Below are 72,089 nucleotides of genomic sequence, written 5' to 3'. Positions count from 1 at the left end.
AGTCTAGGCCATGATCTTGCCATTCCAGAATTTGAGTACCACATCAGGCTCTGTGCTGATAGCTCAGAGCCTGGAGCTTCAGATTCTGTGTCTCCCTCTGTCTCTCCCCTTCCCCAACTCACACTCTGTCTCTGTCTCTCAAAAAATATATAAATAAACATTTTTTTTTACATCAGTGAAGGAATTCACAAAATAAAAGGATGTAAAGTATGATGCCATACACCTAATATGTGAGAGAAAAAGAAGTGAAAATTTAATGCTTTTAAAATGAATTCAATGTTAAGTAACTAACAATTTAATATAGACTATGATATGCACCCAATGTTATATAAAAACCTAATGGTAAGTACAAATCAAAAAACTGGTAATAGATATGCAAAAAAAAATAAAGAAAATAAATCCAAGTATATCACTAAAGAAAGCCAGCAAACTGTGAGAGTAGAGAGAAAAGAAAGGAACAAAGAACTATAAAAACAACCATAAAACAAGTAACAAAATGGCAATATGAACATACTCATCAATAATCACTTTGAATGTAAATGAACTAAATGTTCCAATCAAAAGAAATAGGGTGACAGAATGGATAAAAAAGCAATGCCCTTCTATATGCTGTCTACAGGGGACTTATATCAGACCTAAAGACACACGCATATTGAAAGTGAAGGGATGGAAAAGAATTTATCTTGCGAATGGAAGTGAAGAGAAAGCTGGCGGTAGCAATACTTACCTTGGACAAAATGAACTTTAAAACAAAGACTAATAAGAAACAAAGAAGGACATTATACAATCATAAAAAAAAAATCAGCAAGATGATATAACAATTGTACATATTTAGGCACTCAACATGAGAGCACCCAAAACAGAAAGCACATATTAAAAACAAAAAGGTGAAATTAATAGTAATACAATGAGTATAAGGAATTTTAACATTCCACTTACATCAATGCATAGATCATCCAAATAGAAAGTCAACAAGGAAACAGTGGCTTTGAATGACTCATTGGACCAGATGGATCTAGCAGATATATACAGAACATTCTATCCTAAAACAGCAGAATACACATTCTTTTCAAGTGTACATGAAACATTATCCAGAGTAGATCACATGATAGACTACAAAACATATCTCAACAAATTCAAAAAGATTCAAGCTATAACATGCATCTTTCCTCACCTCAATATTATGAAACTAGAAATCAACCACAAGAAAAAATCTGGAACCAACACAAGTACTGGAGGTTAAATAGCTTGCTACTAACGTCAACCAAGACATCAAAGAAGAAATAAAAAAAATACATGGAGAGAAAAATGAAAACACAATGGTCTAATATCTTTGGGATGCAGCAAGAGCTGTGCTAAGACAGAAGTTTAAAGCAATAAAGGACTACCTCAAGAAGCAAGAAAGATAACATATAAACAACCTACACTTACACTTAAAGGAACTTAAAAAAAAAAGAAAAAGAAGCAAAACCCAACAACAGTAGAAGTAAGGAAATAATGAAGCTTAGAGCAGAAATACATGAAACACAAATTAAAAAAGAAAAAGAATAAAACAAATTAATGAAACTAGGAGCTGGTTCTTTGAAAAGATCAAAATAATTGATAAACCTTTAGCCAGACTCAACAAAAAAAAAGTGGGGAAAATGGACTCAAATAAACAAAATCAGAAATGAAGGAGAAAACACAACAAACACCACAGAGATACAAAGCATTACAAAAGAATATTATGCAAAATTATGTCAATAAATTGAACAACTTAGAAGAAATAGAAAATTCCTACAAATATATAACCTCCAACATTCAACCAGAAAGAAATAAAAAAAAATTGAACATGCTGATTACCAGCAATGAAATTGACTCAGTAAACAATTCCCAACAAACATAAGTCCAGGACCAGATGGCTTTACTGGTGAATTCTATGAAACATTTGAAGAGTTAATGCCCCTTCTTTTCAAGCAATTGCAAAGAATGGAAGAAGAATTGCTTCCAAATTTGCTCTAGGGGGCCAGAATTACTCTGATACCAAAACCAGATAAAGATACTACTAAAAAGCAAACTACTACAGACCAATGTCTCCAATGAACATAGATACAAAAAATCTCAACAAAATTTTACAGGAAACATACTTCAACATAATAAGGCTTTATATGAAAAAATCCACAACTAACATAATACTTAATGGTGAAAAACGAAGAGCTTTTCTGAGAAGGTCAGCAACAAGACAAGGATGTCCACTTTCACCACTTTTATTCAAGATAGTGTTAGGAGTTCTAGCCACAGCCATCAGACATGCATGCATGCATACATACATACATACATACATACATACATACATACATACATAAATGACATCCAAATCAGTAAAGAAGTAAAACTTTCACTATTTGCAGATGACATACTACACATAGACTACTCTAAAGACAAATCAAAAAGCTACTAGAACTAATAATGAATTAAGTAAAGTTGCAAGATACAAGATTAAGATACAGAAATCCATCGCATTTCTATATACTAGTAATGAGTAGCAGAAAGAAATTAAGAAAATCCCATTTACGATCGCGACAAAAAGAATAGTATACCTAGGAAGAAACTTAACTAAAAAGTGAAAGACTTGTACTCTGAAATCTATAAAACACTGACAAAAGAAATTGAAGATGGCACGAAATGGAAAGCTACTCCATGTTCATGGGTTGGAAGAACAAATATTGTTAAAATGTCCATGCTATCCAAAGCAATCTACAGATTTAATACAATCCTTATCAATATACCAATAAGCATTTGTGACAGAACTTGAAAAAAATCTTAAATTTTGTATGGAACTACAAGAGACCCTGAATAGCCAAAGCAATCTTTAAAAAGAAGATCAAAACTGGAGGTATCACAACCTCAGACTTCAAGATTTATTACAAAGCTGTAGCAATCAAAGCAGTATGGTATTGGCACAAAGATAGACACATACATCAATAGAACAGAATAGAAAGCTCAGAAATAAACCAATAATTACATAGTCAATTAATCTTCAACAAAGCAGGCAAGAACATGCAATAAGAAAAAGTCTCTTGAACAAATCGTGTTGGGAAAACTGGACAACTACATATAAAGCATGAAACTGGACCTTTATTACACCATACACAGAAATAAACTCAAAGTGGGTTAAAAACCTAAATGTAAGTCCTGAAACCATAAAAATCCTAGAAGGGAACACAGGCAATAATTTCTCTAATATTGGCCATAACAATTTTTTTCTAGATATTTCTCATGAAGGGAAAAAAAGCAAAAATAAAAAAAATTATCAGGACTATATCAAAATAAAAGGCTTTTGTCCAGTTAAGGAAACAATCAAACAATCAACAAAACTAAAATACACCCTAATGAATGGGAGAATATATTATGATGATATATATGATAAAGGATTAGTATCCAAAACTTATAAAGAACTTACACAACTCAATACTCCAAACAACAAAGAATCCAATTAAAAAATAGAAGACATGAACAGACATTTCTCCAAGGGAGACATACACATGGCCAACAGACACACGAAAAAATGTTCAATATCACTCATCATCATGGAAATGCAAATAAAAACCATAATGAATTGTCACCTCACAGTTGTCAAAATGGCTAAAATCAAAAACACAAGAAAAATGGGGCATGTGGGTGGCTCAGTTGAACATCTGACCCTTGATTTCAGCTCAGGTCATGATCCTGGGGTCATGGGATCACGCCCCATGTCAGGCTTGGTGCTGAGAATTTAAGATTCCCTTTCTCTCCCTCTGCCCCTCTCCTCTGCTTGTGTGCTCTCTCTCTCTCTAAAATAAAACAAATAGGGAATAGAGGCAGAGAAAGATGAAATATACAGATAGATGGTAACAGCTATAGATATATGCAGATGTAGATACATAGATATATACCAGACACATGTTAGATCCCTTAATATCTACATATCCAAAGAGAAACACATATGTTTTAAACAGACTCTGCAGAAGAAATATTGATGCCCAAAAACATTTTTAAAAGAAGAATCAAAATCGCTCTTAATCAGCATCACTCAAATAAAAATAATTATATCTATTTAGTAATGACTAAATTAATCTTAGTAACTACAATTTTGACAAGTGCTTGGGGAGATGAGCATTTTCATATCCTGTTGGTGAGAATGTGTCAATTGGTAAAATATACCTAGATAATAGTTTCTTAATATGAATCAAAATTTAGATCCAGAATTTTTTACTTCTAAAGAATTATCCCTATAAGATCACTGATATATCATATAAAATTGTATCACAAGTATGTTTAGTATTTATCAAACAAAACTTGGACACAAGCTAAATGTTCATCCACAAAAGAAGAGTCTAATACAACACATGTTATCATAAACATCCTATGAAGACATAAAAAAAAAATGAATGACACATATGTATGTTCATTTACAGAGAAAAAAGTCAAAATGTGAATGAATAAAATATTTCATGACAATAGTTATAATGATGTTTTTGTAGATAGATACCTAGGAAAATCTCTAAAATATGTTTTCATTTTACACTGAGTGCTACAGTTTAAGAAACTTTGAAACTTCTTATACTTTGAATTTTCCACATGAATGAACAAAAAAAATCTGTTTTTTTTTATTTTGGAAAATAATAAAAATAAAACACAATAATAGCATCCATACTCTGCATGGTAGTCAAGGAGGTAGAGATTGGAAGAGCAGGTTTTAGGAGACTGAGAAGAGAATTTACATTTAAAATTTTAAGATGTGTACTTATCAGAGATTAATTTAACTTAAAGAGAATAGTAAAGGTACTTCCAAGGAGGAAGAAACGGACACATTTAATCAATAAGGAAAAGACTGCTGAGATAAGATTGTTCAGTTAAACACAAAACTTGTTAATCGTCTACAGTCCAATCAAACCATAATCTTTGGGATTATCTTTTCTGCTGGACAGAATTTACCTGCTTTTCTGTCACACAAAAGTAATTTGAATCTATTACTTTTCTATAAGTGTGACATATAAAGCTTGGGCCCTGGCCATTAGAATATGGTATGTTACATACAGAGAAAGACAGATACCATATGGTTTCACTCTTATGTGGACCCTGAGAAATTAACAGGAACCCATGGGGGAGGGGAAGGAAAAAAAAAAAACAGGTTAGAGTGGGAGAGAGCCAAAGCATAAGAGACTGTTAAAAACTGAGAACAAACTGAGGGTTGATGGGGGGTGGGAGGGAGGAGAGGGTGGGTGATGGGTATTGAGGAGGGCACCTTTTGGGATGAGCACTGGGTGTTGTATGGAAACTAATTTGTCAATAAATTTCATATAAAAAAAAAAAAGAATATGGTATGTTAAAGCTCCCTCTCCCTGGAGCATCAAATGTTTCTAAGGCAGGTTTGTTAGGCAATGGTATCATAGGGAATAGCCTTTCTAGATAATTTTACTCAATGGTATAGCAGAAATGATGAAACAATCTTGAGCTGAAGAGAGTCCCTTTTTTTCTATCTTTTTTCCCTATTTTTTTAATAACCTCCCTTTATTCCTTTTTGTTTTTCAAATTTTGCCTTAAAATAGCAAACATTTTATTAAATGTTTTATTAAATATTTATTAAATTAGCTCAATTTTGTATGTCAGAAATCCAGGAAGTTTAGCTAGGTAATTTTTTTCTGTTTCATGTGCCATCAACTGAGGTTACTTGATGGTACTCAGCTAGTAGTTATGCTACTCTGGAGGGTCCAAGATGACTTTATTCAAAATTTTGCTTGCCCAGATTGGCTGGATCTTCCTTGCTCTCCCCATGTGTCCTTTTAATGTGCTCTCTTTAGCAGGAGGTGTGAGGGTCAAATTAGTTATATGGCAGCTCAGGTCTTCCAGACACCAAGATGGAAGTTGACTGTCCTGTAAGGTTGGCAATGGCATAGCATCACATATGCCATACTCTACTGGTCAAAGCAGTTATAGGCCGGTATAGTTCAAAGGGAGAAAAATAGGGGCACTTGGGTGGTTCAGTTGGTTGATCGTCTGACTTAAGCTCAGGTCATGATCTCTCAGTTTGAGAGTTTGAGCCCCTCATCAGCCTTGCTGCTGTCAGTGCAGATCCCACATTGGATCCTTTGTCCCCCTCTCTCTGCCCCTGCCCTGCTTGCACTCTCTCTCTCTCTCTCTCAAATATAAATAAACATTTAAGAAAATTCAAAGGGAGAAAAATAGACCCTATCTCTCCATGGAAGGAATGTTAAAAAATTTATGTCCATCTTTTAGTTACCACGATATGTTAAATTTTAATCATTATATTAACAAGATAAGCTATAGCTTATAGATTCAATATAAATTGTTTCTATACCTGTGAGACAATTCAGTCCCTGAGTATTAGACATTGTTCTCTTGTTTCAAAGTAAACCTTGTGACTCAAAAGTTTTGAAGTGTTGCTACTATTTCTCAAATACCATCTTTCATAGAATATTTTAGAAATTATATTTTTAAATTTCCGTGTAACATTTAAAATGTGTTTGGTAACTTTTTTATCATAGAAAGAGAGGGAATTTTTCAGACCATATATTTATAATTAAGCATTATAATATGTACAAATATCTAATTATTTTCCCCAATTCTCAGTTTGCCAGTACTGTGTGAATATTAGGGCATTGCAATGCTTGGAAAAGCACTCTGTTCTGGGGCACATTTATTTTCAAAGTTACAGCAATCTGGTATTTAACTTTCAGAGTTTACTTACATAAAATCTTGCTCAGAACCCCCACTACTGCATTCTTCAGAATGTTTACAAGGAGCCTCAGCATGGGTATAAAATATGCTATCAAACACAGAGATGGCCTTGCCTTGTTCTGAGTTTCAGAAGAAGCTGGGAGTCACATAGATAAAATGTTCTGGTCACACTGGAATACCATCACACTCAGGTAGGAGAAGTATGTGGCCAAGGTCTTGCCTCTCTCTTTCTGAGACTTCATGTGTTTGTAGGACAGTAAGAAAGATAAGAACATAGGTAGAAGTCAGAATGATAATAGGCAATAATAATATCTGGGACCAACAAAACCACATCATATATATAGGCTTCTCATGGGAGAACTTTAGAAGAGCTTGTACTTCACAGAATAAGTGGTTAATTTCCTCAGCTTTACAGATGAGGAAATGCAAAATTTGGTGGTATGGGACACAGAAGACAGTTATCCTCTAGTCCAAGACCCTACTGCAAGCTGTTGGAAGACCTGATGACTCACTCATGAAGGGTGGGTCCCCTAAAGCAGTTTGCCACATCATGTCATGAAAAGCCATTTGAGTGATAAGGACACACTTGAACATCCCAAGAGCCATAAAAGAAAATATGTGAGCTTTGAACCCAGTATGTGATAGGTTTCTTCTTCTAAAGAAAAAGTCAATAATATCCATTTTAGAAACAGAAGTGGCTATCAGAGCTAAATCAATTTGAGCTAAACAAGAAGTATATAGATTTATGAAGTCAGGAATCTTTCCAAATTAAGAAAATTAGGATAAATGTCCCTGAGAGGACCATACTGTATACGTAAGGAGAATTATAAAGATGGAAAAGACATTTCCCATTCTGGGTAAGACTCCTAGGAGAATATAATCAGAAATCAAAGTTTAATTTTCATTTTTTATGATTCTAGTTGTTCTTCCAATCCATGCAGCTACCATTTCTGGTGCTTTTAATTGCTTTGTGCTGGTCCCTATTTCCATATGGCATCATTTTCCTTCTGCCTGAATTACCTCCTTTAGTATCTCTTGTAATATGTATCTTGTGGAAATTAATTATTTCAACTTTTGTGTGGTTTAAAGAGTTTTTATTTTGGCCTTATTTTGAAATACATTTTCAAGAGGTATAGAAATCTAGGCTTAAATATTGAAAGATGTTGCTCTACTGTCTTCTTGTTTGGATATTCTGCCAAAAATATTCTGTCTTCTTTTTGCTTCTCTCTCTGTAACATGTCCTTTATCTCTGGCTGTTTTTACAATTTTCTTTTTATTATTGGTTTTAGACAACTTGATCATAGTCTATTAATGAGGGTTCTCCAGAGAAACAGAAAAAGATAATTATGAGAAACTGGCTCACATGATTGTAGAGGGTGACAAGTCCCAATATCTGCAGGGTGATTGAGCAAGCTAGAGACCCAGGAGAGCCAATGGTTCTTGTCCAAAGGCCAGTGGAGACCCAGGAAGAGCCAATGTATCAGTTTGAGTTCAAAGACATGAAAAAGCCAATGTTCTAGTTAGAAGGCAGTCAGGAAGGAAGAATTCTCTTTTATTTGAGAGTAGAATCAGCCTTTTTTTATTCCATTAAGGACTTCAACTGATTAAGAAGACCCACATACATTAGGGAAGACAATCTGCTTTGCTTAGACTACAATTTAAATGTTAATCTTACCCAAAAATACCCTTCTAAAAACACCCAGAATAATGTATGACCAAATATCTGGATACTCCATGGTCTAATCTAGTTGGCAGATAAAAATTAAACATCACAATGTGTATTGGTGTAGTTTTCTTCATGTTTCTTGTGCTTGAGGTTCATTAAACATCTTGCATCTCTGGGTTTATAGCTTTCATACCATTTAAAATATTTTTGGCCATTTGTCCTCAAATGTTTTTGTGCCCACTCTTTCAGAGACTCCAATTAAATGTATAATAGACTAATTAAAGTTGGCACATAGTTTACTGATGTTCTTTTCATTTAAATTTTTTTTCTCCATGCGTTACATTTTGGATAATTTCTATTGTCATATCTCCAAATTTACTAATCTTTTATTCTGCAATGTGTAATATATCATTAATCCCACTTAGCACATTGTTTATCTCACACTGGCTTTTCATTTCTAAAAGTTTGACTGGGCCTTTTTTTATATTTTCCATATGTCTGCTTAATTTTTTTAATCAGTTTATTTATTTTCAGAGAGAAAGGGAGAGAGTGTAGAGAGGGGCAGAGAGAAAGAGAGGGGAGGGAGGGAGGGAGAGAGGGAGGGGAGAGAGAGAGAGAGAGAGAGAGAGAGAGAGAGAGAGAGAGAGAGAGAGAGAGAGAGAATCCTAAGCCGGCTCCACAGTCAGCTCAGAGCCCAATGTGGGGCTCAAACTCATGAACTGTGAGACCATGAACTGAGCTGAAATTAAGAGTCAGACACTCAACCAACTGAGCCACCCAGGCGCCGCTCCTATTAATTTTTTTTTAAGTTATGGAATATATAGCTAATAACTATTTCATATATTTCTGCTAATTCTAATTAACACAGATTTGAAATAGTTTTGGTATTTTTTCCATCATGATTCATATTTACTTGCATACCTGGGAATCTTTGAGTGGATGCTAGACATTGTGAGTTTCACTTTGTTCAATACTAGATATTATATTTTTAAAAGCAATGTTAATCTTTGTTCTGGGATGCTTGATCTCTTTGGAGTTTTCTTTTTAAGATTAGGCAGGATCTGAGCAGCATTTAGTCTAGAATGAAATATTCTCCACTACTAAGGCAAGATCCCTCTGGGAATTTCTCCAGTAGTCTATCAATCATGAGGTTTTGTAATCTGGCTGGATGTAACAGACACTACTCCCAGCCTTGTGTGAGTGCTGAAAACTCTTTAATATGTTCAACTGGTTCTTTCCCTGGACTTGGGTAGTTTCCTCACAAGTATGTACTGATAAATATGCTCAAGTAGTCTGCGTTTCTGGGATTTTCTCTCTCCACTTCTCTCCGTAGTACTTTGTCCTCAGAATTTTAACTTTACCTCTACAGATACTCAAATCAATTCCCTCAGCTCTAGAATAACAAATATTCTCCTAAATTATTCCTCATTGTGCTTTGGCCTAGAAACAATTTCTGGACACTAACCTGGGACAATCATGTATCTTCTTTATCACATCTGGAGGGGGTGTCATTCTCTTTTGTTGACTGACCTCCAGTGTTTATAAATCAGTTTTATCTTCTCTCTCTTCCTCTTCCTCTTTCTCTCTCTTTGTCTTTCTCTCTCTCTCTCTCTGTCTCTCTTTCTCTCTCAGTGGGAGAGGGAAATGGAAGATTGGTAAATTCAGCTCTATTATTCTATTTTGCCTGGGAGCAGACCTAAGTTATAAAAAGAAATTAAAATAAATAAAAATAAATGGGTGATCTTATAAAGTAAATGATCATCAGGATTTTTGCACGTGTTCTTTTGTTTTTTAATAAAATAGAGCATCAGATGCTGGAAGTTTCCCAAAAGGGCATTATGGTTATTTTGCTATGATAATGTGATTAAAAATGGGAAGATATTGTAGAAAATAATATAATACATATAAAGGGGCCTATCTTAGGTTGTTTCAGGAAAATTTTCCACTTTTTGAGTCAGCCTTAAAACACAGAACAATAATTTTTTATCCATTTTGGTGACACATGCCACTGAATCAATAGAATATCTTAAAATTCTGTGAGCCAGACTAGCCTTACCTTTCTTTCTATCATATTCCAACTCTATAAGGTATTAGAGGTACACAAAGGAAAGGTACTGATCTTCCTCACAAGTATAGAAGGCAAGATTATGGTCAGTTACTATTTTACAAGTATAGACTCTTTCTGTAAGTTATTTACATCACACAAGATAAAGCAGGGTTATGCAGAGGTTACGAAGTTTAATCCTAAAAGTTTGGACATGCATCCTCTCTTCTACTCACCACAACTTTTGCAGGAACCTGTAAAGAGGGAAACTTGGGTCATGTATTTCGGATGTAGAATAAGTGTCAAGATAGTAGTAGACACAAAGAAAGGCAAAAAAATATAGAAACTTGCCTGTGCAACATCTCAGTCTTGGCACTTATGCAATGATATCAGTATAATTGAATATAATATAGAAATACAAAGTAAACAATTTTTGTTTGTACTTCTCTGTAAAAACATAAGGATCTCTCATAAAAAATACAGGAAGCTTTTGAATTCACTGAATTATCATGTGAACACAGAATAAAGGAGAAGGTTTCTTATCAGGTGACTTAGAGTAAAAATCAAAGATATTTTAGGCCTTGATATGAACACTAAAACCATATGTAAAAACCCAGTGGGCTCACTTACACTGTTGACTGAGTTTGGGCTCAGTTCACTTATCTATATGAGTAAGTTGTACCAAATTAAATCAACCAGTTAGCTTTCTTGCTTTTCTTTAGTTCTTTCCTTCTTTCCTTTTAGTTTCCTTCCTTCTCAGAGCAGCATGAAGAGCGTGGGCTAGCAAGTCATTTATTTGTCTGAAATTTTCATTTGTTATTCCACAATAGAGCTTTTAGAGCAACACAAATTAGCTTAATTTAATTTAATCAATGCTAAGATTCATGCCTTAAACACCATAGCATAGCATATACCATTTTGTGGATGTGCTATGGAATGAATATTTGTGTTCTCCAAAAATTCATATGTTGAAGCCCTAACCCCCAACTATAATGATAATTTGAGGCACTTGGAAAGTAATTAGGTCATGAGGACCCCACCTTCATGAATGAGATTAGTGACCTTATAAAAAGAGACCTAAAGACATGAGCAATCTCTCTACTATGGGAGGATATAGCAAGAAGGTGGCCATATACAAACCAAGGAGGGCTTCACCAGACACCAAATCTTCTGACACTATTATTCTGAACTTTCCCATCTCCAGAACTGTGAGAAACAAGTGTTTGTTGTTTAAGCCACCCAATCTCCAGTAATTCGTTATAGCAAAGTTAAGATAATTAAGATGATGTATGTGTAAATGTGTGTGTGTGTGTGTGTGTGTGTGTGTGTGTGTTGTGTGTGTGACAAAGCTGGCCACATAATTTTTGAGGTCCAGTGAAAAATGGAAGTGCAGACTCCCTGTCTAAAAAGTATTAAGAATTTTAAGACAACAACAGCAGAGCAGTAACCCAAGCATGGGCCCTGTGAGACTACATAGACTGCATGCCCAGGAATCTGGCCCTGGTGGGAAACCCAGATGACCATGACCAATGCAACAAAAATAAACTAAACAAGAACACCTCTACTAAAATAAATATATGCTAGAATAAATCTATCTGAACGATACAGTAATGATTCAAACCCCCCCCAAATCCAGAAAGATAGTATTCTCCTAATCTTGTCGTTACTAACCTCATTAACAAATTGATGTGAAAAAAAATTCAAAAATTAATACCAAGAAAATGATTAAAAAAACGTAATTCAGAAAGTGGGGAAAAATGGTATTGGGCCATCTTTTTTTCTTTTTTATCCTTTTTGAGCAATGGCTTTGAGATTAAATTGTAACAAAAGAAGAAGCAAAACAGGTGGAATTTAAGGGACATTCAGGATTATGTAATTACCTCTGTAGCTGATGAAATGTAAATGCTTAAAGTTTGCAATGTAATTACAAGGCAATTATGGAGAGAAGGGCTGTTTTGTTCACTCTTATTTCAGGTACTATGGAAAAAAGTTCGTGTGTCAAAATGTTAACTTTGAGTAAGTTAATTGCCACTCTGAAAGCTAAAATAAGATATTTCAGTGTCTTGCTGAAAAGAAAAGAAAAGAAAAGAAAAGAAAAGAAAAGAAAAGAAAAGAAAAGAAAAGAAAAGAAAAAGAAAGGAAACTACAATTCTTTTTGATTTCTTAGTTGAGAACTAAACCATTTCCATGATGTAATAGGACTGATAAATGTAATATTGGCAATGCAAATAAAGTAGGTAAATCTTTTTTTCATGAGGCTAATTCTTTGGTAAATGCCTGCTTCATCACCTAGAGAAGTGTAGTATAGAATAATACCTGGCTCTGTTGAGGATGACAGTAGAAATTAAACAACTAATAAATTTCATATATAAAAAAATAAAAGAAAAGAAAAGGAAAGAAAAGAAAAAAATTAAACAACTAACCACTTCAACCTGTTTGTGATCGAATTATTATAAAATAATCCTAATCTTTGAAATTACTTTATGATGCTTATTTATCATTTTCATTCCAAATATTATTAGAATTAATGTGGCTTGGGAATCAGTACTAAGCCAAAATGACTTAGTGCTATGAAGCCACCCAGTATGTTCTTGTTTTATGATAACAGCAGGTAATTGAGAAGGATTTTGTTTTTTTTCATGACCATGCAATCTTTTATGGTTTCTAATTGGCTTTAACCCATAAAACATAGAGCTTTGGGGATTTAATAGACTTAAATTCATTATTGACTACTTAGGAGATGTATAACCTTATAGAAGACACAGTCTCTGCATCCATTTTAATATCTACCACATATGGTCCAAGTTTTATAAATGTTATTGCTATTTCTATTTTTTGGAGTGGAATAAATTGACTTTATTTCTTAATATATAATTTATTAGTCATCTGTATACAATATTGGCTTCAATATGTAGCATGTGTGTATATTATATATTTATATATGATATATAAAAATATTATATATATATTTATAATATATATATATACATTACATTTTATATATATATATGCAGATCCCATAATGATGGCAAAACATAGGGGAAAATATTTATTACATCTTTGAGAGGAAGTACAGGCCTTCTGTAAGGATAAAACTCTGAGTATCTTTGCCAGAAAATGTTAGTATACCCTTTCAGGTATATTACATAAATGGGTTAATAGTGGGAAAATCAATATTCTTTAAATTAATCCACATTTATCTTAATTTCAGTTCTTGTCATGAAACCACCAGAGAAAACACGAAAGGGAAAAAAATGTAGTAAATCCCATTTTAAGAAAACAATATTTTAATTACGATTATGGTATATGCTATCTCTGTACTAAAATAGCCAAAGCATTTTATCTAACAGAACTGAACAATTATAATTTTTTGAATGTAGTTTTTGAGCAAGTTGACACTCTGAATGAAGCATTCTACATTTTCATTGGGACAGAACAAAAATTCACAGGCAGAAACCTCTGCAGGAACCAGTACTAGAGTAAGAAAACACTGAATAATTGACAAACTGCTAGAGATTCAACAAAAACAAATTTGAATGATTAAATATCTAGGGAAACTCAGTCATAGGGGAGCCTCCATACTCTTATGAGTTTGGAGAATTGGTCACATATTCTCACAGTGAATATCAGAAAAATCTCCTGCGTCTGGTAGGGAAAGGGGAAATGAAATCATTTTGAAATATACCAGAGCACTCTACTCTTAACAACCCGGGCCCTACAGGCAAACTAGTTAACTAGAGCCTAACCTGCTGGGATATTATCAGAGCCTAATTGACGTGGGGAAAGGGACATAATTAACTCCATTTGGCTCTAGTATTTCACATGGGAGAAGGAAAGTATCCAAATACAGCCCACTCTACTGATCCAATCCCACCTAAGGGGGGTGAAAAACAAATGAGGAGCACTTATGAAGTCCACAGTCCAGAGGCAAAAGCTCACTGAAATACTGAGACCTAATCATAGAACTAGGGAATGCTCTCACTCCTCCCACACCTCACAACCATATTCCTAAAGGTTTATTTATAGTAGTTCCTTTTACCCAGTACATCATGTCCAGCTATCAAGAAAATAAATTACAAGGTACACTAAAAGGCAAAAAACAAAACAAACAAACAAAAAAACATAATCTAAAGAGATAGAGCAAGTGTCAGAGCAGATTTAGATATAGCAGGGATGTTAAAATTATTAGACCAGAAATTTAAAACAACTATAAATAATATGCTAATGGCTCTAATGGATTAAGTAGACAGTATGCTATAACTGATGAACAATGTAAAAAGAGTGATGGAAACTATAAGAAAAAACCAAAAAGAAATGCTAGAGATAAAAAAAAAACACTAACAGGAAGAATGCCTTTGATAGGCTTATTAGTAGATTGGACAGAGCTGAAGAAAGAATCTATGATCTTGAGGATATATCAATAGGAACTGCCAAAACTGAAAAGCAAAGAGAAAAAAAAAAAAAAAAAACAATTATGAAAAGGACCAAAGCCACAATTGACTACTGAAGAGCTCTGGGACAACTACAAAAAGTGCACCATACACATCAAGAGAATGCTCTAAGGAGAGGAAATAGAGAAACAGAAGAAAAGTTTAAAACAATAATGACCAAAAATTCCCCCTAAATTAATATCAGATATTAAACTATAGGTTTATAAACTATATATATATAGTTTATAAACTATATATAGGTTTATAAACTATAGGTTTAAAACAAAAAAGAATCAATCCTGGAAGAAGACAGGTAAGATATACACCTTACGTATACATGAGCAAAGATAGAATTAAATCAAACTTCTCCTGAAAACCCATGCAAGCAAGAAGAAAGTGAGGTGAAATACTTTAATGCTGACAGAGAAAAACAAAACAAAACAAAACAAAACAAAACAACACCAAGCAAGAACTCTATACCCTGTAAAATTATCCTTCAAAATAAAAAAAAAAACAAAGATTTTCTCAAACAAAAATTTAAAAAATTTGCTCCCAAGAATGCCTTTCAAGAAATGTTAGAAGTTCTTTAGAGAGAAATAAAATGATATAGATAAGAAACTCAGATCTACATAAAGAGAATTAAAGAAGGAATAAATGAAAAAAAAAAGGAAACTTATTGTTTTCTTATTCTTAAAAAACAGAAAACAGTTTGTTCAAAAACTATATATATAATACTTGAATATAAGAGTGTGTGTATACATACACACTTATACATAAGTGAAATTAATGACATTAATAAAACAAGGGATAAAAGGGAGGAATTTGGATTATTTGGTTATTATACAATACTCACATGACCCATGAAGGGATATAGTGTTATTTGAAAGGGGACTTAGATTAGTTGTAGGTATACATTGCAAACTCTATGGCAGCCACTAAAAGTAAAAAAGGTAAAAAGAAATGCAACTGATATGCTAACAAGGAAAAGACAATTGAATTATATAAAATGCTCAATTAAAACCAAAGAAGGCAGAGAAAGAATAAAAGACAAAAATAGAAACTAAATAACAAAAGCAACTAATGTAAAAGTAAAAAAATACGGTGGATATTAATCCAGCTATACCAATGATCACCTGAATGTCAGTGGTCTAAATGTACCAATTAAAAGACAAAGATCTTCAGAGTGTACCAGAAAGTAAGACCTAATAACATGTTGCATACAAGAAACCTACTTTATTTTATTTTTACTTTTTAAAGTTTATTTTATTTATTTTGAGAGACTGTGAGTGGGGGAAGGGCAGAGAGGGGAGAAGAAAGAAAGAAAGAAAGAAAGAAAGAAAGAAAGAGAGAGAGAGAGAGAGAGAGAGAGAGAGAGAGAGAAAGAAAGAAAGAAAGAAAGAAAGAAAGAAAGAAAGAAAGAAAGAAAGAAAGAAAGAAAGAAAAGAAAGAAAAGAAAGAAAAAGAACATCTCAAGCAGTCTCTCTTCCATGAACCATAAGATCATGACCTGAGCTGAAATCAGCAGTTGGATGCTTAACTGACTGAGCTACTCAGGCACCCCACAAAAAAACATACTTTAAACATAAAGACACTTATAGGTTAAAAAAATAAACGAACTGAGAAAAATATATTATGTTAACAACTAATCAAAGAAATCAAGAGTAGCTGTATTAAACTCAGATACAGCAGAGTTCAGACATGAAAAGCTATCAAGGATAATGAGAGGTATTACCTAATGAGTAAGAGGTCAGTTATCCAAAAAGACATAACAACTTTTAATTTATATGTACCTAAAAGTGTCAAAATACATGAAGTAAAAATTAATGAAACTACATGGACAAATAGATAAATCCATTATTATAGCTTGGAATTTCAACAATCTTCTATCAGAAATTGGTAGATCGAACAGGAAGAAAATCAGTAAGAATATAGTTGACAGAACAGTACCATCAATCAGTGAGATATAACTGACATGTACAGATTACATCATCCAACAGTAGAGTACACATTATTCTCAAATTCACATGGCACATTCACCAAAACAAAACATACTTTTATAAATGTATACATAATAACAAATTTAAAATATCAGAAATCATACAATGTCTGCTGTAAGGACACAATGTATTTAAACTTGAAATCAGTAATAGAAAGATAGCTGGAAGATTCCAAAATCCTTGAGAGAATAAACAACATACTTCTAAGTAACACATAGATCAAAGAAGAAATCTCAAGAGAAATTTAAAAACACTTTGAGTTAAATGAAATGGAAAACACAACTTATCAGAATTTATGGAATGCAGCAAATGTAGTGTTTTGATGGATATTTGTAGCATTAAATGTATATATTATAAAAGAAAAAAAAGATGTAAAATCAATAAGTTTACATCTTAGGAAACTAGAAAAAGAAGAGTAAATAAGACCCAAAGTAAGCAGAATAAATAACACAAATTACAACGTAAGACAATGAAATTAAAAACAGAAAGTCAATAGAAAATGCACAAACAACCAAAAGTTGTTTTTTGAAAGTTTAATAAAATCAACAAGACACTAGACAGACCACCTAAGAAAAAAATGAGGGAGGCCACAAATTATTAATATCAAAAATGAAAGAGGGGACATTATGACAGATCACATGGACATTAAAAGTATAGTAAAGGAATACCATGAACAACTCCATGTCCACAAATTTGTTAACTTAGATGAAATGGACCTATTCCTTGAAAGACACAATCTTTGAAGCTGATAAAAGAAAAAAACAGACAATTTAAATAGGCCTATATCAATTAAGAAAATGAATCAATAATTAATAACCTTCCAAAATAGAAAGCATTAGGCCAAAAGGAGTTCATTGGTAAATTCTACCATCAGAAAAGTTGTACCAATTCTCCACAACATCACTGAGAAGAAAAATCAGAAAGAATACTTTCTAATTTATCCTATGAGGCAAGCATTGCCCTAATACCACAACCAGACAAAGATAAGAAAACTACAGGCCAAGTTATTATTGACTTCTCATAAATAACCATAAAAAATTATGAGAGAAAGGAAATCGGTTCTAAGGAAGGAATGAAGAACATAGGACATTACAAACAGATAAATATAAAATCCTTTTTGTTCTTGTAATTTCTTTTAAAGATGATTGTTTAAAGATATAAGAAAGGGGTGCATGGATGGCTCAGTTGGTTAAGCATTAGACTCTTGGTTTTGGCTCAGGTCATGACCTCATGGCTTCTTCATGGGTTCAAGTCCTGCACCCGACTCTTTGCTGGCAGTGTGGAGCCTGCTTGGGATTCGCTCTCTGACCCTTGCCTACTCACACTGTATTTCTCTCAAAATAATAAATAAATAAATAAATAAATAAATAAATACATACATACATACATACATACATAAATAAATAAATAAAGTAAAAAAAAGATATAAGAATAACATTGGTGAGAGAGGCTTTGTAATAGATGTACAAGGAAAAGATAACAATGATAGCAAAAATAAAGAGTGGTGAATAAATGGAAATATACTGTTTAAAGTGGACAATATTTAGTAGGAAATGTGCAGTGTCAGGTATGAAGAAAGAAGTATGAGGTGGTAAATAATATGGACTCTGAATGGCCTTTGATAAGAATGAAAATTTTGAGACCTACAGCAAATAATAAAATAAGGAAAAGACAAGAAACGGACAAAATAAAATGAAGTAAAATAACTTTTTGCTTTTATTTGATTTTGATTTGATAACTAAAAGAAGTCAAGAAGGGAGAAAGAGAGGAATAAAAAAATGGAAAAGTGGAAAACAAATAACAATGAGTCACACTCAAACCCAATCACATAGATAATGACATTATATGTAAACAGACTGGGGCGCCTGGGTGGCGCAGTCGGTTAAGCGTCCAACTTCAGCCAGGTCACGATCTCGCGGTCCGGGAGTTCGAGCCCCGCGTCAGGATCTGGGCTGATGGCTCAGAGCCTGGAGCCTGTTTCCGATTCTGTGTCTCCCTCTCTCTCTGCCCCTCCCCCGTTCATGCTCTGTATCTCTCTGTCCCAAAAAAATAAATAAATAAATAAACGAAAAAAAATTAAAATAAATAAATAAAAAATAAATGTAAACAGACTAAAGAATGATTAAAATGAAGAAAATGTCAAGAGTGAAATAGCAAGAGTAAACTATATGTTATTTATGAGTGATGCACTTGATATCTAAAGATATAAATATATTGAAATAAAAAGCTGTTATGGGAGCTTTTTCAATACCAGAAGTATACTATGAAGTAAAGATTTAATGTAATCCCTGTCAAAATACCTATAGCGTTTTTCACAGAACTATATTAATTCTAAAATTTCTATGGAACCACAAAAGACCCTGAATATCCAAAGCAATCTTGAGGAAGAACAAAACTGGAAATACCACAGTCATACATTTCAAGATATATTACCATGTTGTAGTAATCAAAACAATATGGTACTGGCACAAAAACAAACACATAAGGCAATAGAATAGAATAGAGATCCTCCAAAACAAACCCATGCTTAAATGGTCAATCTATAATAAAGAAGGCAAAAATATACAATGGGGAAAAGATAGTCTTTTCAATAAATAATGCTGGAAAACCGGACAGCTAAGTGAAAAAAGAATAAAACTGGACAATTTTCTTATATCAGACACAAAAATAAGTTCAAAATGGATTAAAGACTTAAATGTGAGACCTAAAACCATAAGACTCCTAGAAGAAAACATAGGCAGTAATTTCTTTGCCATAAAAACATTTTTCTAGATAGGTTTTTTAGTCAATAGAAACAAAAGCGAAATTAAACTATTGGAATTACACCAAAGTAAAGAGTGTTTGCACCATGAAGGAATCAATAAAGCAAAAAGGCAATTTACTGAATGGAAGAAGATATTTGCAAATGATATATCTGATATTGGGTTAATATCCAAAAATATATAAATAACTTCCAACGCTTAACACCAAAACAATAAATAAATAAATAATCCAATTAAAAAATGGTCAGTGAAACTGAATAGGCATTTTTCCAAAGAAGACAATACAGGTGGCCAACAGACACATGAAAAGATACTCAACATCACTTATCATCAGGGAAATGCAAATATAGCTCCTTATAAACCAGAGGCAGAAGAAACATTCTCAACTCATCTTATAAAGCCAACATAACTTAAATATAAAACCTGACAAAGATATTACATTAGGAGAAAATCATCAGACTAAAACTAAAAAGTCTCCAAATAATATTGCAAACTGTTTTCTCAACAAAATGTTAGCAAATTAAATCCAGAATATTATAATATTGAATCCAGCAATATATGTAAAAGGATTACACATCATTTCCTAATGCAATTGATGGCACTAATGCAAGGATGGTTCAACATTTAAAACTCAATCCATGTAACTCACTACCATAACAGAACTAAAGAGAATAGTCAAATAGTCATCTCAAACTCAACACCAATTCATGAGAACATTTTTAAGAAAACTAGCAAAAGAAAGAAGCCTCTTCAACTAGTTAAACAGCATTTAAAGAAAAAAAAACGATAGCTAATATCATCCTTAATGGTTGAAGACAATGTTTCCCCCCTTAGAAATAGGAACAAGGCAAAGATACTGCTCATTCTCACCACTTTTATTAACTACGGTACTGGAAATGTAAGAAAGAAAGAAAAAGTAATAAAGAAACATGAAGTTAGGACAGGAAGACATATGTTAATGTACTTACAGATGACATGATTGACTCTGTAGAATATTCTGAGGAACATAAAAAAACAAACTTCTTGATTGCATAAGCAAATTTAGCAAGGTATCTCACGGACTGCACAATAGCCAACACAATTATGAAAAAGAAGGAAAAAATGGAAGCTTTTAAGCTGATTTCAAGTCTGTAATTATCCAAACGTGTCAGCTGTTGAAGCCAGAACAGGTATGAAGCTAGAGCGGTGGAAGAAAATAGAGACTTGAGGAAACAATCAGCACATATATGGCCAATTGATTTTTGGCAAAGGTGCTGATAAATTTCAATGGTGAAAATACAGTCTTTTCAATAAAGCGTTCTTCCAAGACTGGATATTTGTTTAAAGACAGAACTTTGACTCTATCCTCACACTCTCCATAAAAAGTAACCTGAAATGCAATATAGAATTAAACACAAAAGCTAAAATTGCAAACCTTGTAGAAGAGAGCACAGGAAAAAATTTTTCAGCCTTGTATTATGCAAAGGTTTCTTGAGAGACAAAAAGCAATAAGTATTAAAAAAGTAACATGATGAATTCCATTGAAGTTTAAAATTTCTACACTGCCAATGACATCATTGAGGAAAGAAGAAAAGGCAAGTCAAGATCATTAGAAAAGGTTTGTCACATATATGGATGTGTGTGTGTGTGTGTGTGTGTGTGTGTGTGTGTGTGTGTGTATGGCAAAAATGAGTAAAGGAAAACTTCATTCAAAATGGATTCAGAAAGTCCTGAAGGGGGATCTCTCACTCATATACCACTTGTCAAGCTTACTTTATTACCCCAGCAAAAGGAAGATTTTCTCGTTGCTCAGAAACAACCCAATCAATAAGAATGCTGCAACTCAGCCAATGAGAAACTACCACAACACCGAATTCTCCTAACTTCTTCCTTTCCTCTAAGAACACTCCTTTGTTCTCCAGACTTGCTTATAGTTTGCCATAGTTTGCATGTTTTAAATGGCAATTCCTCTGCTATTGCCAACAAACTTATTTTGTTAGTAAACTAAATGGCTATTTTATTTTAAGGTTGACTGTATACATACACACACACACACACACACACACACACACACATATATATATATATATACACACACATACATACACACACACACACTCTTACAAGTGGTAAAGCAATTTATGCAAATCTATAACCTTACGACTTAATAAAATGAAGACAGACAACTCAATAAAAAAAATGACCATTAATTACATGAAAATAAGCTCAAAATAGTTAATGATCATTAAAATGCATATTAAAACTACTATGAGAGATCATAAATGGATGCTGCACTTTGTCAAATGCTTTTTCTACATCTATGGAAATGATATGGTTTTTATCCTTTCTTTTATTGATATGATCTATCACATTGATTGAATTACAAATATTGAACTACTCTTATTTCCCCGGAATAAATCCCACTTGATCATGGTGAATGATTTTTTTGATGTATTGTTGGATTCAGGTTGCTAATATTTTATTGAAGATTTTTACACCTATGTTCATTAGAGATACTGGCCTGGAGTTCTCTTTTTTTAGGATAGTCTTTACCTGGTTTTGGTATCAGGGTAATTCTGGCCTCATAGAATGAATTTGGAAGCTTTCCTTCCTATTCTATTTTTTAGACTAGTTTGAGAGAATAGGTACTAACTTTTCTTCAAATGTTGGGTGGAATATTGTTTGAGTCTTATCTCTCATTACTTTTTTTCTTTTGATGAGTTGGGCTAAAGGTTATCAATTTTGTTATCTTTTCAAAGAACTAGCTCCTAATTTTATTGATTTTTTTTAGTTTCTATTTTCTATTTTTCTATTTTATTCATTTCTGATCTAATCTTTATTATTTTCTTCCTTCTACTGGTTTGGGGTTTTGTTTGTTCTTTTTCTAGCTCATTTAAGTAGAAAGACAGTTTGTTTGAGATTTTTTCTTGCTTCCTGAGGTAGGCTTGTATTGCTATAAACTTCTGCATCAGAATAGCTTTTGCTCCATCCCAAAAATTTTGGACCACTGTGTTTTCATGGTCATTTGTCTCCATGTATTTTTTGATTTCCTCTTTGAAAGACAAATACCATATGATTTAACTCACCTGTGGAATTTAAGAAACAAAATAAACAAAGAAAAAAAAGAGACACACCAAAAAACATACTCTTAACTATAGAGAACAAACAGATGGCTACCAGAGGGAAGGTGGGGGGGAGGGGATTGGTGAGATAGAAAAGGAGGGTTCAGAGTACACTTACCATGATGAGCACTGAGTAATGTAGAGAACTGTTGAATCACTATATTATAAACATAAAACTAATATATGTTAACTATACCAGAATTAAAATTTTAAAAACATATATGTAACAGATATAAAACTATCAAAAGTAAATACACCAAAACACTCATAGGAAAAAAAAAACTGCTATAAGATACTAATTCATACTTAGTAGAATAACTAGAATCAAAAAGAGTAGCAACATCAAGTATAATTAATGACACAGAGCAAGCAAGGCTTTCATACATAGCTGCTAAAGGTGAAAAATTGTACAATCACTTTGGAAAGTAGTATGGCAGTTTCTTGAAAAGTTGGTTATACATTTCTTATATAACCTAAATCCTACTCCTAGATACTTACTTACTTGACAGAACTTAAAATTTACATATAAAAATTCATAAATAATTATGCATAGCAATTTTATTCAGATTAGCCAAAAACTAGAAAGAACATAAATCTCAGTTGATAATGGAAAAAAAAATTGTGGGATATTCATACAATATGAGCATTTACTCATCAATAAAAAGGAATAAACTACTGATACATGCAATAACATGGAAAAATCTCAAAAACAACCCAAATTATGATCCCCATTGTTATGTTGATCAGGTAATTTGATATATCAATATATCAGGTATATAGCAACAATCAGAAAAAAATATTCACATATTATCAAGTATATTTCATTATATCAAATACAAAAGTTTTATTTACATGGTTACTGTGACACAATCAAAGTCCCTTGGTATATTTTCTTCTATCTACCTCATAATTCACATCAATTATTAATTCCTCTTCATATCATGCACCACCCACTTCCTCTTTGACTTTGTTCTCACCCACTGTGTGTCTTAGGATACTTCTCACAGTATGAATTTGGAAGTCAAATACTTCCTGTTCTGTCCTGTTTGACTAAGTCCAAAGGGAAGCACCCAAATTAGCCAAGATGCTCATTTCCCACCAACGCTGACAAAGGTGTCTGCCGCTGAGAGACAGCTCAGCTACTCAGGTGGGAAATATTGCTACAGATCAGACAGCTGCTCTCCATGCCAGAACAAACAGGTGCAGATTTTATTGAAGCAACAGAAGTGAAATAAACAAGTCAAAATAGAAATCCACTCACAAATGCAAATTTCCCAGAGTAAAAGCAGGGAAGTGGACTTTCAGAGTAAATAACAAAGTGCCCTTTCCTGATCTAGCTCAAAATCATGCCACCTGTTCCCCACAATATTCTATGGTCTTAGAGCTCTTATGGCATTTCTGCCCAATAATAGTTTCACTGACATGTGGTTCTCTTCTGAGAACAGAAATGTGCTTACACAGGAAGAGGTACAACTTTGTAACAACTATTCATTATTTTGGAATAGAGAGATAACAATTGAGTAAAAAATTTAAAAATGCCACAGCATTTTACAATGTCTATTATCAAGTGAGAAATCTTTATTTTTACTCCTTTAATCTGGATTTGGCATTGTAACTTGGTTTAGCTAGTAAAACATTAGCAAGCATGATGCAAGCAGAAGCTTGAAAAGTGCTTGTGCCCTGGGACTTACTGTTTCTGGAACCCATTTGCCATGTGAAAAAGCTTGAGTTAGCCTGCTAAATTGCATGCAGCATATTCGCCCTAGCCAATAGCCAGACACAGATAGGCCATCCAGGATCAATCGACTCTCCTATGATTCACAAGCTAATTGCAGTGGGTTGAGTGAACCCAGGCAAGGCTCAACTGATCCCTGTCCAAATCATTTACTCACTGAGTCAGGAGCTAATAAATTATATTTGCTGTGTTTGTTACACAGTAACATTTGACTGATACAGATGGTATAGCCAGCTCAAAGCTGCAGAGATTAAAGTGAGAGGGATCATTTTCTGTTGAGTTCTGAGTCATACTGCAGATCATATTTCTTGCCAGAGCAGTGACCTGATTCCTCATAACACCGAGTCTCATGCTAACTCCAGAAGGTTGAAGACAGAAGCAGTCTGTAATACTGCCTAGTATCATGTACCACACCAAAGAAAATTTATGCTGGATTCTTTTTTTTTACCTTTCGATTTGTGTTGGCATGTTGTATACACATCTCCAGATCTGATCTCAAAATAGGCATTTGAAAAAGTGAATCTGTGAACTACAGAATGCAAAGAGATCTATGTGCCTTTCATGCAGTATCCCTGGAGCCCACCACATTTAATTATAACTAAAATCAATTGCATATTCTTCCAAAGAGTTCATTTAAATATCAGGTACAGAAATCTGCCAGTTGTGGGGAGAACCTATATAATATAGAAACATCTAGACAGAAGGGAAGGAAAATTGAGGCCATAACTAAATGAGGTGCCCCAGAATAGGATTCAGTGTATCCGGGGTCTAATCTAAGAGTTTGCATTCCTAACAAGCTTCTAGGGGATACCATTCCTGCTGTTCCATACATCATACTTTAAGTGGCAGTTCACTGGGTATCCCCTGGTCTTTGAGCAGCTTAAATGACTTTGACAGAATTTATACTGTAGTAATTAGACATTCATTATTGGATATTGAAAGTAATATTTTATTGGAAAAATACACTTATGTGCATAAAACCCCCCAAAATATAAGACTCAATGAAAGATCCTGATTTCTTTATTCTATAAGTGACTTCATAATGAGCATTTTCTTAACTCAGGGCTTATTTCTGTTTGAAATCCAACTTTCTATGTTGTTTTCTCTGGAAATGTTGATAACTTGATGAAATGATACCTGTATAATGTGGACATCAGAGGTTTCTATTTTTCACCCTCATTGTATCTTAAACTTATTTTCTCCTCAATATTTATCAGATAAAGGTTGATATTTTGGGAGAAAAAATACTTCTGGTGTTCAAGTGTAAAGTCTACCTGCATATCTTCTACCTCTGGAAGCACAAAGTGCCAAAGTTTCAACTTAAAATCTGTAATGTGTAGGATTTTTCTCCCTACTTTGCTAACACCTCCTTAGTTTAGGATAAATAATTTGCTAAATCTAAACTCACAGATTTCTACATTGTTTTAACTACCTTGTTGGAAGACAATTGAAATAGAAACACTTGATTCCTGTTGGTCTTTCATTTTTTTTCCTTGGAGGTTTCCTAAAGAAGACAAATGATTTCCTAGAAATCTTATTACTATAAAAATTCTTGCTTGTGTGCTAGAAGTACCATAGAAAAGAAGACCCATTCATAGACTTTTAATATCTGAATGTAAGCATTATGTTTCAAACTTTCCACTTCCTACCTATGACACAACGAACAGCTTAGTTTAGCCTTTCTTAAACTTGAAATTACTCATTTGTAAAAAGGGATAATATCCTCTGCATAGCTCTTGATACCCAGTAATTGCTCTTTTTAGAAAACTGTAGCTGTCTCCTTACTTTTCAACATTACGTCATCTGTGGCAACAGAGAATGAATCAACTTCCTCTTCTGCAGGACAGCATTTCCAGTGTTCATTCATTTATTTATTAATTCAAAAATATTCACAGAATACTTAGTTCTGGGCCAGGCACCATATATGAAGTCTAAACATATGAACAGGTGCAATTTTTGTAGTTAAGTGGGGATTTAAATGTATAAAGAAAAAAAAAGTAGCACAGTGTTGTCTTAGTTTGAGCTGCTATAACAAAATACTCTAGATGGGTGGCTTAGAGAACAAACCTTTATTTCTCCCTTTTTGAGGTTGGGACGTCCAAGATTAAGGTGGAGGCAAATTCAGTATCAGAAAAGGCCTTCCTCCTGGTTTTCAGATGGCTGTCTTCATGCCGCATCTTCACATGGTGGAAACAGGAGGTCCTGGTTTCTTCCTCTTCTTATAAGAGCACAAATCTCATCATGGGGGTTCTATTTTCATGACCTTATCTAGACCTAATTTCCTCCCAAAGGCCTCATCTCTAAACACCATTACACTGGGGATTAGGGCTTCAATATATAAACACTGATGAGACAGAAACATTAAGTCTATAGCAAATGTTAAAATGTGATAATAAAGGAATGAGTCAGGTACTGTCATAGCAAAGAAGAAATATAATCCAGACTAGAGATAGGAGAAAAATGCTGTTATAGTTATTTTTCTGTGTCCACTTGACTGTGCTTAGGAATGCCCAGAAAGCTGAGAAAAAAAAAATATTTTTGGGTGTGTCTGTGAAGGTGCTTCTGGAAGATATTAACACTTAATCTGTAGACTAAGCAAAGAAGATCAATCATCTAATTTGTTGGACATCATCTAATTTGTTGAGTGTGTGAATAGAACAAAAAGGCAAAGAAAGAGCAAATTATGCTGTGCTTGAGCTGAGACATCCATCTTCTGCCCTTAGACATCAGTGCTCAGATTCTCTGGCATTCAGACTCAGATTAGGATTTATACCATTGGCTGTCTGTTTTTCAAGCCTTTGGGTTTAGATTAGAATAATACCACTGACATTCCTGGGCCTCCAACTTGTAGATGGCAGGTATGGTAATTCTCAACCTCCATAATCACAAGAACCTGTCTCTCTTAGTAAATCTCTTTCTATATATCTATATCTATCCCAGGGGTTTTATTTCTCTGGGAAACCTTAACTAATAAAAAGACATTCCAGACAGAAAAGACAAACAACAGAACTGTCATTTTCATTTGGCCAATGCACTACACTGCACCTTGCTAGCATGATCTCATTTAACTTCCAGAACACATGGTGGAAAAGATATGGCTATTCCTAGTTTACAGATGAGGAAGCTGAGATTTCAAGAAATAGGTGAATATTGTCAGATAACCAGTAGAGCTAGGATTTGAAATCAGTTCTTCAACTCTAAAGCCCAGATACTAGTCTAATCCAATATGCTTTAAGTGCATGACACAAACTTTTCTAGGCTATGTGCAAAGAAATATAAGCAGTTGGACATTTCTGGAATACAAATATAAGTCAGAGACTCAACATGAGAGCACCCAAATATAGAAAACAATTACAAACATAAAGAAATTCATTAATAATAACACAATAGTAGGGGGCCTTAACACCCCACTTACTTCAATGGACAGATTATCTAAACAGAAAATAAACAAGGAAACACTGGTTTTGAATGGCACACTGGCTGGGGCACCTCAGTGGCTCAGGTCATGATCTCACTGCTTGTGGGTTCAAGCCCCACACTGGGCTCTATGCTGACAGTTCAGAGCCTGGAGCCTGCTTCAGATTCTTTGTCTCCCTCTCTCTCTGCCCGTATCCCACTTGCACTCCTCTCTTTCTGTCAAAAAAATAAATAAACAGGGGCGCCTGGGTGACTCAGTCAGTTAAGCGTCCTACTTCAGCTCAGGTCATGATCTCACAGTTTGTGAGTGCAAGCCCCACATCAAGCTGTGTGCTGACAGCTCAGAGCCTGGAGCCTGCTTCAGATTCTGTGTCTCCCTCTCTCTCTGACCCTCGCTCACACTGTTTCTCTCTCTCTCAAAAATAAACATTAAAAAAATAAATAAACAAAAATGTCTTAACAAAAAAAGAATAAGTGAATGGCACATTGGACCAGATGGACTTAACAGATACATTCACAGCATTTAGTGAATATATCTCAAACAGTAGAATACACATTCTTTTCAAGTGCAGATGGAACATTCTCCAGAATACATCACGTTAGGTCACAAAACAGGCCTCAACAAATACAAAGAGATTACAGCTATACCATGCACATTTTCTGACCACAGTGCTATGAAAGTAGAAGTCAACCAAAAGAAAAAAATATGGAAAGACTATAAATACATGGAGGTTCAATAACATGCTACTAAACAATGGAGGGATCAACCAGGAAATCAAAGAAGAAATGTAAAAAATACATGAAAACAAATGAAAATGAAAACACAAAGCAGCAAAGGCAGTCCTAGAACACAAATATATAGCAATACAGGGAAACCTCAAGAAGCAAGAAAAATTTCAAATAAACAACCTAACCTTACATCTAAAGAAGATAGAAAAGAATGACAAATAAAGCCTAAAGCCAGCAGAAGGAAAGGAATTATGAAGATTAGATAGAGCAGAAAAAAATTACATAGAAACTAAAAAACCAAGGATCTGGTTCTTTGAAAAAAACAATAAAATTGATAAACCTCTAGCTAGACTTATCAAAAAGAAAAGAGAAAGGACCCAAATAAATAAAATAACAAATGAGAGAGGAGAAATAATAACACCACAGAAATACAAACAATTATAAGAGAATATCATGTAAAACAACATGCCAACAAATTTACTACTTAAAAGAAATGGATAGATTCCTAGCAATACAGACATTACCAAAAGGAATCAGGAAGAAATAGAAAACTTTAACAGACCAATAACCAGGAAAAAACTCTCAACAAACAAAAGTCCAGGGCTAGAAGTTTTCACAGATGAATTCTATAAAAAATTAGAAAGAGTTAATACTTATTTATCTCAGACTATTCCAAAATATAGAAAAGGAAGGAAAATGTCCAAATTCATTCTATGAAGCTAGAATTATCCTGACACCAAATGAGCTAATGACACTATAAAAACAAAAGACAAAAAACAAATAAAACAAAAACCTACAAGCCACTATCCTTGAAGATCATAGATATAAAAAATCCTCAATAAAATACTAGCAAACCAAATTCAACATTCAATACATTAAAAACATCATTCACCATGATAAAGTGGGATTTACTCCTGTGATGCAAAGGTGGTTTAATATTCACAAATCAATCACCATTATTCATTCTGTCAATAAGGGAAGGATAACCATATGATCATTTCAATAGATGCAGAAAAGTATTTCATAAAGTATAACATCTATTCATTATAAAAAAAACCCTCAATAAAGTAGGTTTAGAGAGAACATAGTTCAACATAATAAATGCATATATGAAACCCCCACAGATAATATCATCCTAAATGGGGAGAAATAGAGAACTTTTCCTTGTGGTAAGGAACAAGACAAGGATGTCCACTTTCACAACTTTTATTCAACATAGTACTGAAAGTTCTAGCCACAGCAATCAAACAACAAAAAGAAATAAAAGGCCTCCAAATCAGCAAGGAAGAAATAAAAGTTTCAGTATTTACAGATGACATGATACTATACGTAGAAAATCCAAAGACTTCACAAAGAAACTATTAGAACTGATTTTAAAAAAAGTTCAGTAACAAAACCAACGTATAGAAATCTGTTGCATTTCTATACACCATTAATGAAGCAGCAGAAAGAGAAATAAAGAAAATAATCCCATTTACAATAGCACTGAAAATAATACCATACCTAGGAATACACCTAACTAAAGAAGGGAAAGAGCTGTACTCTGAAAACTATAAAACACTGATGAAAGAAATTGAAGATGACACAAACAAATGGAAAGACATTCCTTGCTCATGGATTGAGAGAACAAATATTGTTAAATTATCTGCACTACCCAAAGCAATCTACACCTTTAATGCATCCCTTTCAAAATACAAACAGTATTTTTCAGAGCTAGAACAAACAATCCTAAAATTTGTATGCAACCACAAAAGACCCTAAATAGCCAAAGCTAACTTGAAAAGAAAAAGCTGGAGGCATCACAATTCCAGACTTCAAGTTATATTACAAAGCTGTAATGATCAAAATAGTATGGTAGTGACACAAAAATAGACACACAGATCAATATAGATCAACAGAACAGAATAGGAAACCCCAAAATGAAACCATTACATGGTTAATTAATCTTTGACAAAACAGGAAAGAATATCCAATAGAAAAAAAATATAGTCTCTTCAACCAATGGTGCTGGGAAAACTTTACAGCAGCATGCAAAAAAATGAAACTTGACCACTTTTTACACCATACACAAAAACAAATTCAAAATGGATGAGATATCTAACTATTAGCCCTGAAACCATAAAAGAGAACACAGGCAGTAACCACTTTGACATTGGCCATAGCAGCTTCTTTCTAGATATGTCTGCTAAGGCAAGGGAAACAAAAATCAAAAATAAACTATTGGGACTACATCAAAATAAAAAAGTTTTTGCACAGTGAAGGAAACAATAAGCAAAACTAAAAGGCAACATATGGAATGGGAAAAGATATTTGCAAACGACATATCTGATAAAGGGTTAGTATCCAAAATATATAAAGAACTTATAAAACAAAACACCCCAAAAATAAATAACCCAATTAAAAATGGGCAGAAGACATGAATATAAATTTTTCCAAAGAGGACATACAGATGGGCGATATACACATGAAAAGATGTTCAACATCATTTATCATCAGGGAGATGCAAATCAAAACTACAATGAGATAGTACCCCACACCAATCAGAACGGCTAAAAATAAACGGCCCAAATGTCTATTAACTGATGAATGCATAAGGAAATTGTGTATACATACACACACACCACACACACACAATAACACAGATGGAGCTAGACAGTATTATGTTAAGCTAAATAAGTCAGTCAGAGAAAGACAAATACCATATGATTTCACTCATATGTGGAATTTAAGAAACCAATGAGCAAAGGAAAAAAAAGAGAGAGAGAGAGAGACAAAACAAGAACCAGTCTCTTAACTATAGAGAACAAACTAATGGTTACTAGAGGGGAGATAGGTGGTTGGGATGGGTTAAATAGGTGATGGGGATTAAGGAGTGCACTTGTGATGAGCACTGGGTAATGTATGTAATTGTTGAATCACAATATTCTACACCTGAAACTAATATTACACTGTATGTTAACTGGAATTTAAATAAAAACTTAAAAAAATACATAGGAGTCAGGGAGTAGTGCAAGTTGAATCCAGAGACTTAAGCAATGGTTGTGTGATGGAGAACACTGGTGTCAAATTAAGGAGCTGAGTTCCTCCTTGCAGCAATGAAGACCTTTTGAATGATGATATTCAAGAGGAGGATGAGGACAGATTTGTGGATTAGGCTGATTCCTTTGGCACTCAGCAAGATAATGGCTTTGAGAGATTAAAAAAAAATAGAACTAAGACTGTTTAGAAACTTCAGCAGTATTCAAAGGGAGTGGTTATGAGAGTGGTAGGGGTAAGAAAGAAGGAATAAAATGACATGAGAAATGTTTACAATATGAAATTGGGAAATCTTAATGCTAGGATGGAAGAAAGATGAAAATGGAGGAGAAAGGACTAATGCCACCCTGTTTGGAGCCTTCTGGATTAGGTAGACAGTCAGTGCCATCAAGAAGATAAAGAGAGAGCAACAGGGGACAGGATCAAGTGTTTAATTTTGAATGTGTTGGGTTTGAGGCGGGAAGATGTCCAGCAGGCATAAACCAGGGTGAGGAACCACAGCTCTCCTCACCTTCTTACAACTATAGTCTTTCCCAATGTAAATGCATAGTGATCACTGCCATCTTTCCCTAAAGTATACCAATAACACATTAATAAGTTCAAGGAGAATATCAACAGGAAATGGCATCAACCTTACAGAAATTTCAAAAATGTATTCCTTGTCTGTCAACATGTGCACATTTTCCTATTCCCAACTTTGTGTACCACTTCTCTCTCCATAATTTTTTCAGGGATTACTGGCAAGTATCCTCTATGTCTTCAACTAGTTCTTACAGCCCTGGTCCTAGAATAGTTCATCAGTGTACTTGATGTTATCGTAAACATCATTCACTCCTTAATGAAATATTCTTTGCTCTTTTGGTTTGAATATTATTGTCAATGATAGAGTAAGAACTATTGTGTTCTGCTTTCTTCTTCCCATTTTTCAGTACTATTCTATCTTCCCAGAGGCAATACACCCATCCTATGTTTGTTCCGCTTTTCAGCTAAAACATGAGTTCAAAATGTCTGTATCATACTAAGAAAATGTCAAATTCTTCTGTTTCTTTTTCCCATCTAGATACTTTTCATTCAAACCGCTCCCATATTTTTAAATTATAATTGACTCCTTCCAACTTCAGGTTATACTTTTTTTTTTTACAAGATCTTACTTCTCTTTGCTTTAGACTATATATACTTACATTAATAACTCAATTTTATCAAACTTCTAAATTCAGGTGAACCCATGTTTTAAGACTTCTTTCATCAGAACACAGTCATGCCTTTATACTTAATATTTTCACAGTGTATTTTCAAGAAAATGAGAATATCTTCAGTAATGTTCAATAGTTTCTTCTTTGCTATATGTTTCTCCAATATAACATGACTCTTTTCTACTAAGAGCTGTGTCACATCTACATTTCTACTCATTCTATCCCTGGTTATCATAATTACCACAAAACAGCTATTTTCTCAATGTTCTTATTATTTTTAGAATTTAAGCATTTATCAAATCCTCTGTTTTTAGTAGAATGATACATACAGCATATGCTTACATCCTTCATTGCTACTATCTCTTACATCTGTGATGCTGTCTGCAATCCTTATTAGAAAAGCCTTGAACTTATCAACCATCTGATCAAGTAGGCTATAAATCACTTTCATAACAATGCCATCTTTGTGTCTTTCTTTTCATCCTGATTCATGTGTGTCAGCCATATTACTCTTAGGTGCTCAGAATTCCAAAGAGGGTTACGCCAAAATTATTTGAATTGCTGGCCACAGTCAGTCCCTCATTTTATTTAGTCATAACTTATTTTCTATGGTTTTCTGATTTTCTAAACCACTCTAGAAAATCTCCCTTCGAAGAAGGAAAATAAAGCCAGTGCACTGATTTGTAATTATCCATAATTACCCCATTCATGGGGAATCAAAATGCCTTTTAATGAGCCTCTCAATCACTAGCTTCCTTTATATGTCTTTTCTTTCTTAATTTCACACTTTTTTCCACTCTGAACCATTTATCCAATTTGCACAGCCTCACAGTGATAGCATGTTATTGAACATGTTCCATTCACCACAAACGTTCATACCAATGAAGTGCACATAGCTCATATTGCCTTGCATTTTACTTGTTTTATCTTACATCTCCTACTGAGTCGAAGTTCTAAGGGGGTATACATCTAGTTTTCACTTGAGTACCCTTAACAGTACCCAGTACATATTCCAGGTGCTCTGTAGTGACAAACCAAATGAATAAATAAATCTGTAACAGTAGCCCTAAATTTTCCTGTCCAACTATCAAAGTGATTGTATTAGAAGTGAAAAATCAGTAGTTCACTTCATAGTAGTCACTTACTAATTCACATGCACTAAATCCAGAAAATAGTAGTCAGAATAATTGATTTAAAGAACTGAATTGGACTCCATTACTATGCTTTAAAGTAAAATATTAAGTATAAATTTAAATTGTTTCTTGTACTGAACGTCAACACAAATCCAGACAGATGTAATCATGTTAACATCTTCAACATATTAACAGTCAGATATGGAGAACTGCTTGAGTCATTTACTTTAGTCAATACTTAAATAGGAAACTGACTCCTTAAAATGTACTCCTTCAATTTTCTATTTGCATAATTAAAGCTATGGAAGAAGCTCATTTGCACAGTTTGTTTTCCCAAGATAAGTAGTTACCATGACAATGGTTATTGTTTGAGGATGATCAGGATATTAGTATGAGTATTATTCAGTGCAGAATTATCAGAGAATGATCCTACTCAATTAAGTCAGTGCATCTAAAAAAAAAAGAATATATCCATTCTGAGCTTTTCTTAAATGAGATTTTTAAAATTATATGTTAGGAAAGATTTTTTTTTCCCAAAAAGCACAGTACTACTAATTTATTCAAATGTCACAAAACACCAGCTTAGATCAGGTGATGCACAAGCTCTGTTTCCTATAGAAGGACAATGTCTTCTGTTCATGAAAATTACCTGCTGTGACAGTGTCACAAAAAGAATATTTCAACAGAAACAGCATCACCAAGAATAATTGACTCTTAAAATTATGATTATAAGATTAAGAATGTGTTTCTTTTTTCCATAAATAATTCAATTGTATAAAATGAAGTATATAGTATGTAGCAAGCAGGTAACAGGATTAAAAACAACATCGACTGGGGCACCTGGGTGGCTCAATCAGTTGAGCGTCCAACTTCGGCTCAAGTCATGATCTCACAGTTAGTGAGTCTGGGTTCGTGAGTTCAGGCCCCGCATCCAGCTCTGTGCTGACAGCTCAGAGCCTGGAGCCTGCTTCGGATTCTGTGTCTCCCTCTCTCTCTGCCCCTCCCCCACACGTGCTTTGTCTCTCTCTGCCTCTCAAAAATTAAGAAAATAAAAAAATTTTACAACAAAAAAATAAGAACAACATCAACAACAACCTAGGGGTTTCTGAGCTTTGTTTTGCTACCTTGAGCATGTTATATAGAGGCATAACCTAAGACTTTTTCCCTCTAAATTGAGGAAAATAATTGTTAACCTGTTCCACAGATGTTTGTGCTACCTACAACATATGATTAAAATTGTCAATAACCACATCTTCTCTCATATCTCTGTCACTAATTTTATATTCTCTTATCAACAGGCAAGGCTGCCATATATGGTTATTCAAGATGTCCACTGAAAATTACCAAATAAAATATACACATAGAAATAATGGGGGAGCCCTACAATTTGGCTACCCCTGTGCCACTGAGGTTTGTTATCAGTTATATAGCACACCTTTTTTTATCAGCATATAAAACTATGTCAAAATAAAAAAGAATATTGAATTCTAACTTATTTGTTCTTTGAAATGGCTAAAATTTCCAGAAGACACCTTTCTTCTATTTCTGGAGTGATTTGTATTATTTCTACATTTCAAAATAGCTGGTTATCTAGTTGTATTCCTTTTTTTTTTTTTTTTTTAAATTTTTTTTCAACGTTTTTTTTTTATTTATTTTTGGGACAGAGAGACAGAGCATGAACGGGGGAGGGGCAGAGAGAGAGGGAGACACAGAATCGGAAACAGGCTCCAGGCTCCGAGCCATCAGCCCAGAGCCTGATGCGGGGCTCGAACTCACGGACCGCGAGATCGTGACCTGGCTGAAGTCGGACGCTCAACCGACTGCGCCACCCAGGCGCCCCTCTAGTTGTATTCCTTTTGAATTACTGAACTGTTTGACTATAAATAACTTGAAGCCAAAGTAGAAGAAAATTTGAATCCTTACTTTCAGATTACAAATATATGTAGCTCTGATCCTATGTAGAAAGAAAATGTAAACCAACTTTTAAAAGTAAAATTTAATTTTCAAGAAATGTCCTACTTTTGGTGAGTTTTACTGCTCTCTGCCCCACCTCACAACTTCCCAAAAGGACTGGGTTTTCCTCTTCCTGCAGTAGGGATACTTTGGTTGCAAAGACAGAGCCTTTGTCCCTTTAACTGCTTAGAATTGAATGTCTTTGCTATGACTTTCACATTACCCATTCTAAAGAAACCTAACACACTAGTTAAACAATTAACTTTCATTTCTGAAAACAAGACACCAGCTTTGCCACAAGATAGAAACAAGTGTGTATGTTTTTATTAAATAAAAGTATTCAAGTCTAAAATATTTGTATAAGAAAGATCAGCCCTAGCTATTTCCAATAGAAATAAAGCTTGCTAATTTTTAGAAAGAAATTGGGAAATGAGTATCAAGCTTCTTAAAAGTATTCATTTTTCTTGTCCTGCTATTTCTGTATTTAAGAATCTTTTTCCCACACTTAAGAATTCCATTTTAAGAATCTCATATATCTCTTAGGGAAATAATCCTGAAATACAAATCATGACTTCTACATAGACATTCCGACATTATCGATATATTAGAAATCCCTAAAAGTCTTCCATTATTATGCTTATTATTATTTTTTATAATTGACTATATTGAGTTCATATCAGGACACTTTCCATGTGACAGAAAACCCAACTCAAATTTACTTAAACCAAAAACAAAATACATCCATCAATAAAAGAAATCTATCAGTTGACATGGCTGAAATCCTTAGGGATATCTCAGGAAGATCTGTAAGTACTGGAGAACAAAAACAACCTTTCTGTCCAGCCTCATCCATGTGGCTTGTTCTCTTGAAGTGTCAAGATGGCTGCATTAGAAGTATAGAATGCATCCAGCACAAGAAATAAAAGGATCTTTTGTGGATTTTATATGGGTTCTGGAATTCATTCTTATTATACCATAGTGTTTCAGTGAAGCATTCCTGAAGCAATCACTGTGGCTAGCAAAGTTATCCCAACTGGCCAAACTTTGGTCATGTGCCTACTCTGAATGAATCACTATAACAAGAGACATACTGTTATGTTAGTTTGTGTCTTTAATTTTGGGTTCTCAAAGCTCCATGACCTTGGGAAAACATACTAACCTCTTAGAAACTAGTTTCCCATCTATCAGATCAGAAGTTTTCACCAGAGATAATTTGGATCATTTTGAAAGCCTTCAAACCATATCTATGATACTATCGTATTGGCAGACATAAAAAACATTTCCTGGGAGGAACAGGCATTTCAGGATAAAGTATAAACCTCAAGCATGTGCTCTGTTATCCAGCAAGTCTTGCAAAAATATCACAGTTAACTTGAAAGAATTGTGTCAAGGAGGACAAGAACGGAGTTTTTAAAAATAAAGTATTTAAAAATACTGACTTAATTAGATTGGACTATAACATTTTTGGTGAAAGCATAATAAGGAAACCTATCAAAGCCTAAGATAGATCAAATCTTTGAATCTCATTACCTTGCAATATTATTCTTTAGGTTTGTGCAAATGACATGACAATTTGTAACACACACAGCTTTTTATCTGGATTTTATGTTATAATTGTATCAATTCAGATTCCCACACTTGAACAGCCTGAGATCTTTCTGTCCCTTTTAACTCAATAGATCATGTCTCCTAAATAGGAAATGTCAAAGTTAAGATACTCTGTTAAGACCCTATCCTTTGGATACACAAAAATTAATGAGTTCTTGTACTGATGTGAAAGCTTTATCCCAAGAAATGTTTAAAAGTTATTTTTACTGTGTTAATAACTGATTTCCCCCTATTAATTGTGTACACCAAATCTCATAAATTTGCAAGAAATGGGGGTGCAGTAAGGTGGGAGACAATGAAGAAAAGAGTAAAGAAAACTAAAAATTTAATCCTTCCTATCCTGAAATTCACTTGCTGGTTTAATTTTTTGGTGCTTAGTGTACTGTGTGTGAAATGGTACAGTTGGCACCTTTATTCCCTTTTTTTAGATTATGTGATGTTTTATATAGTTATGTATCATGATTTACCAAAAGTGGAGTCAGATATAAAAGGAAAATGTCTGAAGTGAAAAATTACAGCTGGTATCAAATCTACGGGGGCCCTATTTTTAGGAATGAGGGTTTCTTCACAAGCTTTTGGATGACAAATGACTCATCACACATATACTACATATTTGGCAAATCTTTCTAGAAACTGTATGGATAATTAGAAACCCTTATTAAAAAGTCACTGTAGTTTATAAAATATTTAAAATAATTACATATGATTATGAAATTACTTCATAAAGCACAGAGCGAAATCATAAAGTTCCTGCATGAGTCACTCAAGCCTAGACCCAGTTTTTTTTTTCTTTGAGGCAAATGATTCTTATTCACTAATTATAAGTTTTGATTAAGTTAGATGAATAAAGAATGCCTGTTAGTCTATTGGTCTTGCCAAAGACAGTTTTTTTTTTTTCTGGCATAAAAACAAGACTAGAAACATAAGTATACAAATCTCATTCTACTGATGAGAAACATGACTAGTAGAGAAACTTATCACTTAGTAGAAGCTTTTGGTGCAATATTTATAGGAAAATTTATACTTCTCTAAGGATATATACTTTTACCCTGCATTTAGTGAGATTTTTTATGATATGTGTCTGTAATGTGATGCAGCTAATTTTATACCAACTTTTTAGTATTGATTTATCCAGATGAAGCTGGCCCTTTTGAAGCAGCCATCTTGGTAGGCTACACATTGATTCCAACAATACTGCTTTTACAATGTTACTGGGAGGAGGAGAGAGTGAGGAAGAAGCAGCAGGGTAAGAAAAAAAGAAAAAGGAAAGAAGGAAGGGTGAATAAAATATGAACAGATATATTATTCCTTTTCAAGAATTAGTAGCTACATGCCAGGCACCTCCTCATAACAACAGTGAGGCAGATATTATTAGCCTTGTTTTATAGATGAGAAAACTCATCAAGAAGGTTAAATAACTTATTTGCTCATAGTTCTCTGGATTAGCAATTTGGGGTGGGCTCAGAGGGGCAGGTCTTCTGTTAGTCTTGACTGGGGTCACGCATGTGGCTGCAGTCATCAGATGGCTTGTCTAGGCTGAATGGGCTAAGGTAGCTAACTCCCATGTTTGATTGGTGGGGATGGCTATTGGCCAGGCCACATTTTACCATCAAGCTATCTTCAACTTCTTGATATAGTGGCCACAATCCAAGAGAGGAAGCTCCAATATGCAAATGCTTATCAAGATTCTACTTGTGTTATGTTTTCTGTAACAGTATCTAGTCTAAGTATTACACATTTAGAGAGTGGGAAGATTAAGATTCAAATCTAGGTTTTTCTGATAACAATCCTTCTGCTCTTTCCAATGTCCCATTCTATAAGTCTTTACTGGTATAGAATGACATAAGCTTCCACTTTTTCTATAAATGTTAAAGAGACCATGGTTAAGAAGAATAGCTTATGCACAGTTTGGCAGTAGTAAAAGCCCATCTTATTAAAGGTCTTGTTTTTAAAAAATATATACTTTTAATATTCCTTGCATTTGTTACCTTTGCTATGGCAACAAACAACTCCAACATTTTAACAGAACAGTTTTTACAGTTCTCAGATTGTTCTCAGAATACCATACAAAATCTAAAGGGTCAATTTATATCTCAAGGAGTCATGGTCTGCTTTAATTCATTCTAGCAATAAAATTCCTCTCAAAAAATTTTTTTTCCGTATTTTGTTCTATTCATCTCCTTTACCAGCAACCATATTAACAAACATTTTTCTGCCATCCTTCACTCTCTAAAACTCTGCTTCCCAGTACAGGAATCATCAGTCATATATAGCTATTGAGCACTGGAAATGTGACTTATTTAAACTGAAATGTGCTATAACTGTAAAGCACACACCTGCTTTTCAACACTAAGTACAAAAGAATGGAAAAGGTCTCATTAATATTTTTACATGGATTGCACATGGATATTGTATTATTTTCTACATATTGTATTCAATAAGGATGCACTTCTTAAAATTAGTAAAGTTATTGAAGACAATTTCATCTGCTTTTCACTATTAAAAACTAAATTTAAAATTCTTTTGGACAGTGCTGTTCTATTGCTAATTTTGGTTGCTTCGAGATTAACATTATTCCTTGAGACTAGCAACCCATACAGGGTCTTTAAGACCTTTTGTCCAACTGAAAGGATTTTCTGGTTCCACCTTAATCCAAAGAAAGGTCTTCAAGTGTGTCATATAACAACATTGAGTGTCTTTATGTCCTGAGATTGTCTTAATTTGAGGACATTTTACTGATGGGAGATGGAAAACATTGCATGCTTTAACCCACTAGGTCTAAAATGCTGGAGTCATCCCTCTTCTCTGTCTTCAGTCTCAGAAACAGGCCAATATAGTCTTATAATATCGAACCAAATATAGCTAGTAACAACCAAATCATGCTATGAAAATTTTTCTCAATATCTCTTTGCCTAAAGTCATAAGATTATTAGATGAATTATTTCCTTCCAACTTATTGCAGGCAATCATTTTATAAAATATTTTACCAATGTATAAATACTGTTATTTTTCCTGCCTCCTAAAACAGTTTTCTTGCTATATACTTCCCATTCTATATTTTATTGTTTTTATTTTTATTTTTTGCATAATATCACTTCTTAAACCATTTATTTCACTGGTTCATCTTTGTAGTAATTGACAACTCCTATATCTTGGAGGTCTACAAAATAATAATAATTCCTTGCCCATATAACATAAGAACAATGGGTTGATTGTAGTTCTTGTTCTTTCTCCTGGGCATAACTGGACTCAATGAGATTCCATGTTTCTCCTAATTTTGGAGCACAGACTGAAGGGGCAGCCACTATCTGAAAATGCAGTTCTCTCTGGACAAAGGGCAGGAACAAAACAGGCATAGCCAAACCATGAAAGCCCAGTTACAGATTCTGCTTAGATATGGAAAAAGTTATGTCTGCTTATATGGCATTAGCCAGGACATGTCATATGACCAAGCTTAAAACCAATGCCTACAGGGAAGGAAGGAAAGGGTGACAAGGAAATAAATCTTTATGAACTTATAATTCAACCTACCATATTACTTTTTTTCAGAATTATGTCTCAAACCAATTTTCATGCTACAAAAAAAAAAGTCAATATTCTTAGAGCTGACCAAACATGCATCTCTAAACTAGTATTCCCTAGCTTAATCTATCTTTTTATTCATCCAGGAAGAATTTATCAATATGCAAAAATAAAATGTAACTTTGAAAGATGAAGATTTGCTGCCAATGACGATGTTTCAAAGAATATACCATAGACTATGAGGCCAATCCCTCACCCAAAATAATATCTAATATGTTTTGAGCATTGGTGATACCATGACACAAGAAAAAAAAAGCCTCTCTTAAAAAGTTTAGCTCTATTAAAACAGTCACCATTTTGCATACATCCAGTTAACACACACTTTTTTTTTTAACACACACTTTTCATTTCCCAATCTACTTCCTTTCTTTTTGACATTTACCTATAGATAAAATGAAACCATCCCAACCTGAACCTCAGATAACTCAAGGCAATTTTAATGATCTTAAAATAAGACTGCTGGCCTCCTTTGGAAAGAATGAAGAATGTTCTCTTCTTCATTGTTTTCCTGAAAAAAATGTATATTTTCTAGAAATGCCTGTATTACTTTACAATCTTTTAAACACCTCATGTATTTTACTTTATTATTCCTAACAAAAATATTTAAATACAGAAGTTTTCTGTTTTATACATTGCCATTCTGTAATAAAAATTAGTCAGATCTCAATTTGAAGACTGAAGATTTAGAAAACCAAAAATTAATCAACTCCACTAAAAAGTATTGTGACATCTTTCTGAAGAAGATAGACAGTTGGCAAATAAGCATATGAAAAGGTGCTATTAATCATATGTTATCAGTAAAATACAAATTAAAACATCAAGATACCATTATATACCTGTAAGAATGGCCAAAATCTGAAACACTGATAGCACCAAATGCTGTTGATGACGTGGACTAAAAGGAACACTCACAGGGTGGACGGAAATACAAAATGGTACAGCTACTTTAGAAGACAGTTTGGTGATTTCTTAATAAACCAAACACACTCTTCACCATACAACCCAGAAATCCTTGGTATTTACCCAAAGGAGTTGAAAACTTATATTCACCAAAACAACAAACAAACAAACCAAACCCACCTGCAAACAGATGTTTATAGCTGTATTCATAATTGCCAAAACTTGGAAGAAACCAAGATGTCCTTCAGTAGGTGAAGGGGTAAGTAAACTGGTATATCAGATAATGAAATATTATTCAGTGCTAAACAAAACGAGCTATCAAGCCAGGAAAAGACATGGAGGAAATGTGAATGCATTTTACTAAGTGAAAGGAAGCTAATCTGAAAAGGCTACATATTCTGCGATTCCAACTAGATTCCAACTACTCTAGATTCTAGAGTAGACAAAATTATAAAGATAATAAAAATATCAGTGGTTGTCAGGAGTGTAGGGATAAATAGACAAAACCAAGAGTATTTTTAGGGCAGTGAAAATACTCTGTATGATACTATAATGCTAGATATACATCATCATACATTTGTCTAAACTCATAGAACGTACAGCACCAAAAAGGTAAGGTAAAGTAAGATTAAGTTACTTTAAAGCAAACTATAGACTTTGAGTGGTTATGATGTGTCACTGTAGGTACACTCTTAAAAAAAAAAAAAGTACCATACTGATAAGTGTTGTTGATAATGGAGGAGGCTATGCATGTGTGGGAGTGGGAGTATATGGGAAATCTCTGTACCTCCCTTTCAATCTTGCTGTAATTCTAAAACTGATCTAAAAAAAAAAGTCTTATTAAAAAATGTTAACATTTTCATTAATTTTATACCTGTGGACAGCAAAATGCTGGTGAGGTTTTTGTCAAAATGGCCCTTTTATATTTGGGAAAAAAATTAAGGTCTTAAAAAATAAAATTATTTTAAACAAATACAGTTATCAACGTATTGAGCTCTTAACATCTGCTAGGCATTTCTTAAGGAGTTTAGATTCATTCATTCATGAAATTCCTATAACAACCCTAATCTCAGATTATAAAATTTATTCAAATCCAATGGAGAAAATGGATGTTATACAAAAACTGAAAGAATAAAATTAACAAGCAAAATTTTACCACTTAGAAATCTGTTAACTTTTTAGAATATTGTGCTTTTATTTATGCTCCATTCTTTTTTTTTTAATTTTTTTTTCAACGTTTATTTATTTATTTTTTGGGGACAGAGAGAGACAGAGCATGAACGGGGGAGGGGCAGAGAGAGAAGGAGACACAGAATCGGAAACAGGCTCCAGGCTCCCCATCAGCCCAGAGCCCAACGCGGGGCTTGAACTCACGGACCGCGAGATCGTGACCTGGCTGAAGTCGGACGCTTAACCGACTGCGCCACCCAGGCGCCCCTATGCTCCATTCTTAATATGATTTAGGCCTTTCTTATTGTGAGGTTAGGTACATTTTTATTTCTATTTTGGTACATTATTTTTGCTTTACTTACCACTTAACTACATGTTATGTATTGAATGTTGGTGTCTCCTCAAAATTTATATGTTGAAGCCCTCAGTGTAACCATATTTGGAGATAGGGTTTGTGAGGAGTTGATAACGGTGAAATGAAGTCTAAATGTGAGACCTTCATCTAATTGGGCTGATACCCTTACATGTAAAGGAATAGACACAAGAGCACTCTCTCCATCATGTGAGGATACAGTGAGAAGGTGGTCGTCTGAAGCCGGAAGAGAGCTCTCACCAGAAATGGTATTGGCCTGCACTTTGATCTTTGACTTCCTAGTCTCAAGAACTATGAGAAATAAATCTCTGTTGGCTCTACCACCTAGTCTGTGGTATTTCATTAAAGCAGCCCAAAGCAAACTAATATACTATTATTTATTTTGTGATTAGTCATTTTCTTCAAAGCATCATTTATTCAAACAAGCCTTCCATTCCTCCATGGATTTGGTTTGCCAACTTTCTAAGGTAACATACTTTCATTTATAATGAAGTGCATTCCAAATTGTTAAATTTATTTCTGCACCTAGTTCACCCTACTTTAATTATGATAACTTTGGTTAACATGCTGTAAAGTCTACTGCTATAAGCCTCTTCCATCATTGCCCCCCCTCCATTATTCTTATTTTCCAAGTATTTTCAGTGTATTCTTCCAAACTTTAGAATATTATCATTAATTATAATTGGTATTGATTAAAAACCACAAGTCATTATACAGTAAATAAAAAGATCTTAAGCTTCAAGGTACTTAAATAAAAGTTCATCTCCAGATTAATATTCTAGCAGCAGCTTATGAGGATTCAAATAGTTGCTGGGATTGGAAACTTCATTTCACATAGATTCTTTTCTGTGCTTGTTGAATTTTCTATTCCCAGGGATTCCATTTTGTTTGGCCCTCAATTTGTATAAGTTGTGTAGTTGTATATATCCTTTTTCTTGCTATTACCCTTATTAATTTTGAAGAAGAAATCTAGACAATAACCAAAGAATTTGAGAAAGGAGGAATGTACTATAGTTAGGGCAATGATATAATTTATCACTTAAAGTGAGACATTTATAAGAGTGACAAAGAACATTATCAAAAATTATCCTAAAACAACTAACATAAAATAAGGCTATCTCAGGCAAACCAGAATGAACCTGCCTATAGCCCAGTGGCTCTTTTATTTGTTCATTAGTCATAACCTTGAACTTCTCAGCCCAGGTACTTCTCAATGATGGTGACTTATAGAGAACTCAAAGTAGCATCTACCCATGGGGTTGGTGTCCTGCTTTCTTTAGGCCTAGTTCACATCTTTCTCCTGCTAATGAACTTTCCACATCACCTGGCTTCTGTCTGCATTAGACTTCTAGAAGTCCCAGGCAAAGTAAGTTGGGGACAGAAAAGTGGGGTGGCGGTCGGGGGCTCTGGGATGTCTCTACTCTTCCCTTTCAGCATCAGGTGGCAAGTCTGCTAGGGATGCATTTTATAAATGGTTCTAGTTTCTTCCAGACAGTCCTGCTATAGTCTATCTTTTGTAACTCTCCTTGGTATTGACTTAGAGTGATGTTATCAGAAAAGGAAGATGCTACCTTTGGAACAGGAACTTTATTACATTAATATTATGGAAAACAAAGAATCTTTTTCCAAGTATTTTATTTACTTTAGCATGAATAATCAATGTCCTTTATGGAAAGAATTCAAAACACAAATAAGCAGAAGAGTATCATAGAGTATACATGCTTTTCTGTACTTTTTTCATATTATAATTGAAGCATCTTTTTCCATTTAAACAGGCAGATATAACATGAATATCTGGGAATATAATAATAATTATTATTGTTTAATTAAAGGGTGATTAACTGTATATTCAATAATGTCTTTAATGTCCCTTATTAGAACAGTTAACTTTTTCCCTATTATAAAGAATACAATGATAAATGTATGCTGTGATAAACATGTTATTGTGCATTTGTAAAATTATCCATGGGGAATTCTTGATAGTAGACCTTTAGCTTAAAAGTCATATTAGTTTTTAAGGCTTTTAACTCACATTGTTAAATTATTCTCCAAAGAACTTATGCCCATTTTTATTAGCATCATCAGTAAATCAAAGTGTTCTTGTCCTCACTCATCACAGACACTCTATCGATAATTTTTCTTTTTGCTGATTTAAAACATGAAAAAATGTATTCCATTGTATTATTTTGAAATTATAACTAGTAAGCTTGCTTTTTACTAAAAGTATGTTAATTAGTCATGTTTCTTCTGTTATAATTTGCCTATAAATGTCCTCCGAACATCATCTCTCTTATGGTATTCATGTTGCTTATGTTTTTCTTTTATAGTTGAAATAAACTAATTACGTGTATTCAGTTGTCATATGTCTTACATATATTGCTCTGTTTGTCATTTGCCTTTCAACTATGGCTTTACTTTTTATAACAGACATTTTCATTTTCATAAGGAGAATAGTTCATGACATTTTATTTAACCTGGAGTCAAGAGCTCTTCTACTTGCCATCTGTCTAAACTTGGGCAAGTTAACAGCCTGGACTCTAATATTTTTCTCATTTGTAAATAAAAGAAGATAATAGTGTCTATCTCACATAGTTGTTATTGGGATTAACTATTAACTTTTTTAATGTTTATTTATTTTTGAGATAGAGAGAGCACAAGTGGGGAGGGACAGGGAGAGAGGGAGACACAGAATCTGAAGCAGGCTCCAGGCTGAGCTGTCAGCACAGAGCCCAACGTGGGGTTTGAACCCTAGAACCGCGAAATCATAACTTGAGCCGAAGTTGGATGCCCAACCAACTGAGCCACCCAGGTGCTCCTGGGATTAACTATTATCATATGTGCAAATTAGATCTAATAGGTAAATGCTATATAAAGCCAAGGCATGTAGTAAGTCCTCAATCTATTAAAATACAGACCTTCTACCTCATAGTTTTGTTTTTGAGTCTATCTCAAATTTCTCTACATATATCCAAATTGATCTGTCTAGTATTGTGTTCTTCCCGTGTCCAATGTGACACTTAATGAGGTATTTTCATTGTTAATTTTCTAGCAGTTCTTTCTTACCTATTCATTTTTCAACTCACCCCAACTCTTTATTTCACCTTTTTTGTTCTTCATGTGTGTTATACTTCTGTTATTGAATTTCCCTGGGGCTATAAAACAAATTTTCTTCTTCTACCTGAAATACACTATTTTCAAAAGCATCTATTTCCTCTTATTTTTAAGGTAAGATATTATTTTATTTCCCTTATATGGCATTACTTTCCCTCCCAGTCTCACATTTTTAGTTGTTTTCTTTCCTTATCCTTCTTTTTCAATAAAATGCGTTCTGCCCAGATGAAACACTTGTGTTTGCTTATAGGATTACTCGTCTCTACTTCCTGTGCCTTTGGGTATTGTTTGAATCTCTTTCTCAGTTCTACAGTTTGAGGGCTAGACAATGCAATTATCTGCTTCTAGAATATAGTTTTCTAAAGCAATTCTGATAACTCATATCTACTACCTGGTTCTTTGATATAAGAATTGTTGGAAAAGATAAAAATAAAATAAAAATTTAGAGATAAACCATCACCAGGGTTTTTCTTGTTTCTGTCATACCAACAGTGTTTTAATTGTGAAGAGTTCACCAACTGGGATACGACACCAATCAAATCCATCTCCACAATTGCAATCATTTCCATCTGCTTTCTTCCCAGTTATGCCCTAGAAGTTGTGATCTTTGGGGTTAGAAATTTAGCCAGAAAAGGAGAAAGAGAACCGTACAATAGTTGCTCTATAGAGTTACTCCTCATTTACTTAGCAAAGGGATTTTGCCAATTCTCAGACTGCTAGAGTATAAGGTACTCTAAGTCAAGGCGTAAATAATAAAGGACAGGTAAAGTTTTCTCCTTCCTTTTATCGTATTGTGTTGACTTCTTAAAAACAGGGTATGGTTTTGGGGACAAAAGTTGTCCTACAGATGGAGATAGTCCTTCAAGTATCTGGAAACAGAGGGAAAGGAGAAAGAGAAGTCTAGTAGGAATGAAAGAAGAGGAGTCTGATGAAGGAGGTTCAGAACAGACTGTAAACAGCTTTATATACCTACCTATTCCATTTGTATTTATAATGTAGGTAATGTGGCATTGTGGAAGACTTGAACTGAATATCACAATCATATTTGAGTTTCACAATGATTACCCTTTGGGAATTATGGTATAGGATAGTTTTGAGAAGAACAGAATCTAGAGTGAAGGAGATAAATTTAGAAGCTATACCATATCTAGGTGAGAGATGATGATAGGCCAGAACAAAGACTTCAAAAGTTTGTACAAAGAGAAAGAAAACGGATTTCAAAAATTGTAAGTTCTCAAGGTTAAAGGAGAAATGGAGAGAAGCTTACGATGCATTTCCCCTCCAACTTCACACTAAAACAACAAACAGGACAAAGGAAACAAAAAATGAAAATTCATACCTCCAACAAAAACTGAGAGGTAGTGATGGATCAAAACAATTTTCATTCTGACAAGGGGAAACGGCTTTATGAAACCACAGAAATCATAATGAGGATATCAGTAGCAGAACATAACTTGAAGAGGAATGAGATGCAGGGCAGAGCCGAAAGCTATGGATGTAGAAAGCAGACCAAAGAGGATCAAAGACAAGTGTGGTCTCCATCACGGCTTGACCTCAGGGATTTTTATGGAAGGACTATAATACCCTTCAATATTTTAAGCATTAACTGATCTAGCCTAAAACTCTCTGAAAATACAATTTATTGGTATCAAACACATACATGTATATATAACATGTAATTTATATTCATGTTATATACATAACTATATATAAAACTACAACTATATATATAAAACTACAACTATATAAAAATATAACTATATAACTATATATATATAGTGAGCAACACTATATATATATATATATACTACATATATATATATAGTGAGCAACATAAATACCTTGAGAAGGTATCTAAGGACACTTATAAATAAATCACAAAAGGAGAAACATGGGGGTGCCTGAGTGGCTCAGTCAGTTAATCAACTGACTCTAGATTTTGACTCAGGTCCTGATCTCATGATTAGTTAGTTCAAGCCCCTCATCGGGCTCTCTGCTGACAGTGTGGAGCCTGCTTGAGAGTCTCTCTCTCCCTCTCTCTGCCCCTCCCCCACTCTCACTCTCTGTCTCTCTCAAAATAAATAAATAAACTTTTAAAAAAAGAAGAAGAAGAAACATGGCCAATTAACACAGTTTTTAAAAAATGTTTATTTTTGAGAGAGAATGATGGAGTGCGAACCCAATGCAGTGCTTGATCTCAGGAACCATGAGATCATGACCTGAGCCAAAATTAATAGTCAGGAGCTTAACTGACTGAGCCACCCAGGAACCCCAACATACTTTTAGTAACCTTTTATATAATAACTACAGAAAAATAAGTCATATACAGGAAATTTATGTAGGTATTAGATAATTTGAGAAGTAGTAGATCAATTATATATGTGCTTTTTAATCTGCAACCTTAAGAAGAAGTACACAAGAAGCTGTGTCACTAACATTTTCAAGTGCGTTTACAAAGCTGACATTTGGGTCAAATTTACACATACACACATATACAGTTACACACACACTTTAATTTCTTTCTGTTTAAAATTATATTCCACAATTATGCCCAATCAAGGCCCCAGTTTCCCAAATTGTACATGATGCAAGTAAACTTTCCCCCTTGAAACTGGAGATCCCAGGTACCTTTTTGAACAGTCGTTCTCCAAAGAGAAATGTCAACTATTCTGGGTTGCCAGATACTTTGAAGTTATTGTTCTTAAATGTAGTATAGAGGGTATAGGCGAATAGAGGAGATTTAAAAATCTATCTTAAACATCCAATTCTTCAAGCTCTGTTATAGCTCCTCATCTTCTAACTAGGACTGTCCCCTGCAAGTGAAGAAGGCTTTCATCTAATTCTGGCTGAAACTTGACAGTCTCATTAGTTTTTTGATGACATTTCCTGTTCCTTCCATCACTGAGGCCTTTTGCATGACAGACACTGTCTGGCTGGGGCCCTGAAGTTTTCTTCAGAACTTCAACCCTCTGGTTTCCAGATGGGAATTCTTTTATATGCACATCAGCTCTCTGCCCAATTGATGTGTTTGAGGTTTTTCTTTTGTCCTGTTTAACTATTTTCATGCTCAGTATCATCACTAGTACTCCCTGGAAATAATCTCTCCTATTGTCCTACATCCTGCACAGTGGAGCTTTACAATGACTTACACAGAGTGGAGAAAGGGGGCAAAGCTTCCCTCCATGACCCACACGATTTCAGAGACATTTTTGAGAATAACTGTGAAGCAAGAAAAAATTTCTACAGGTCCTCCATCATCCTCCTCCTCCCCCTACACCTCAAGAACAAACTACTACTGCACAAGAACATGCGTTTTTACATATTACCATTTGTAATACCAGATGTCCTGGGAGTTTATTTATATAGCCAAGCCATTTGATGAAGATATCTCTTAGGAGAAAATATTTCTTCAGTTCTTCCTAGGACGATCACACTGTCAACTGCAGATTTAATTCTACCCCACCATCCAAGTCATTTCCAAGGTTTTACTCCTCCATGAAGTCTTCCAAAATCACTGCCGTGTGGGGTAATATCTCCTTGCTGTGGGCTCCTGTTGTCATTGCTATTTGTACCACTCATGGTATAGAACATTCAGTGTACTGTATTGCCAGTTTTTTTTTTCATGTTCATGTGTATTTTTTTAAGTTTATTTATTTTCAGAGAGCAAGAGAGAAAACACACATGTGACAGAGTGAGAGAGTCCGGGGAGGGGCAGAGAGAAAGAAAGAGAACCACATCCAGGCTCTGTGTTGTCAGCATAGAGCCCAGTGCAGGACTTGATCTCACAAACCGTGAGATCATGACCTGAGCTGAAGTCAAGAATTGGACGCTTAGCCAACTGAGCCACCCAGGCGCCCCTTCATGTGTATTTTCAAGCTACTCAAAATATGAGATTTAATTGTTTTCTACTTATAAAATGAGCTGAACAGAAAAAAAGTCTTGGAACATACTAAGTGTTCAATTAATGTGAGTTCTCTGCACTTACCATGTTTCCTGCCTAGACCACCAAACACACAGCCACACACAGTGATTAAATGTTTGTGTATGGGTTGGAAAGTACAACATCATAGCCTGTATATGGGCATATTATATTACACTCTATATAAATGAAATCATCATGTACAATATTCACATTAACCCAGAGTTTCCAAAACAATAAACCCTACCTCAGAAAGTTAATGAGGGGCATAAGTGAAATGAGTATGCTCTCTCTCCAACTAGACAGATGTTTATATCCGATATACAACTTGACTTCCACAGTCTCCCACTGAGACTTACTATTATGTGACCCAACTGAGATACATGTAGTTAGAAAATCTGGTAAATATCCTGAAATTTTCTCCAACCCATGGGTGGGAAGGTAGGCTTATATATATGTGGGGGCAGAAGAAGACCTAGATATTCATCATGTAGCCCTGAAAAAAAAAAGAGGGTGATATATTTTTTTCTCTTTTTCTTCCTTCTTTTTACAAACATGATGCTCTAGAATAAAGTCACAAAGTTAAAGCCCACAAACTCCATCAGGCTGCAGAGTTATTTCAGCCAGTAAAATAGTGATTTTTTTTCTTTTAATTAAACTGCAATTTAATGAGAAGAGTCACATAAAAGGCTCTCATTCAACTTCTCAAAAAAAAAAAAAAAGACCCAAACCTCTGATTATCTGTTAACATGGGCTCTAATGCCTGTATGGTGCCCAACTTAATTTCTTTTCAGATTCCAGCCCAAACCAACAATATACGGTACGAATCTATTTTAGGTAATTAGTCTGCCTTGGTGGAACCGTAGGGAAAAATGGGGAGCTGATGTCACAGTTGTTACTCATTTATGTTATGTGACAACAACAACAACAAAAATATGTACATTTTAGGACACAGATGTTTCCAGTTTTCATTGCTGAGATTCCTAAATTCTGGACATCATAAACAAAATCCTATGCAAGTGTACTTATTAATTATAATTAGGAAAAATGAGTCTGTGTCTCTACTTCCTATTTTTATTTGGTTATTATAAGTAATCTTAAGATTGTGTTGTTTCTAATTAGGTTTTTGTATGTTATTTATATGCAAAACAATACAACAGTTCTGCTCTGAAGATTTCATTTTTTAAATATAGAAAAGAATTATGGCTGCCACTGCCCAGAGTCTCACTGGCAAGGAATGATACATTCCAGAGAGGAGCAGCTGATGTGTGGTCGTCTGTCGGCACATAGGTTATGACTTGAAATTCATTCTAAATAGTGTCTTTTAAGCCTCTTTGCCATATGTAGAGGCTTTTCTGCTCTAAGGGCTGAAGTCCCTCAGCCAGAGACATACCAACAGATCAAATGTGGTGGTATTAAAATATGATCTCCCATTGTTTTATACAGTTCTCATTGAAAGGCAAAGACTATATTCCCTCCCTCTTAATCTGTGTGGGTTTGTGACTACTTTGACCAATAGAGTATAGTGCTAAGTGGCTTTTGAGAGAAAGCCCTAAAAAGCCATGTAACTTGATGCTGTTGGGATGATTGCTCTGAGTAAAGCTAGTTACCATGTGAGAAGTCCAACTACACCCTGAAACCACCACGCTAGAGAGGCCACATACATATGCTCAGGATGACAACCCAGTTCATCCCCACTAATGTGCCTGACATGTAAACAATGCCATCTCATGCTCTCCCGACCAGTCCACCCACCATCTGGATATCTCTGACCTCAGCAGATGCCACAGGGAACAACAACAACAACAACAACAACAACAACAAAACAACATGCCCAAAGAACATCCTGGAATTCCTGACTCACAAAATTGCATGCAAAAATTAATGTCTGTTTCACACTGTTAAGTTTGGTTTGTTAAGCATTAATAGTAACCAGAACATACATTAACTGCTATTTGTTGTGCCACTGCAAGAATCAAACTAAGAGTAATTAGTCCAAGTTATGAATAGGCATACAATAATTCAATATGGAGAAAAATTTTCTATTATATTGTATAATGGAATAGGTTTCTGTGAAAGGTAGGGAGATTCTTGACACTGGAAACAGATAAGTAGAGACCATATGACTATGTATGCTAAAAATGCTGTCCTAAGGATGAAATTATCACACAAAGAGGAAATAATAAAAGTGTCCAATCTGAGAATAGTTGTATGCAAAGCAATGTTAAAACGATAATATTTCCTTTTATTTAGTCCTCAGTTATTAAACTGGCTTAAATATATATTTAATTTAAATTTCAGGACAACCCTGTAAGGTAAATTGGTGCATCTACTGTCCCTATTTTATTTAAAAAAAAAATTTTTTTTTCAACGTTTATTTATTTTTGGGACAGAGAGAGACAGAGCATGAACGGGGGAGGGGCAGAGAGAGAGGGAGACACAGAATCGGAAACAGGCTCCAGGCTCTGAGCCATCATCAGCCCAGAGCCCGACGCGGGGCTCGAACTCCCGGACCGCGAGATCGTGACCTGGCTGAAGTCGGACGCTTAACCGACTGCGCCACCCAGGCGCCCCTACTGTCCCTATTTTAAATAGCTATAGATAATATATTTATTGAGCACTTACTAAGTGCCCAGATAAGGCCAAACACTAGAGATGTATAGTCAAATTAAATCCCAAAATAACCCTATGGATGCAATCTATTAGTATCTCAATTTTACCCAAAAGTAACTTAGTAACAGAGAGAGGGTAATTGTTCAGGGACACACAGTATGTGAGCAAGGCACACAATATGTATGTGAGGAGAATGCAGAATTCAAGCCCAAATAGTCTGATTCCTGAGACTGTACTCTTAGTTACTATTATGAGACATCTTAATTTGGATGCCTAACAGTACATATCAAGTTAGTGATCATAATGATTAAGAGATGTGACATGTTTTCATAGAGTCTTTGGGGACTTTTGATTGTTTTGTGGGGTATGTGTTTACATTTGATATTAGACAATGGAAATGCAGATTAATGAGAACTTAAATAAAAATCTTCAAAATTTTCCATAATCATAACTTCTTGACATATATAATATGTATTTATATAACCAGCTCACTTAACACAAACACACTGAATTTTCTCAAAACTACATCACAGTATCAAAGAAGCAGAAGAGACTGGAAAGGTTCTTTCTCTCCCATCCTTTATGAAAATAAGGGAATGTTTTCTCAAATATTATTTTATGCCAGGCACATTACTGAGATATTTAATTCTTTCAATCATAGCAATGCTGTAGGATGATATTATTATGCACAATTTCTCAATGAGAAACTGAAATTCAGAGGTTACATGCACGGCCCAAAGACAAAGAGCTTTAAAGTAATACCATCATCACTTAATCTAAATCTTTTTAGAGGAAAAGACCATTAACTACCCAAACCAACACTATTAAACTAATGCAAATGAAATTGAATCCCCTACCACTTCTTCTAGAAAGAGTCCACATTTTTGTTGATAGTCCATTCCAATATAAACAAATCTTTACATTAATAAAACCTCCTTATCTTTTAGTTAATGATCTCATATTACAATATGAATGTTTTTCTCTTCTTTAATTTAAGTGGATGCATAGACAAACTAGCTTTCCCTGTCTATGAAACAACCTTCAATTCTTCACATTACTGATGTGTACTAATTTGTTACTTTCTTTAATGTGGCACCATATTTTGGTTATTATGCAACTAAGCAAGGTGCGTGTTATCAAGTTGAAAGTAGTGGAGCCGAGATTTAAACACAGATAGTCCAGGTGTTCTTAATCACAGGGGTACACCTATATCTTGAGTAGGTAGATCACTCATGGCAGCTATTTTATTTAAATCAGGAATAACAGAATTCAATAATGTGGATTGAAGTGTAGTCTATCCACATAGGAACATGGATAACTGACTTTCCTTCATTATCTACAAATGGAACATTCCTTATTTATAACATGAAAATTCAAGCATTTGTATCTAAGATGAAGGTCTTAAATAATATAAATAAATGAATGAAATACTGAAAATATTATGGTAAAGTAATAAACTTATTTGAATTGATAAATTTATATTTGATTTTCTGGGTCAATGAGAAATTTAAACTTTATTGATACCGAAAGAAAAATCAACACTCATTAAGCACTTAGTACTGAAACTTGTAAACATATCACAAGGTCAATCTTATTTAATCATAACAGCAGCTCAAAAACGAGGTACATTTTAATATTTACTCAAAATCAAATACATTTATGCAGCAAATAAAAAATTAAAGTGAGAGAGATGTAGTAACATAAATGCAAAAATTATCTGTCCTTATTCTACTTAATCAACATGAGTCCCAGAGAGAACACAATTTGGCAGACAAAAATGTACATTTTCTCTTCTTTAGTCTCAGTGCCTGTATTCATCTCATAACAATGACATCTGAGTGGGATATGTATAGTCTTTATTTATTTTTAGTTTTATTTTTCAATTAAGCAGGCTCTATCCCCATGAGGGGCTTGAACTCCTGACCCTGACATCATGCGTTTCAAGCTTTACCAACTGAGCCAGCCAGGCACCCTGGTATAGTCTTTAAAAGTATGTATTTTTCATGTAACATCCTTTGTAAACATAAGCCAATTTATCTGTGGTTCAAATGAAGAATCAGTGGTCACTTTCAATATAGAGGAAAAAATTTCTATGTTGGAATTATTAACGAACAGTATATCTATATATGTATGGTATATCATTATATATGAAATGTAATATGTCATGACCAATTGAAGATTATGTCATTTGTAAGGATGCTTTCACTTAAAAACTCTATAAATATAATTTAACTTATTAACAGATTAAGGAGTAAAAGGATATATTTTTCGAGTGAGATAAAGTTTTAAATAAAATGCCATATGTATTATAATAAAAAGCTTTTAGCAAGCCAGTACTTATCCTATAAGTCTATTTAAATAATTAAGTTAATACATATAAAAACTTGAAAAAGTGATTGGCACAGAGTAGCATTATATTTATATTTATAAAACAACTACAAAATAAAACAAGACCTGGTCAAATACATTAAATAAAAAAATAATAAAAAAATGCCTATTTGCTTTATTTAAAAATTCAGATAAAAATGCCAAATTTTACTACTTCTGTTTAATATTGTACTATACATAGCTGTATAATAAAAAATAAAAAAATAAAAAAATAAAGTTGAATATATTAAAAACCTAGACAAGAATCATATTGTTAGCCATTAAGATTTTTTTTTGGCTGTGTATTTAGAAAACTAAAGATTCCAGAATGAATAAGAATTTAGCAAAGAAGATGGATGTAAGGTCATACTTCCAAGTCAATTATATATCCATATAAGAGTAAAAAAAAGTTAAAATGCAATTCTTAAAAGTGAAAAATGCATATGAATATAACTAAATACTTGGTACATGTGAATAAACCTAAAAATGGTATGCTGGATCTTCATGGAGAAAAGTTCTAACATTTTAGAGCAATAACAATAAAGAAGATACAAAAAACAAACAAACAGATTTGTTCCTTTCTTGGACTGATTGCCCAAATATCGTAGTATTATTGATTCTCTCTCAAATGATCTCTAAACTAAATGGTGTTCTAATAAAAATTTCAATGCATTTTTCATAGAAATTAACAAAATGACCAATCAATTTATTAAAACAGGTCCAATTGAATAGTTGGCAAAAATTAAAAGCATTGACAACATCACAGCTGGGAAAGTGACAGAACAATGGGGATGTTTACAAACTGTTGATGGAAATATAAATTAGTAAACCTCAATCTGATATTTTCTTGTAATATTGAATATTTGTATACCTTATTGCATAGACATGTTTCATTCAATATTGCAATATTGAATATTGTATACCTACCATGCGTAGACATGTTTACGCATGGAAAGAACAGATGCATATGGACACCTGTATAAGATATTTCATAAAATCACTGTTTCTCAAAACAAAAGTAAAAACCTGGCAAAACCCAGTAATTTAAAAATTAATGGACAGGAGAATAAATAAGCCAATTGTGGAATCAGCCCCCATTTATTTCATACCTCATATGACAACTGCACATAAAATTCAAGAACCTTCCTTCTGGGCAGACAAAAACAAGAAAACATCCCTTTTTTGGACTGATGCTTGGACTTGATGACAAGTAGCTTGGGTGGATTTTAAGCTCTACTCCTGCTTGCTACCTGTGCCTGACAACCGTGTACATTCATAAAGGAATGCCTCACATGAATGGAAACAAACAATAGTCATACGTGGCAAAATGAACAGATATTAAAATATGTTGCTGACTATATTGAGGTATACTTCACATATTACATTAGTTTCATGTGTATAAGAATGATTCAATATTTATACACCCTGTGAGATGTGAATTGATCCCCACAATAAATCTGGTTACCATCCATCACCACACAGTTACAATTTTTTTCCTCTCATGATATGAACTTTTCAGATTTGCTCTCTTGGCAACTTTCAAATATGCACACACATTATGGACTGTAGTCACCATGCTGTAAGTTACATTCTTAAGGCTTACTTATTTTATAGCTGCAAGTTTGTACCTCCTGACTCCCTTCACTCATTTCACCTATCCCCAAACCCCTTCCCCTCTAGTAACCACCATTCTGTTCTCTGTATCTATGAGTTCTGTTTTGTTTTTTAGATTCCACATATATGTGAAATCATAAAGTATTTGTCTTTCTCTGGCTGACTTATTTCACTTAACATAATACCTTCAAGATACATTCATGTCGTTGTAAATGGTAAGATTTATTTTTTATAGCTGAGTATTAGTCCATTGTGTGTATACACACACACACACACACACACACACACACACACACACTGTATCTTCTTTATTCATCCATCAGTGGGTACTTAGACTGTCTCTATATCTTGGCTATTGTAAAAAATGCTGTGATGAATATAGGGGTGCATGTATCTTTTTGATTTAGTGCTTTTGTTTCTTTGGATAAAGACCCAAAAGTGGAATTGCTGGATTAAAAAAGTGAAAGTTTTTAATTCTCTGAGGAACTTCCATACAGTTTTCCAAAGTGGCTGTACCAGTTTACATTCCCAACCGTGCATTGGTATTTTTGATACTAGCCATTTCGACGGGTATATGGTGATACCTCATTGTGATTTTGATTTACATTTCCCTGATGATTAGTGCAATACTGAGCATTGTTCATGTGCCTATTTGCCATCTGTAGGTCATATTTGGAAGAAAATGTCCATTCAGGTTTTCTGCCCATTTCCTAATTTATTGTTTCGGCTACTGAGCATATGAGTACTTTGTATATTTTGAATATTAACCCCCTATCAAATATATGACTTGCAAATATTTTTGTCCCATCTGATAGGTTGCTTTTTCATTTTGTTGATGGTTTCCTTTGCTGTACAGAAGCTTTTCAGTTTGATGTAGTTCCACCATTTATTTTTTTTCTTTTGTTGTCTTTGCTTTTGGAGTCAGATCCAATAAATCCCCAGCAAGACTAATAACAAGGAGCTTATCACCTATGCTTTCTTTCTAGGAATGTTACGGTTTTATGTCTCACATTCAAGTCTTTAATCCATTTTGAGTTAGTTCTTCTGTATGGTGTAAGATAGTAGTCTGGTTTCATTCTTTTGCATGTGGCTATACAGTTCCCCAACACCATTTACTGGAGAGGCTGTCCTTTCCTCATTGTCTGTTCTTGACTCCTTTTTCATAAATTAACTGATCACATATGTGTGGGGTCTCTGTATACTAATCCATCAATCTATGTGTCTGTTTTCATGTGAATACTACACTATTTTGATTACTATAGCTTTGTAATATAGTACGAAATCAGGGAGTATGATATTTCAAGCTTTGTTCTTCCTTCTCAATATTGCATTGGTTATTCGGGATCTTTTGTGGTTCCATACAAATTTTAGGATCGTTTATTCTATTTCTTTGAACAATGTCATTGGAATTTTTATAGGGATTGCATTGAACATGAAGACTGCTTTGGATAGAAGGGATACTTTAACAATATTTGTTCTTACAACTCATGAGCATGGAATATTCTTCCATTTATTTGTATCTCCTTCAGTTTCTTCCATCAGTGTCAGTTGTCAGTGTAGTGATCTTTCACCTCCTTGGTTAAATTTATTCAAAGGTATTTTATTTTCACGCAATTATAAATGGAATTTTCTTAATTTATCTAACAGTTCATTGTTAATGTATAGAAACAAGAGATTCTTGTATATTGATTTTGTACCCTGTAACTTTACTGAGTTCATTTATTAGCTCTAATAGTTTTTGGCGGAGTCTTTAGAGTTTTCTATATATAACATCATGTCATCCACTAATAGTGACAGTCTTACTTCTTCCTTTCCAAGTTGGGTACATTTTATTTCCTTAGTTTCTATGACTAAAATTTTCATTACTGTATTGAATAAAAGTGGTGAAAATGGGCATCCTTGTCTTGTTCCAGATCTTAGAGTAAAAACTTTCAGCTTTACAGAGTTAAGTATGATGTTATCTGTGGGCTTGTCACATATGGCCTTTATTATGTCGAGTTTTGTTGCATTTATACACACTTTGTTGAGAGTTATCATAAATGGATGTTGAATTTTGTCCAATGCATTTTCTGGATCTATTGAGATGTTTACATGATTTTTCTTTCATTTTGTTAATATGGTATATCACCTTAGCCGATTTGCAGGTGTTGAACCATCACTGCATCCATGTAATAAATCCCATTTAATCATGGTATATGATTCTTTTGCTGCTAAATTGAATTTGGTGTGTTAATATTTTGTCTAATATATTTGCATCATTGTTTATGAGCAGTATTGGTCTGTAGTTTTTCTTATGCCATCCATGTATGTTTTAGTATCAAGATAAGGCTGGCCCTAACAGGGAGTTTAGAAGCATTTCTCTCCTCTTCAAATTCTGAAAGAGCTTAGGAGAGACAGATATTAAATCTTTTTTGAATGTTTGGTAGAATTCACCAGTAAAAGCATCTGATCTTATTTTTTATTTTTTGGTAGGTTTGTGATTCCTTATACAATCTCTTTTCTAACTGGTCTATTCAAATTTTATATTTCTTCCTGATAAGTTTTGGAAGGTTATGTTTCTAGGAATGTATCCATTTTTTCCTAGGTTGTCCAATTTGTGTCTGTAAAATGGTTCATAGTCTCTTGTGATCGTTTGTATTTCTATAGTATCAGTTAAAACTTCTCCCTTTTCTTTCTGATTTTATTTATTTGGGCCCTCTCTTTTTTCTAGCTAAAGTTATGTCAATTTTGCTTATATTTTCAAATAACCAGCTCTTAGTTTTATCAATTTTGCTACTGTGTTTTTAGTCTCTACTCCATTTGTTTCTGCCTTGATCTTTTATTTCCTTCATTTTTCTGACGTAGGGAGTTGTTTGTTCTTCTTTTCCTAGTTTCTTCAGGTGTAAGGTTGGATTATTTGGGAATTTTATTTCTAGAGATAGGCTTATATCACTAAGAATTTCCCTCTTTGAGCTGCTTTGCTGCATCCATTAGTTTTGGTGTGTTGTATTTCCATGTTCTTTTGCCTAAAAGTATCATATTTCTTCTTTGATTTCTTCACTGACCCATTATTGATCAGTAGCATGTAGTTTACTCTCCACATATTTGTGATTTTTTCCAGTTTTCTCTTGTAATTGATTTCTAGTTTAATACCATTTTGGTTGAAAAAGATGCTTAATAAGATATCAATCTTCTTAAATGTGTTGAGACTGTTTTATGGCCTAATATATAATCTGTCCTGGAGAATGTTTCATCTGCTGCGTTTGGATAAAATATCATATATATATAATATAAATATTATAAGTATATAAATACTATAAATATATGTTTTATATTATATATACAAATATATATACATACAATATATATATACATACTATACATGTATGTATATATATCTCTATATATGTATACATATATATAAAATCCATCAGGTTGATGTTTCTTTGTTGATTTTCTGTCTTGATAATCTATCCATTAATGTAAGTAGGGTATTTAAGTCCCCTACTATTGATTTGTTTCCCATATTCCCTTTTAGATCTGTTAATATTTGCGTTATATATTCAGGTACTCCTATTTGGGGTACATAAATATTTACAAATGATATGTCTTCTTGCTGGACTGACCTCTTTATCATTATGTATTGCCCATTTTCATCTTTTATTACAGTCTTTGTTTTGAAGTCTATTTTGTCTGACATAACTGTCCCAGCTTTCTTTCATTTCTATTTGCATAAAACACCTTTTTCCATCACTTCACTTTCTGTGTGCCCTCACATCTGAGGTTAGCATCCTTTAGGCAGTATATAGATGGGATTTTTGTTGTTGTTGTTTTGTTTATCCATTCTGCCACTCGATGTCTTTCTTGGTTGAAGAGTTCAGTCCATTTATGTTTAATGTAATTATAGATCGGTATTGTACTTTGTGCCATTTTGTTAGTTGTTTTCTGGCTGTTTTGTAGTTCCTATCTTCTTTCTTCTTCTCTTGCTCTCTTCCTTTGTGCTTTGATGCCTTTCTGTAGAGCTATGTTTAAATTCCATTCTCATTATTTTCTGTGTATCTACTATAGGTTTTTCCTTTGTAGTCCCCATGAGGCTTATGCCTATCAACCTATAGATGCACCAGTCTATTTTATTATTTTTAATGTTTATTTATTTTTGAGAGGGGGGGAGGGCCAGAGAGAGAGGGAGACACAGAATCCAAAGCAGGTTCCAGGTTCCAAGCTGTCAGCACAAAGCCCCACATGGGGCTCGAACTCATGAACTGCAAGATCATGACCTGAGCTGAGGCTGGGTGCTTAACTGACTGAACCACCCGGGTCCTCTTGCACCAGTCTATTTTAAATCAATAGCAAATTAAGTCTGAATGCATTACTCCCCCACCCTCAGTTTTTTGTGTCTTTGTAAGTGATTAGTCTATTACTTTTAACACATATTTTACCTGTGAGATGTTTTCTTATTACTTCTTAATTAGTGCCCTAATTTTTCCACTTACAGAAGTCCATTTAACATTTCTTATAAGGCCAAAGTGGAGGTGGTAAACCCCTTTAGTTTTTTTTTTTCCTCCATTTTTTAAATGGAGGAAAAAAAAAACCTTTAAAGTTTTTATTTAAATTCCTGTTAGTTAATGTAAAGTGTAATATAAGTTTCAGGTGTACAATATAGTGATTTATTTCTTCCATACAACACTTGGTGCTCATGACAAGTGCACCCCTTAATCCCTATCACTTATTTAACCTATACCCCAACCACTTCCCCTCTGGTAACCATCCATTCTATAGGTAAGAATCTGTTTCTTGGTTTGCCTCTTTCTCCTTTTCCCCTTTGCCTGTTTGTTTTGTTTCTTAAACACCACATATGAGTGAAATCATATAGCTAAAAAGTGTTTGTGAACTCCTTTAGTTTTGGGTTATCTGGGAAACTCTTTATTTTTCCTTCAATACTGAATGATAGCCTTGCCAGCGAGAGTACTCTTTGTTGGAAGATTTTGGCTTTCAGCACATTGAATATATCACACCACTCCTTTCTGGTCTGCACATTTCAATGGAAAAATCTGCTGATAGTCTGTCTTATGGCAGGGAGAGGGGGGAGTCCCTTGCATGTAACAAATTATTTTTAAGAATCTTACTGCTTTTAAGAATCTTTAACTTCTGTGGGTATCTGGGTGGTGGTTAAGGGTCTGATTCTTGATTTCCACTCAGGTCATGATCTCACAGTTCATGAGTCCAAGCCTTGCACTGAGTTTTGTGCTGACAATGCAGAGCCTGCTTGGGATTCTCTCTCTCCATCTTTCTCTGCCTCTCTCTCTCTCTCTCTCTCTCTCTCTCTCTCTCTCAAAATAAACAAATAAAAATTTAAAAAAGAATATTTAACTTTTGAAACTTTAATTATAACATGTCTTGGTCTGGATCTCTTTGGGTTCATTTATTGGGACTCTCTAGGCTTTCTGGATCTGAATGCCTATCCCTTCAACAGGTTAAGTTACAGCCATTATTTCTTCAAACAGTTTTCTGTCCCTTGCTCTTCTCTCTTCTTCTTGAACACCTATTATGGGAATGTTGTCCTACTTGATGAGATCTTTTAGATCTCTTCAGTGATCTTCACTTTTTTAAAATTCCTTTTTTTTCTTTTTGCTATTTTGTTTGGCCAAGTTCCACTGCCTGGTCTTCCAGGTCTCTGATTCCTTCCCCTGTTTCTATCTAGTCTGCTGTTGAACCCCTCTAGTGTATTATTCAGCTTAGCTATTGTATTCTTGAGGTCTGTGACTTACTTCTGTTTGGTACTTTCTTATATTTTTACCTATTAAAGTTCTCTCTGTGCTCAACCATTCTTCTCCTAAGACCTTTATGACTATTACTTTGAACTCTTTATCAAGCAAATTATTTACCTCTGTTTCTTTAAGTGGTTTTTTTTTTTTTTTTTTTTTTTGGCTGGAGTTTTATCTTTTTCTTTCCTTTGGAACATATTCCTCTGTGTCTCATTTTTCTTGACTTTGTGTTTGTCTTTATGTATTGTGCAAAATAGCTATCTCTCCCAGTCTTTAAGGATGGTCACAAGAAGAGTGGGGGTTTTTGAACCTGACATCTGTACAGTGCCTTGGGGGTGGAAGCCTACCACAATGTCTCTGCTTATTCCAGTCCCAGGAGGCCAAGAAATGCAAGCGCCCTGAGCCACCAGAGCCAGGCAATCAAGAGGCATCCCCCATGAGGATGTGCCCACTGGCTTTGGGGAATCAGCAGGGGAGTGCAGGGGCTGGGGTGTGCCCACTGACTTTATGGAGGCAGCAAGAGAGTGCAGGGACAAGGACATCTGCTGGCTTTAGCAGGGCAGTAGGAAAATGCAGGGAAATGCCTATTGGTGCTAGCAAGGTAAAGGGAGAGCACAAAAATGGCACTTGCCAGTGCCTCCATCTCTGGAGAAGAGTCCCAACAGTCCCCTCTCCCTTAGGCAGATGCTTTAAAATTAAGAAATGAATGTCCTTCATATATTGTCCAGACACATTTCAAACTGCTACTTGTGTCTTGTGCACTGGGGCAAGTGAGTCTGCATGCAAGCCCTTTAAGAGCAGTATCTCAGTTCCCTGCAGTCCTTTAAGTCTCCTAGCATATCCCTATTGTTTTTCAAAGCTAGACATTCTGGGTGCACGTCTGTCTTGTACAGGTCCCAGGGAGGAGGGTGCATGATGTGGAGTCCATATTTGTGAGATTCCTTTTAACTGTGGGTCACCATGCCGGGGTGGGCATCTGGGGGCAAGACAACATCATCTCTGTCTCTCCCAAGTATCTCAACATGGCCCTTCCTTTTATCATTTGTTGTGAAGTTGTTCAAATATTTTACAGGTCTTTTTCGAAGCTAATTTCCACATGTAGCTGTAGATTTGGTATGCCCTCGGGAGGAGGTGAGTTCAGGATTTTACCTATGCTGCCATCTTGGACTCCATCTCTTAAAAGTCTAAAAACATGCACAATGAAACCATACATCATTTATAATATGCACTTAGTAAAGCTACAAATAAAAGCAAGAGGTTTATTTTTAAAAATTAGAAGTCATCACCTCTTCAGGGACAATAGATGTGAGCAAGGACCATAGAAAACTTCCCCAGTATAGGTAAGGGTTTAATTTTTAAGTTTGATCATAGGTGATTATTATGCCTCAATCTATACCTCTGTAGTACATACGGTTTTGAATGCATCAAATATTCAACAGATGGAAAATAGTTATAAGAAAAAAATAAAGAAAAAGCATAAAAATAGTCTTAAAAGACATAAAAGAGAGAAGTCTGAAGAGACAGAATCAGTGAAGGACATTTATCCCAAAGGTATTGCACAAATAAAGCAAAGAGAAATGGAAAATAATACAATAGAAAGAGCTGAAATATTTTCCCAAAGTGGAAAAAAAATAACACCACAAATTTAAAGCATCAAAACATCCGGACACATAGATTGCTAAAAGAGGCAAATGTCAAATACTCTAACTCCATTATTGTAAAATTTAAGTGTACCATGAATAAAGAGAAACTACTAAAGATTTACAACAGAGGAAGGAAAGGAAGAGATAGATAAAGAATGCATGTAATGGAGTGAGAACCATATTAGCACTGAAATTATTAGCTGAACTGAATTCAAATGTGGTCATAGAGTTCTGAGAGCAAATGGTTTTGACTTAGAAACATTATGTAGTCAGACTTTCAACTGAGATGTGGAAAATATAAAATTATTTATCTGTAATTCATTCATTTTATTTTTACTTGAAGATACATTTAAGCAAATTAAAATGAATGCCATAGAGTAAGGGAGTAAAAAGCAATGGTTCCATATTAGGAAAGAAGAATAGGTACTACCCTGGAATAGACAACTGTCCATCAATTATTATTCAATTATCTTTCACTCTCTTCTACCTAGTTGACTTTCTCTAGCTACCTGCTCTCAGAGCATGCTGCAATTTTCCTTTGTAATGCAATTATGAATATGTAATTATGAATAAGTTACGATGACTATAATTTTGATAACTTGTTTGTCTCCTGCACTAGTTATCAAGTTCTATGAGGGAGAGACCATGCCTATAATTTTCACCACAGCATTTTTAAAGCTCAGCCCAGAACTGACCAGTAATAAATATTCAAAGGAGATAAAAACTCTTGCATCTGTTCTTGGGTCTCTATGCCTCATGTTCCATAAACTCTTCCTGTTATACCCACTTTCATGGGCTCAACAGTTATCTATCCATATACTGATGATTATCAAATCTTCTTCTGTAGTTCCAGGGTTATAGACACATATTTTTGTTGCCTATTGTTTATCCCACTTAGATATCCCCAAAGGCATCTTTTTTTTTCAATATATGAAGTTTATTGTCAAATTGGTTTCCATACAACACCCAGTGCTCATCCCAAAAGGTGCCCTCCTCAATACCCATCACCCACCCTCCCCTCCATCCCACCCCCCATCAACCCTCAGTTTGTTCTCAGTTTTTAAGAGTCTCTTATGCTTTGGCTCTCTCTCCCACTCTAACCTCTTTTTTTCTTATTTTTTCCTTCCCCTCCCCCATGGGTTTCTGTTAAGTTTCTCAGGATCCACATAAGAGTGAAAACATATGGTATCTGTCTTTCTCTGTATGGCTTATTTCACTTAGCATCACACTCTCCAGTTCCATCCATGTCGCTACAAAGGGCCATATTTCATTCTTTGTCATTGCCACGTAGTACTCCATTGTGTATATAAACCACAATTTCTTTATCCATTCATCAGTCAATGGACATTTGGGCTCTTTCCATCATTTGGCTATTGTTGAGAGTGCTGCTATAAACATTGGGGTACAAGTGCCCCTATGCATTAGTACTCCTGTATCCCTTGGGTAAATTCCTAGCAGTGCTACTGCTGGGTCATAGGGTAGGTCTATTTTTAATTTTTTGAGGAACCTCCACACTGTTTTCCAGAGTGGCTTCACCAGTTTGCATTCCCACCAACAGTGCAAGAGGGTTCCCGTTTCTCCACATCCTCTCCAGCATCTACAGTCTCCTGATTTGTTCATTTTGGCCACTCTGACTGGCGTGAGGTGATATCTGAGTGTGGTTTTGATTTGTATTTCCCTGATGAGGAGCGATGTTGAGCATCTTTTCATGTGCCTGTTGGCCATCTGGATGTCTTCTTTAGAGAAGTGTCTATTCATGTTTTCTGCCCATTTCTTCACTGGGTTATTTGTTTTTCGGGTGTAGAGTTTGGTGAGCTCTTTATAGATTTTGGATACTAGCCCTTTGTCCAATATGTCATTTGCAAATATCTTTTCCCATTCCGTTGGTTGCCTTTTAGTTTTGTTGGTTGTTTCCTTTGCTGTGCAGAAGCTTTTTATCTTCATAAGGTCCCGGTAGTTCATTTTTCCTTTTAATTCCCTTGCCCCAAAGGCTTCTTAATCTGCATATGCCTATGACTCTGTTCATTATATTTCCCTATCCCAAATGTACTTCCCTTTTTCTATGTGGTTTTGAGTCAATATCCTCCCAATGTCCACATTCTTACCTATTATTGCCACTTGTTACTTTTTTCTTTCTCATTTACTATAGAAATCAGCTCTACAAATTCCATATGCTGTGTGTGTGTGTGTGTATAACCTATAATGTTCTTCCTGTCTCCTGCCTAATGCTTTTGCCATCTTTTACCTATATTATGACAACAGAAAACCACTAGTTGTACTGTTTAATGCATCCAGCTTACTTTCATTAGAACTAATGAAACTAAACTAGAAACTAGAATTCTGAAACTAAAACTTAAAAATTCTGCTTAAAATTATTTCATCATGCCTTAGCACTCTTTCAGTTATTAAAACACTTCCCTATTCAGGAATCAGGGGAAATGGCAGACAGGTAACATTTTATGATTGGTATAAATGAGGTTGTTTGAGGAGGGACAGATAAAGTGTGATGCCTGAATGGCGATCAAGGAAACAAGCAGTAGTAGGTACCCAGGACTTAAGGCAGAAAGAAGCTGATGCCTAAAGGCAAACTTTTATTCCCGAGTGAGCTATTTTTAAAACAGCTGTGTCTAAGAAATGGGATTTGTAAAGATACCTAATAAATTCTACATGTGAAAAAAAACAAAATGAAAATCGTACCAATATCATTTCCATGTTTCTGGATGATTTAGCAAGTGATATTTGCAATCGATTCCTTTCCAAGAACTTTTCAAGAGCATGTTATTCTACTATATAATAATAAACCAGCACAGTCAAGATGGTTACTTTTCTTGCTTTCTATATACTATAAACAGATTACTTTGAAATACTTTCCATTCTTTCATTCAGCCCATTTCTGATCACTACCTAAGGAAGATAGTTAAAATAGGCCATTGGCAGAGTGATAATACTTATTTCCTCAACAATGATCTTTGGTAGATGATAAAATGCTACTTTCCCTTGTAAAGCAAAAGGGCAGCTGCCTACAAAACAACAGTGAACTTCAACGGTGTGAGTGAAAAGAAAATGTATTGTGCAATAAAACCACGAAGCAAAGAGTTATTTCAGGATTACTGGGTGACGTCAAATGTGGTTTTTGAAGGTCAGCAATTTCATGATTTCTGTTATTAGAAATTTCAAGGAGCACTGCAATAATCTTAATCTGAATGATTGTGTGTGTGTGTAAATTATTTTGTTGGTCTTTGCAGCTAAGTTAAAAAAAATAGTCGAGACCATATTTATTAATCCTTATCGTTGCAAGTTCCAGAATTGACTATAAGACACCACTGAGATAATCTGAAGAGAATGACCATTATTTAAAAGATTCGCCACTGACTATAGGATAAAATTCAGATTCCTTAAGGTGGAAAACAGAGACATTCACAAACTGCCAGCTAACTACCTTGCTGGGTTCATCTCTAGAGCTCTCAACACAGAGTATTCTTCAAACACACATCCAAAGTCTACCATACCAGAACGTTATGAGGCTCTTTGCATCAATGTGGTACTGCACTGATGTCTTATTGTTACTCATTTTGTGATTAAAACTTCTATTGATTCCTCAAAGTGCAGAAAACATGTAACTTTTGTAAACTCAGTGACTGTCGAGACAACATACAATTTTGTATATATCTGCCTTTGATATAGCAATTACCATAAAATTCAGATATGATCATGTATTGAAAGGGTTTCCATTTCTCCTAGGATCAGACACACAATTCTAGAAATTATTTTCAAGCCCGTCTTTAGCCTAAACCACCCTCATCTTGTTCCCTCATTTGGGATTTTGTTCATTTCTTTGAACATACATTGCTGGTTCTCATCTTTCTCTTACCTTAATCTACTCATCCTCATAGAGTTCAGTTTAAGGGTGAACCTGACAAGAAGTTTCTGTGGGTCCTTAATCTAGGTTAGGTCAATTTGCTCCAAAATTCCCAAAGACTCTTTCAGTCTCTATTATAATGCTATTTATTTATAATCGTTTTTTTTTTTTTTTTTGCTTTCTCCAGCAGGCTGTAAACTCCATGAGAACAGAGGTGATTTCTCTTATTCACTACTGTTTTCCTAACAGCTGGTATGTTGCCTGGCATATTAGAGGTGGTTTATTAATATTAGTTGAATCAAATTTACTACTTCATTTCATTGGCAATGTCTTTCAAGCAGACATTTGACTTTCATGAATCCATGAACCCACCCATTCAACCTTTATTGAGAACCATCTATGTGCCCACCATTATCATAATCTCCAGGAATGCAAGAAAGCATGAAACACAGCCCCAGTACTAAAGAAACTCATAGACATGGTAGGTGAGAGAGTAAAAAAGTGTGATGCTTGGTAGAATAACTTGTTCAAAAGTATATTCTTCACCTAGGCCTGGTCAGTATATATGCTTACTTCTCACAGGCCACAGCTATTGCTTCAGGAATGGACACAAGCTACAAATGCATGTGATCAGAGTAAACCTAAGAGCCTGTGTAAGAGCTATGAGAAAGAACACTCTGTTTTTGTGCTTATCATGAACTTCTCAGGCCTAGTGCAGTCTTACTGCCACCTCAGGAAACTAAGGGAATAAAGCAAATGAGGAAAAGAGGAACTAAGAAACAAAGACAGAATGCTTGAGCCCCCAAATACTGATGTATTTGATCTACTCCTGAATATTTCAGTTATATAAGTCAAAAAAAGCCCCTCTCTCATTTCTCTATTTTTTGTTCATTGCATTAAGTCAGTTTGATTTGGGCTTTCTGTGGTATGCAATGGTATTTCTTACTAATACATAGAGTCATAGATAAAACAACATCTTAACTGGCTCTTAAAATTTGAAGAGCAGTTTGCCAGGAATAAAACAATATTAATAATAACACTGTATTAACTCTTACTTTTTTTTGCAACACTATGAACACTATTCTAAGGGATTTGCCTATATTAAGGAAGAGTTTGTACAAAAACTAAGAGATATAAAAGATAACAGCATTTTTGAGGTATATAGTGACCAGTACAGTCTCTTCAATAGGATGCTTACTGGGAAAATGATTAAAAAAAAAGTAGATATGAGAGTGAAGTAAGTACACTGTTGCACACAGATTGCAAATAATTCCATATTCTCTGTTAACAGTAACTCTGAGTCCATATCTATTTAATAACAACATATAAACATAGCCATTAAACCAACCAGAATTTCTCATAACTAGAGTTCTTAAAAAATAAAACTGATTTGCATCCAAATATTTCATAAAAGCTCCAAATGGCATGTATTGTAGAATTCCAAGGAGGCAAAGTGATTTGTTCTAGGTATAATTAGGCCACTAAGTATAAACTAAAAGAAAATTCAATTTTCAGTTGCAAATCTGGAACTCTTTCTAAAATGCCGTAAGTACCAACCAATTTTCTTAGTCCCCACAGATGTACCAGCATAGGGTTAAAGAAATATCAACTTCAACACTAAATAAAATCAGTCCTTTTCTTGGTTCTATGACTTCATTAAGAGCCGTGTGACCACCAACAAATGGTTTAACCATACAAAAGTCTCTTTCTCATATATATTGTGGGAACTGTACATCTCTTTTCTTCATAGGCTTATTTTGAGAAGTAAGTGATAAAGTATTTAGCACAATGCCAAAAATGCACACATTCAGTCTTCACCTAGTAAGGTAAATCTAATTGTGCTAAAATATGAATTAACACTTGTTATACACAAGAAATCAGATTCAAGTACTATAAAATTGGGTTATTTGTTGATTCTGAAGAAATCTCCACAAGGTCTTTTGTTTCCCCCAGCTGAAATGGCCACCTGTGGTTCTCAAGCCCCTTGATCAGAGGTTTGTTTGAAGTAACGAATCAGATATGCATGGATCAATTTCCAGAACCAGATGAGGGGGAAGCAAATTGGTTAACACCATGTTGGTGTGAGCCTGCCAAGTGGCAGACCAGCAGCTGGACATATAGAACAAATAGAAAGACTGCAGACATACAAGGGAAAGAGCAACTAACAGCTGATGCACATTTGCACTGTTGATTGTTCCTTGGGCTCAAGGCCAAATGTTAATCCCCTGATAGAGAAACTACTTGTGGACCATAAACTTCGCTCCAACAAATGATAGGAAATAAGAAACTTACTCTGCTGGGATGCCCATCATATTGCTTAACTTCAGCTTCAGTTCTTCCATCCCTTCTCACTTGTGTTTTGGGACCTGGTAGAAAAATAAAGGAATAGAGCTATTTAAAGATCTGGAAGTACTAGCTGGAGAAGAAGGAAATGTAATAGTTAAGCTGTTGTGCAAGGTTCTGAGCAAATAGTAATGAATCCTCAGGGAACCCCAAGGACATAGACATGAGGCTCCTTATATGAGGACCAAAAATTGGACCCCTGACATGTAATGGTCCCACACAGATTTAAAAACTGAAGAGCAAGATGAGAAGAGAGAAAAGTAGAAGAAAAGCAGTAGAGAAATATGAAGAGAGATGGGGAGTCAGACACATCAGAAAATGAGGCATTTGCTAAAATATTTTTTAAGACTAACATATAAATCCCTAAATTAGGCACTGGTGGCAGAGAGCCAATTAAAATCTCTACCTTTGAGTAATTCAAACTCTAGAAGACAAGGAGGCTAGCAAAACAGAGAAGTTCCATACAAACTGATGTGGGACCAAGGCTTAAATAGCAAGAAACAGACAAGTTGGAAGTAATAAGGACATGAAACAAACAAAAGAATAAAATGACCACAAAATCTGATGCATTTAAGAATTGTCCAAGAAACATAAAATTTGATAACTTGTGGATGATAATATGCAAGGTTTGTGTTTTTTCAGTAAATATTATGGCAGATTTTGCTTGCTTTTAGTTTATGACAGGATGTGTACTAAGGCGATATATCAAAGTCAGAACTTCTTTTAACTCTGGTTTATTTTTAAATGTAAGCCTGAAATGCATCCAAATATCACTTAATTATCAAATTTTCAAATGGTATGTTATTGCAGCATTCCCACTTACATTACATCAGGTGGCATCTGTCACAGGCAAGAGCCAGCAAAGATTTGAGGGCTTCACTTCAGAAAGGGAAAGTACCTTTTGCTACTGGCACTAACCTGTAGGTAATTTATGAATCAAGAAATCAAGTATACTTCAATATCTATGGCAGATGTAACACCACAACTGAACCATAAGCAAATGTCATCTCAAACTTTTTAAACTTTTGAATGCTCATAGTAATTTTGTCCTTGGACTAACTTGGAGGGGTCAGTGGTGCAAAAAGAGTAATAGAAATAACTTCCTGGGGGCTAAAGTGATTTCGTTTTCTTCTGGCTCTGGATTATCAGGACTTAGGTTATCTTATTTTGGCTTGAACTTACATCATTAAGACCAAAAGTATTTATTTTGGTGAGGAGAAAAATCTATAAAAGTTTAGTTTTTTTTTAACACAAGCTCAGATAACCCTTTAGAGCTAGTGTCATATTTACATTTTTCAACCTGCTATCAACTGAGTCAGTAGAACCT

Source organism: Felis catus, chromosome D1 (assembly GCF_018350175.1).
Source record: "Felis catus isolate Fca126 chromosome D1, F.catus_Fca126_mat1.0, whole genome shotgun sequence".
Classification (NCBI taxonomy): domain Eukaryota; kingdom Metazoa; phylum Chordata; class Mammalia; order Carnivora; family Felidae; genus Felis; species Felis catus.
The sequence above is the reverse complement of the archived record's forward strand: the minus strand, read 5'-3'. Positions refer to the sequence as shown.